Source organism: Falco rusticolus, chromosome 1 (assembly GCF_015220075.1).
Source record: "Falco rusticolus isolate bFalRus1 chromosome 1, bFalRus1.pri, whole genome shotgun sequence".
In the NCBI taxonomy this organism is placed as follows: domain Eukaryota; kingdom Metazoa; phylum Chordata; class Aves; order Falconiformes; family Falconidae; genus Falco; species Falco rusticolus.
This window is the reverse complement of record NC_051187.1, coordinates 68362577-68428548: the sequence shown is the minus strand read 5'-3', so window position 1 is coordinate 68428548 and position 65972 is coordinate 68362577. Positions and strand designations below refer to the sequence as shown.

Genomic DNA, 65972 nt, shown 5'->3' with positions numbered 1-65972 from the left:
TGAGTATCCATACCCCGCACTCTACGCTATTTATATCATATAGAGAATGTATGATTAGCCTATAATGGCAGATCTCTTTTGAGTCCGGGATTTGCCAATTAACCCGAATCACCTCGACATTTGCTCACAAGGTCCGAGTTTTAATAAGACATTAGATGATGTAGCAAATAAACTCTGGCTGAGGCCTTTCCCGTGTTGGCAGGGGAAAGGGGCCCAGCCAGGCCGGAGCGTCCCGGGAAGCCCTTGGGAGCAACCCGGGGAGCTGCGGACGGGAGCTGCGACCCCGCACCGGGGGGCGATGGGCTGGAGGTGACCCGGCACCGAGGGGCGGCGGGTCGGAGGTGACCCGGCACCGGGGGGCGGCAGCGCTACCTGCGCGGCAATGGGCGCAGGCGGGCAGAGCCGGCCGCCGGGAGAGCCCGCCACGTCTGCCAAGGGCCCCTTTGTAACCTGCTATAGAAAATGGAGGTATTCTGCATGACAAAGCCCAATTAAGCTCGCTATTCAGGACCTCTGCAGCTGGTAGCCCATTGGGAGAGTGGGAGGAAACGCGAATATATTAATTATGCGAAGGGGCGGTGAAAAAGACCAACAACTGCGGTTCTGGGTTGGGTGTTGGGTATGTTTGTTTGGTTTTTTACGTGTCAGCCCCGTTATTTATGCATGTATATGATGGCCGAGGCGGTGGGCGGAGGAGGAGGGTCGGGTGGGGCGCTGCGCGGGGGGCACAAGCCCCGGGCCCGTCGGGGCGCTGCCGGCCGCAGCCCCCCCGGCCCGGCCTGGCCCTGCCGGCAGCCGCCGGAGCAGCCCCCGCCGGCCTCGGGTGCTGGCGGAGAAGAGCAAGGGAGGCTGCCGGCCAGGCTGCGGGTGCCAGTTTTCTTCAAGAAGCCTCTCTCTCTTTATTTTTTAATTGTCACTCAACAGCGGTCAGCATGAGCCTGCCAAAGGGCTTTCACAGGCCGAGGGGCACGAAATGCCAGGGCAGACTGCGGGCCAGCCAAAGAAGAGAAAATACTGGAGACCCAATGTTAAGATTGACCTACACAATCCATTTGCTTTTCAGTTTTACCTTCCCAAGCCAACAGCCCATAGTACATGCATGACTGTAGTCGGTATGTAAAATATAGTTTCGGACTCCAAAATCCAAAGTGCCGGAGAAACATCTTGCATGACATTGTCATCTTCCTCTAAATAATCTGACTCTCATAACAGCAGATGAGGTTTAGTTCAGAGCTACGTGCCACTGCACACAGAACCATGCTTGGGATCATGCAGTCTTCAGCTGTAACCACAAGTGCATGGATGTAACCACAGATCTTTCCCTTTTCTCCTGTAGAAGCATACAATGACAGAGAAAATTCAAGCTGTTTTCATGCTACAAGTGCTCCCAGCCTTCTCAAAATGGCACGAAGTTTAGGCCAGAACATAGTCAACCAGACATGTTGAAGATGCAAATAGCAGTCAGCCAAGAAGTATACTTGGCACATGACGTGCAACTCATGTGAACAAAAACTTGGTATTCTGATTTTTCTCCAGTATGCTTAAATTTTAACTAACCTACCACCATTATCCTCTTCTTCTAGAACAGTTGTCAGAGCAGTCACTGCCTCCTACTCTCAGTGTTGCTACAGAAAAGCAGGTAGACACACTCAGCTTGGCTACCACAAAGGAGGGATACATTGCTTTTTGTTTCAGTTCCTGTGAAAGACCAGCACTGGCTTTTGGTGCATATTCTGAAGTGGATAGACAGGGATCCTATGCTGACTTTCATTAAACTAGTAATAGTAAAAACACCACAAAGTCTTCAGGCATGTGAGTGACTCAGCTGAATACAGGACAACTGTGTGGGTGAGTCAATCTTGCTGGTGTAAAAACCGCAGTACCTCTGACAGGGAGCTAGGATAGTAGCAGAAAAAAATGCTGCTTGATGCCAGCAGCATCAATTTTCATGTTACTGTCACTATTTTCACCTGTTCCCATAGTTTTCTTTTGAGATTGCCTTTCTTTTAATTATTCAGTCAAATGAAAGATGGATTTTAATGAGTTAATGAACAGACAGACATCAGAGGCGGTTTTTTTTGTTTGTTTGGGTTGTTTGTTTTTTGGTTTGTTTTTTTTTTTAGCAGGATCTACCAATTTTTCACAGGCAAAAGATACCAGCTCTAAAATCATTGTATTAAAATTTGGCTGCCATTAAGAAAATATTAAAAGACAGAGCTTTTTAGTTTTTTTTGGTACTGCCTGTTTTCTCTTGATAAAAACATTTTTCAGGATCTGATTTGTCTTTTTTAATTAATGCAAGACTGAGTGGGCTTAGGTAATGTACAGTTTAATAGATTGTGGCAGCTCAGTCCACTGGGTTTTCAGCATAAGTTGTCAAATTGGTGTAGAGTTGTCAAAGTTTTTTTCTCTTTCCCAGTTGCTATGAAATGTGAGTAAGTGATGGCATGCATAGAAATTAGCTCTCTAGTTTTTGTTTTTTCTTAGGCAAAGGTAAAATTCAGTCAGTTCCAAATGTATGTCCAGCCACACCATGCTGCCTCAGCAATGGATTGCCTCTCAAGGAAATCTCCCACTTTGTGATAAAATGAGCAGATGTTTTTATCTTCAGAACTAACTTTCAGAATGGGTTTAAGCTAGAAATCTGTTTTAGGGAAACAACTCAGACCTTGCGAGATAGCTGCCATCATAGGTGAGTGCGAGAAGAAAGAACACCCCAGTTAGTTGAAGACCTTCTACAATACAGGTACTGAGTCCTTCAAACACCTTGATTCAGGTGGAAATATTTAGGAGCAAGACTGAGATCATCACCTTGATACTTGGAGGGCTTCTTTATTGCATATACTGTGAGTATAGGTAATAGGGTCAGCAGATGCAAGTGTCCTTGGGGTGTGAAGGCACTGTCTTCTGCCACGGTGCTGACCTCAGTGGCTGCACTGATGCTGCTGAGATTGGAGCAGCAGTGCTGGAGCTTGCCACCCTGAGGGCACCGGCCATTGTGCCCATCAGAAAAGCAAGAAGGATGATGCTACTTTTTTGCATAGAGGGAAACCCTGTGAAAGTAAATGGAAGTGAATCCTGAGAAGCACAGGCTGTGAGGATGATGTGTATTGGCCTTGTTTATGCTGGAGTTTCATGAAAGAAGCCAGTGTTGTTGCTGGAAAAGATGGCCTTTGCCTCCTGTCATTCCCTGCCTCTTGTTCTCCGGCTCTTCCATCTTTTGCACTTGTTTCTTTCCTATGGAAACTTCTGCCCTTGCCTTCATCCCATTTCTTGAGAAGTACACAAAACCAGAGGATGTGATCAGGTCATCTTGTTTACAGCCCTGCACCTACACGGGAGGAGACAGCATCAGTATCTCTTAAGACTTGTACTCCTTTCTAATTGATATTGGCTAACAGATCCCAAAATTACAGAGCAGCTGAGTGGGTGGGGACAAGCTTAAGAGGCAGAGACAGGGACAGGCAGATTGCTCTCATAAATTTAATCTCTTTAGAAAATGAGGTTTACACTATCAGCTGCTGGCAGAAACTGCACTCCCATAGTTGCTAGGTCAAAGCTGAGATGGTTTAAAAAATCTTCAGTATAAATGCAGCCTTTGAAAGAGGTTTCTCTGGAGGAGGACTTCTAGCGTGCTTAAGGTACAGGACTATCAGCAGGAACATGCCATGCCTGAAGCCATAAAGCTGACATGCTTCCGGGGTCCTTTGCCCTTAAGAACTAGGGGGTTCTGACCTGCAAAGAAAAGACTTGCATAAAACTGCAGGAAGAGAAGGGAGTAAACATAGTGTGTATTTAGAGCAAAGGACAGTACTGATCTGCTGTTTTCATAACTGTTTTTTCCCTTGTTAGTCTTGTGTTTAGTTCTTCCCATAACTCTAAAGGGAAGTGGAAGAAATCTACTGTTTTTAAACTTTTGTTGGTGTCCGTGTCTTCTCCACACCCCCCTCCCTGGCAAGCTCAAGGGCATTTGAAGAAATTTGACATTTGAAATTAAACAGTAATTTCTGTGTAAAAAGTAAACAGGAGATAAAAATGTTTGAAAGAAAATTCTGTTATACCTTAATTTAGAACTGCCAGCTTCAGCTTCCCCAGGCTCTGCAGCGAGCTGCAGTCCTCAACCAGCAAGGCCCCCCTTGGCCTTCCTACTTCAGTTTACTCAGGATTCAGCTTTTCTTGAGGGAACTTGGAAATCAGTTATGTCATATTTTGTGGAAAGATGATATTTTAGGTTTTGGGGTTTTTTTGATTTTTTTTTTGCATAGAAAAGCAGGGTGTATTATACACCAGTCTTTCTACTACATAACACTGTCTTTCACAGAGCTAATAACACAGAAACAACTTGTTCTGCTGGATTTGTGGTATTCCTTTTTTCTGGTTTGGGGATCATTTTAGAATGAGATAGGGAAGCACTCGCTTCCCTTCCACTTTCTGACATCTTTACTCTTTAGAAGCAAGCAGAATAATATTGGACAGCAGTTTATAGTTCATTTGTTGGTTTTATATGCATACTTTCTATTATACGTGTAAGAGCATGTGCAGTTCTTGCTACACACTGAAATGAGCTATAGAAACTCGTGTTTTAAAAGTTTATTTACACACAAAACCGGTATACATTTGCAAAAGGCATGTTTTTGGCGGGGGACGCTGGCAAGTCTACAGAATTAGCAGCTCTGGGAATGGGCAACATCCAGGCGGGAGACAGGGAGTGAAAGAAGGCATGGTCCAGCCAGCTCCAGGGGGGACTGGTGGGGAGCACAATCCTTGCAGCAACACGCTCCAACAGGGAATTTGAAGTAATGCCATCTAATGGAGAGCGGGAACCGCTGCAGCACTAGGGAGCATTGAGGTCTGGGGTCAGTTCAGGGGACCTGGGTGGGCGTTCCCGCCCGGCCCCTCTGTGGAAGGTGTGGTGAAAGCAAAAGGTGAAAGTTAAAAAGAGAAAGTGCAAAACAAAAGTTTTTCCTATGAAAAGACGTATTTTGATTCATTGGCAATTTTACTGTTCAAGCTGCCAGACTATATAAAAGGGGGAACAGGAATGACCATCAAATCAAAAAGGGGATGGGGATTTGAAAACTTCATTCTTATTGTAGCCAGAGGAGAAAATGGCACAACATGAATCCATTCTAGGGGCAACGATTGCAAATGAGAATGGGAATGGCACAAAGGTAACCTGTTCCAGTCCTAACAAGGTACACTTGTGTGGTCCTAACACGCTTTCGCTCTTTATTTTGTGCAATTTGCCAGATTGTTTGCTAGAATGACTGCATGCTCCTAGCCCTGGGGCAGTGCATTAGCAAATACATTTTAATCTTTGAACAGAACTTTCCACTTTAATTACATTAATGTTAATCAATAAACATGTTTCAGCGACTAAGGCAATACTTGCTGTATCAGCCTATTCCAGCCACTTAGAGCACTCCAAAAAGTAGTTTTTTTGCCTAGGATGAGCTGTGCTTATTCTCAGCTGACAAGGTTATGTGACAAGTGTTTCAAACTGTGTGCCTGGCTCAGATACGTGCAAACACAAGTGGACCCACAAACAAACCTTGAAGTGTCTGTGCAGGCACACAGTTGCAAACGCAAAGCCGGATGTATGTGTAAATGGGAGTTCGCTTACACACACTGACTAGCTGGGGCAGAAAACAGCATGAAAATGCTGCTTTAATTCTTTTAGAAAGTGAAGTGGGGTGGTAATATTTGCCTGGGCCACTTGGTGCTGTTAGCCATTTCCCAGTCTCCTGGGAAAGGACTGGGAAGGCTTTGCTGGTTTGTAGGTACAGGTTGCTGGGTTTGTATCCAGCTAGAAGTGAAGCAGGACAGGAATCAGGAGTGAATGCCAGTGAGGGTCAAACAGGTCCTTACAGAACCCCCCTGGGGACCGTAAGAGAGCTGTTAAGTCTTAACACCAAAGTCAGAGTAGGGCTGGAGGAGGGCTGAGGGTAAGTACGGGCCAGGATGAAAGGTAAGTCTCTCCAGTTACATGGTATATTTTTTGTAGAACATTCAAATCCTTTAATAGAATTTGTTAAAACCTGACTAAAAGTTGTGTGACATATATATATATATATATATACACACATACATACATGCATACACATGCATACACACTTGGCATCTTATCAGCACACTCAGGAAATCCCAGGATTATGTGTTGTTTAGCAAATAAATGACAACTTTGAGAGGTACTTATAGGGGAAAATACACCCAGGCTAAGTTTATAACATACTTTATATTTTTTTAATCAAAGATTCATACTACAGATAAGAAGATGGGATTGGTGATGGCTTCACATTTAGGGCTTTATTAGGTTTTCCTTCTAACACAAAAATATTTGTATAATTCTATTCTAATTATCCATGCCAGAGGAATTAGCTGCTTTCCTTCATTTGCATTTTTCAGTTCTTTCTGGTACTTAATAGTTTAAAAATGCTGTCTTTTTTGGGACTCTATTGTCTTTCTGCTATTGTGGTATTTGGAAAGCACCCACCATGTATGTACAGTCAGTGGTCTCATCTTAAATTTATTATCAGTATTCTGAGTAAAAGGAATAGATTTTAAACAAAAGGAATAGACTTTAAGTGCTATGCACTGAAATAAATGCAAGTGTTTATTTGAATGGATCATAATGTATTCATGTGTCTCAGCAACACTGAGGAAAAATAATTTTCCAGATACACAGGTCATAAAATAGCAGGATGTGCTAATTTGTTGTCTAAATGAGATGGATTCTCTCTGAAGGTTTATATTCAAATGCAAATCTGAAGAGAGAGTGATGTTTGTATTTCTTTTAGATACCTGCAGAAGAAGGAGCTAACACCATTGCAGCACGTCACCAGCAATGCTGTGGGCAACCCAAAAGTAAGAGCAATGCAGGAGACTTTTCATCAGCTTTCTTCCTCTATTTTTTAAGGTTTTATTAGTCCAATGTTAAGCCTTAAGAGACCAAACTACTTTGCTGCATTCACAATGCAGAGCAAACCCTCAGGAACAGTACTGCACCTTTATTCAAAATAGTTCTCTGCTAAAAACAAATGGAAAGCTATCACTGAAGTTATCACTTCATTGTTATCTGTTTGTTTGTTTGTTTATTGCCCAGGCTGAAACGTGTACACAGATTATTTTCTGTTAATACTGAATGGTAATAATTAAAGTACCCCTTTGAAAACAGCTTTACTCTAAGCACAACAGCCCAAGGAAAAATAAAATAATACGTAAAAAATACATGTGGCTCAGGCCACTTCAGCACACTTATTTTCCTCCATGGACTGTATCACAGCCTGCTGAAATAAATTCTTAGACTTGGATGCCTGAAGCAAGGCAAAATGAACCCTCACAGGCCAGAAGAAAATGAAAATACAAGAATTGGCTATGCTATATATTTCACAGGGTGTCAGAGCTTGCTGTTGTTTTACATTTACTTAGACTGCAGCAATGTGAGAGCTTTTAATGGCAAGACAACCTCCCACCCTCTGCTCTAAATAATGATTATAAAATGCTGTAAGTATGCTTTGGCATTTACATACATATATCATTTTTTTGAAACCCAAAATTAAGTATACAACATTGTTAAGGGACTATTTGTATTTCTTAAGGTGCTTAGAATATCCAGCATTGTGTTCAAATTCTTTGAGAAACATAATCATTATACCGTATAGAGGATTGCAGCTTGAAATACTCAGAAAAGAGTCAGAGCCAGAGAGAAAGAGACACACACTTCACTCTAAGCAAACACTTCTCTTGCTTGGAGCACAAAGAGCCATCTTGTTTATAGTGTTTCAAGTGAACCGTTTTAGAGGTGCTGTAGTGGATTTCCAAGAAGAGTTGACAGTGCTATTGTTAATCCCACTCAGCGTGCACGGATTTCCCCTTGGGAACCAAGTCCAACAAGCCTTTGAACCAGGAGACTTTCTTATTTGATGACTTCTTTACAGACCTGATCCTGCTTCCACTTCTGCAGTAGGTTAGATCAGCTAAAGGCATTGCAGGCATGTGCTTTAAAGAAAAATCTTGCAAATAGTTTATAACAGGAGGGAACGGTAGATTGATGCTCTTAGTATTTTGTACCCATTGATTTGTCTCTCATCAGTATGGCTATACACTAGACATGTACCCAGGCTTTTAATTAGAGAATTCAATGTTGTTTAAGCACACTTCAAAGGTTAAGTGTGTGATTAAGTGTTTTCCTGAATCATTCTCTGGAGACACCTCTCTCTTTCTGTGCACACAGAGGCAACACACTCAGCCTGGGTACCTGCACGTAGATGGCTAGAGCTGGCTGCTCTAAGTTCCTTCTCGGTGGATATAGCTTTAAAATAAGGTTGGACAGTTTCCCATTTCCAGATCACATATGTCAGCCTCTATCAGCCAGCATCTTCTTCTCCAGCTCTGACTCACAGCATAAAAACCTCATTCAAACTGGCATTAGACTCTCTTGGGCAAGTTCTGCTGCACTTTATGTTATAGCTCTGAAGGTTGCAGCAGGCTTTTCAGCAGGTGCCTTCTGTTCACAAGTCTGTCTGCCTTCCTATTTGTTTTCTTACTGCTTTGTTTTCTTACTTGAAATTTAACATTTGGGAGAAAAAATTGTGGATGTATTCCCTGCCAGTTCAGAAACTTTCCTGTCTTTGAGAGGGACGTACGAAGGCATAGATGAGATTTACCTACATTTCCCTAGATTTTCCTAGATTTTTCCTGCTTCACTTGGGCAGGGTGGTGATGTAGTAAGAGCTGGAAGGATTTTCAGGTGTTTTTTCTCATGTGTGAGGTCTAATTTCCAGCCCTGCCCTGTTCTCATTCCACATCTTCATCTCCACCTCTGCTTGTGAATTTTTTGCTGTTCTTCCTGGGAAAGGTTATTCCTTAGAGCGAGTAGTAGCCTTTCAAAGGGACTTTATTTTGATTCAGGGGATCTAACAGAGGAAATCTGAAATACCTTTGAATTAGAAATAGCAATTATGAGCAGATGCATAGGCAGTCTGAGCTAGTAACTTAACATTAGTCCTTTGATAGGCAAGAAATGAAACCCACTGCTGAGCAAACATGGAGTAGGTAGGGTCAGACTACTTGCTCCTCACAGTTTCTCCATCCCCATTCAACCTGCAGCACTGCTGTCAGAGCGTGGGCTGTGCTTCAGAGCGAGCTAGTGGAGCAGCTCACACTTGGTTGTTGTGTGGCAGGTATGTGGTGAAGGAACAGCGGGTGGGATTTTCTGCTCTGCCCATGGGGGAGTTGGGAGCTGCTGAGGGAACGCTGCTCATGCAGCCTTGGCAAAGTGGCAAAGACTGGGCCCAAACCAAAGAGGTCTGATTTATATCTACTACATTATTTTGACAGCTTTATAAGAAAAGAAGAGGGGATAGTACCAGAATGACATAATATTGGTAACTACACATCAACTTCTACATCAACTACACAACAACAACATAAATTTCTCATATCTTTTCCCAGGAAAGTAGAAATATTTCGTGATTTCAGTGGTGCAGAATCTGGCCTACCACGAAAGTACTGTCATTCCCAGAGGGCTTAGCCCGTTTTCAGATTTATGGGGTTAACTCCCTTACAGCTTGATTTAAAATATTGTTATAATGGGCTATGTGAAAGCTTCATATGATTCATTATTAGAGTAATACTGTTTTTTGCAGTAAAATGACCAACTGTTATTTCCATTCCTCCAGAGTTCTTAAGAGTTATAGCCTCTTCCTGGCATAATTTGGAAAACAGTGCTGATTTGCTCCACTTTAAAAGCAGCTTTAAAGCATGATGGGAAAATGTTACATACAAATATCTTTTCAGCAAAATTGCCACTGCTACCTTTTAATATTTAGAAAGAGCAACACTAATGAGAATCCTGCAATTACAGCCTTTCTTCTTGCACAGAAACATAATCAACTGTCTCAAGAGGGAATAAGATTTGATGAAACTGAAGTCTGGGAAAAATGTAATCCTACCATGTTGGTGTTTGTGTGTTTATAGTGACAAGAAAGTTTTTCTGCTTTGAAACCAAGAGCAGGTGGAACAATACCATTCTCCTCATACATTTGCTTTCTCTCCTGTAAGAATTGAAGTGTGACAAGAGAAATCAGTAAAGGATTTTTCTGATTTTCTTTGTATTTGTTTTATGTGTGCTTTTTATCAATATCATAGTGAATCCCAGATTCCTGACCGTGAGCTGAACTGCAGCTTTGCTCAAGAATCAAATACTTATATGAGTCTGGCAGTATGGGCTGCAGAAGGCTGCAAGCATTGCCTAGAGTAAGATGTTCAGGACTTGGTACACTGTTTTAAAGAGAGAAAAAGGCACAGGCATTTTTAGATGGCAGACCCTAATTATATTTCCGGGGTAAACTCTTTGGGGTAAATTCTTTGGTGGCAGCTGGGTGGTGGAAGATGTCCTGGCACAGCTGTTGGCCCTTACCCTCCCACCAGCTCCCTATGGCTTGTGTCTACCCGTCGAGCAGCTTCTACAAAACCTTTCCCTTTTGATAGTCAACAGAGATGGACTAGGTTAACTTAATCAGTTTAAAGAGGGGATTTTTGCTAACCTGACCCGTTCTGTGAGAAGCATTTCAGAGAGCAGTCCCATAAGCAGCTGAGTGGATAGGAGAGAAACCGGTGGAGTTTCCACGTGGGGATGAGTACAAGGAGCAGAGGAGATGGGAAACTCTGAAAGCCAAGCTGCTATGACGCTAACAAACTCTGTAACTCAGCAGGTCTTATTAGGCTGGGCATGGTGCCATGCAGCTGAGGGGACAATGTGCAGTCAGCAGTGGCTCTGGGATCTCTGTAACATGTCCCGCTGAGTAGCGTAGACGTCTACTTTGTGTTTTCTTCAGGCCATTCATACTACAACTGTTTTTAGGAGGCTAAAAAAGCCTCAACCTTGACAAGATGCACAGAGTCGAAGCCCAAAATGAAACTTTTAATTTGTCTAATGTGGGCTCCCATATATCTCAGGATATTAAATTTCACCTATTTATTTTTTTGCAGGTTGGAACTGATCCAAAGTCTACTGCAGCCTCTGGACTTACTCCAGCAAATTCAATGGGTTCTGATTCAGGCTTTGAATCAAGCCTTAACTTTATACATTTTTGATTATTGAAAGGGCTCTAATCCCCTCCTGCCTCCATGTGTGCTGATACAGAGACCTCATTTTCCATTGGTTAATGCTGGAATTTGTCACTCTGCAGGAAACATGCAACATTTTAAATTGATGCAGTCGACCAGGTTTTTTTCTAACAGATTTTGTGGGTATGTTAGTAGAGCCATGTGGCACAGACTCAGGATGCAGTTGACATAAATTATTTCTAAAATTCAATGAGCTGCAGGCGTAGAAGCAGAAGTATCGTTCTTCACCTTCAAAATACAGATCTCTGCTGCCTGAGTCACAGATGGTGTTCCCAGAGGTGGAGGGTGTCAGAGACCCACAGACGTGAACCAGCATCCCTGTACAGGTACACCACTCCCAAAGCTTTGTGAAAAAAATAGCTGGCTGATTGCTAGAATAAAGAAAAGCAGGCATCTCCTGTACACAGTTCACAAAAAAATAACGAGTAGAAAGCAGAAAGTTTGGTCCAAGGCAAAATTTTTTTGTTTCTGGAAGCAGCAGAGAAGAAGGGGAGGTGGAGAGAGGACAAGGTAAACTCACCAAGCAAGGGTGGCATTTGCCCTGTGAGCCTGAGCAAGCAGAAGGAAATATTTCCCTCCACCTTGGGGAAATCTCTGTTCTGTGTCTCTCAGCAACCAAGAGGCAACAAGTATACACAAGTGAGAGGGAGCTGGCGCAGTGCCAGACTCTATATACAATTATTTGAAGAAACTTAGATGTCAGCGCTGAAGAGAGAGAAAACCCTGAGAGCAAGCAACGATGGCAGCTGTGTGCAGAGTTACTTAAGAAAATACCCACAAATTTTGTTCCCTTTATAATTTCTAAAAGAAAATAGAACCAATGTGTTGAAAGAAGAGTGCAAGGGTTAATCGTTTCATAGATATAAATAACATGCGGTCCAGGTTGCTCTGCAAATACAGCTTCCAGCAACGCCTGACTTTACAACGTTCCTTTACTCGCAGTAGTGTAATAAGGCAATTCAGCACATCGCCAAGGTATTTTGCGATATGCTGTCATCTCCAGCCAACTTCTGAAGGGTTGTGTGGTGAGAAGGGAGTCTTCACGAACTGATGCACTAACAACGTGCTGAGCTGCTCTCGGAGGAGTGTGCCAGCTCCCGGTGAAGTTAACAGGTTGCAGTCTTGTTCCATTCCCGGTCTTTTTTCTGCCTCCTTCCCCAGCATTTTAATTCAGTACTGGAGAGAAACTGTAGCTACCAGCTAATTACTGCCAGCTTCAGAAAAGTGTACTCTTTCTGATGACCTGCCCAGTAACCTAGGAAATCTTGAGCAAACACTGAGCTTCTCACAACCCCGTTAATGAACTATCAATGCAATTAATGGTTTCCTTTTACTTAGGATCTTTAAACACTATAATAAAGAGATTCATTCCTCTTTGCACTGCAGTGGCTTGTGGAGTGTCATTATTCAGCTCTAATTCTCAGCGTGGGCAAATCTCTGCCTCTTCTAAGTATCTAAAAACTCTGGAAAATCAGACTGCAGTTACTGCAGCCACCATCAAGGGAAGAACTGGTGAGTATATAGTGGAGGTTACTGGTGAGGGAGATGCCTCCTCCCCATAACATGAGCTATTGCCTCATAGCTTGGTTCCCCAAGCTGGGGGTGGCATACAGCATTTCCGATGTCCATTTGCTTTTGCTGTCCCGTCCTTCTGGCAAAACAAATGCTCTTCAGGATTGTATGGAGCCTGGTCCTGAGACTAGGGCCATGAGAGCTCTTTCACCTCCCATGTTAAGCTGGGCACTGCTCTGTCCTCACTGCTTTCAGGCTGCTGCAGGGCTTCTGGTGATCAGCCCACCGTGTTAGAAGACCATCTCTAACCTCGTCGCTCTGGTGCTTGGAAACATTTTGATTACCAGCCTAAATATATGTATGTTCAATATTTTTCTTTACTATTATTTTATTTACTGATATCTGTTAGCATGTTTATTCTTTTGCTTTTTCTTAAATGAGTCTTCTCCTTTCTGGTATTTACTCCATTGACAAATTACAGGAAGTTTACACTTCTTCAGTTTTCAGTTTGCCAGGCTGACATAGTGAAGCTTTCTAGGTGTCCTCTTATGCCCTCACTTTCAAAGTAGCCCTTCTCCTGTACCTAGGATTTACCTTTCCTGGGTATGCTTGAATACAGCTGTACAGGGTATTTCAACTGAGATCTTACCCAGCGCCTTGTAGAACGGCACTTGTTCCTCCATCTCTCTGGTGTCAATTCCTATGCTGATCCATCCTATTATCGGTTTGCTTTTTTTTTATTTTTTATTTTTTCCATTACACATCTAGGGGCTCAAAACCATCCCATTAGTCTACATCGTTCTTTATTCCACAACAAAAACTGTTCACAGCCCATTGGCACATGTTCTTGCACTTTCTCACACCAGATTTAATCTCATTTCTCTCACTTCAGTCCTTAACTTCTTCCTTTTTGCCTGCTGTCCTTGTCCTCTTGCCTACCCGTGATGCTTCCCAGCTTGATGTCAATAGACTTTATTGGCAGACTCTTCCCTGCTGTGCTGCTCTGGAGAGGCTTTTGGAGAGCAGCTGTAGCATTTGCAGTCCTTTGGCCTCCTGGAAGAGCCACTGCGGAGACCATGTGTTGTTGCTGGCTGCTCAGCTCCTCCAGCCTTCAGCTTCATCACAGCCTTTGGATACACAATAGCTGGAACTGGCAACTTGCTGCATTGTAAACTCTGGTTTCTTCTGACTTTTTCGTCTTCAAGACGGCCTCATGTTTCTACGAGGAAGTGACCAAGTTCAGGGCAGGCATCTTCCATATTTCTGGTGATAAACATAGATGAAGGGAGACTGCTTAGCTTAGCAATGTGCTTATTTTGAGTTTTTCCTTTTATCCTTTGTGACCCAGTGAGCCCCGGGTTCTTTCCATGAGACCCTCTTTCTGATATAGGTAAAGAATCCCTTACTGTTTGTTTTAAACTTTTTGTACTTTTCTTTATGAAATTTATGATGACCCTTCCTCCTAATTTCCTCCCTATTATATACCTGCTGTAATTTATGGTGTTTGTTATTGGCATCCCCAAAATCTGATTTCCCCATTTTGACTTTGTCATTGCGTCTCTCTGACCTTGCCAGTGTCCATGCTGTTGCCACTGGTACTCATGTCTCCTGAGGCTCTGCTGACACATCTTTCCAAGGAACATCGTGATGCTTGATGTGAAGAGGCTAAAAATCTGCTAGGGTACAACGTAGTAACTGGAAAAATTAATGGACAAAGGACATCAGGAACTATTAAAAATGAAGGAACTTCTGAGATGCAAATTTTTGCAGGCTAGTTTGGTACTCTGAGAAAGTAAAATTATGTCTTTACCTCTGTTTCTGTCTTACTACCGCCCATGGCCAGAGACAAGATGGGCCCTTGTTCTGATTCAGCACAGCTGTTCCTACAGTCTTATCTCGACCACAAAACCTGGCTTTTTCCTTTTCTAATTTCCTTTTAACTCTAACACTTCGTGAACCCTCTCATTAAACCGAAATCTTTCTGTGTGAAACCCGGCATGTCTGCTCAAAGCACAGAGCCAGCATCGCTTTGTGTGCGGAGCCGCTCGGTGCTTGCGGTCCAGTGGCACTTGCTGCTTGGCACCTCCTGCACCTCAGCCAAGACCAGGGCCAGCTCCACCTCCACACGGCACCTGAGCTCTGCTGGCTGCCCCTGTGGCCGAGGTCTGAGACAGGAGCTAGGGACAAGAACTTGGTCTGTCACGCTTATGAGGCTCTGGGACAGGCTGTATATTTTTCTTTATATATATATATATATATACACGCACATACATATGTACTTGTGTGTGTACAAAGCATCCATCACGGCAGGGCCCTGATCTTGACTGGTACTTACTACAATAAAAAATAAACCTCAAAATACTAAAAGCAAACAAACAATCATAGGAAACAAACCCAAGTGTGAAAGGAAAATGTAGATAAAATCAGAAAGTTGCCAAAAAAAAGTATGCTTGCATATATAAGTGCATAGAAAAGTACAATAACTAATTGCCTCTGCATGTAGCTTATTCATATGGTTCCCTATGCTTTATTTTCCCACACATTTATTTTAGATAATAAATCAAGTTGTTTTTAACAGTTCCTGGATTAGTTGGAGGAGGAAATAATGGATTATTGTAATCTTTCTCTAGAAGAGGTGTCATGTAAAGTTATCTACATTGCTCCAGAAATGCCTCAATGCCATTCTGATAAAAATGATCTGTGCTAAGGGATGAAAACACAGGAGAAGCATTGTGCACTTTTGCTGGTTTATGGGAATCTGTCAGGTCATGTTAATAAAACAGCTTTCTTGAAATCAAAGTGTAAGGTGGCACTGCCAATTTGAAATTATGCCCATGCCTGCAAATTCAGTAATTATCAAAGTGGCAAGTATCATACACTAAACAGTCTTGGCATATTTTTTCTCTGTTATGAGGGAGCTATTCAGATTTTTTGTGTTTAAAAGACTTTTGTGAAAATATAAAACTCAAAGACTAGGAAAACAAACTAGTAAAAACAAATAATGTGACAAAAATATTTCAAAGGGATTTCAAAAGCAATGCTAGAGACAGCATTTCAAAACTTTGCTATTGAGAGTTGAATTTGTCAAAATTTTTCTCCAATAGAAATCATAACAACCTGATAGTGATCAAAGTTTGTAATGACGCAAATTTAATGCCATGATATAACTTTTTGATCTGTCACCACACCCTTTAGAAAAATGAGTGACCTTTGCACCTCAAAATCCTTTTGATATGAGTATAGGAAATGAAAAATCTTTCTAAAATGTTATTTTTTGTTCAAAGCAGTTGTCAAATAAAGTAAAAATCAGCCTAATATTGTGTGTAGTCACATTCTTCTAAGCTTTTCTTGTATGAATGTTAAGTGCGTTACTGAAGATACTGCAAATCTCATTTTCTTGAGGCAGCATACCATACATTTATTGATATTTTCATAAAATTGTGTATTTTCTCAAATTTGCCTGACTTTTGATGTACCATAGGAACACTTAGGATTACAGTTGTTCTACTTGTTGAACCCATAACCAGCCACACTAGTTCTAACCAGATGATACCGGTGGCAGAAGGAAAAGGAGCTGGGAAGGAACTGTTTGGTTTCTTCCATCCTGTCCCTGTTCTTCACCACTCTCTGTTCTTGAAATTGTTTAGAGAAGTCTTGGATCCCTATACTGGCCAAACCCATCACAATCTCCTCCTCTCTAGGGCATATGTCCCCTGATGCAGTCTGGAACTGAGCCAGCATCTGCTCTGCCTGTGCCGCCAGAGCAGCTCAAAGCCTCAGCGCTGGTTTTGCCACAAAGGACCAAGAATCGACCTGTCTTTCTCTTGACCCTATTTTTCTCTGTCCCTGATCTGGTAAATGGGAACGTGCTTCAGTCCGAAGACAGACCGACAGACGGAGGAAGAGTCTCAGGATGTGGCTGTCTGTTGCAATAGCTTGAAAGCGAGCCAGCACAACTGCATCGTTGCCCAAAGTAGTAAACAAGCCCAACTGGAGTACGGCGTTGAGATAACGCGGGTGTTCAGTGTCAGCTCTCGAGCTGGGGAGAGTCACCACACAGCAGGGACATTTGTCATTCTTCTCTCTTTCTTTTTATCTTTCTCTTTTTTCTATATGTTTTAGGGAACATAAGAAATGTAGAAAATGAAAACCTGACAATGTTTTAAAAAGATTTTTTCTAGTTTAGTAATTTAGTAATTTGCATCTTCTTAACTTAGTCAAAAAAAGAAGAGATTTTTTGGAGAAAATGAGAAAACCTCCAAACCTCCCACAAGTGCCTATTAAAATTTTTTTAGCAAAAAGCAGTGACCTGTTTTGGCTAGTTGAAGCTTTTGCATTTATGTTAGCAGCTGCCAGAAGCCCATTTGGAGCAGTGAATTTGCACTTTTACTCGTAGAGGGGTTTTGGAAGGAAGACCCCCTGCTGAGCTACACTCACTGTCCTGAGTTTCTCCCATAGCGATGCTGAAAGAGAACCTCTGATGTACATATAGGTATAGCACACTGAAGGTTTTTAAACATCTTACAGTGAGTTCTGGAAACACTGATCTTAACCCAGGCCCCAGCTAGTATGGCCAAGCAGAAAGACTTTTTATGTGCAATATCCAGAGATACAGATTTTGACCAAATGCTTGCAGAGTCCCTGGTTAATTCTTATGTAGTTAGTACAAGGATAATTTTTTTTTTTTTTTATGTTTGGGAAAGAGCAATGCTTGCCAAAATATGCTGTTGTGTCTAATGAAATATTTTTCAAGATTAAAAGCTACTATACTACCTCTCAGTAATGTTGGTCACTGCTTAAATCCCTCAGCAACTTCAGAAAATATTTGGTAAAATATTTAGTATGATACAGCTTGTTTGTCAGTATTTTCTTTTCTTTTTTTTTTTTAATTATCTTACACCATTGTAAACCAGGAGAAAACCCACACACTTCAGCATGCTTTACTATTTGTTCTGCACCAGTCCTGTGCTTCTGGGATGCCATTGTCAGCAGAATTTGGTGAGGGGAGGGGGAAGCAGGCAGGGTGGTGGTTTGCCAGCCTATAGCAGGCATAAGCATTCTGGCAAATTCAAGAATTTTTGACCCAATTGTCTTTAGGATCAGAACCTCTGAATTTTAATAGCTGTCTGGTGATTGCAGAAGCCTCTTTATCTGCATCCTTCCTCTACATGACAGCAGCAAATCCATCGTCTCCACCAGCTGCAGTTTATAACCTCTTTGAAGAGTGTCAGATGGTGCTGGTGTGATGCACTTCGCACTCGGAGAGCATCAGCCCAGTTACTCTGCAGGGAGTGAGGGACCGGCTTGGTAATATCTGCCAGTTCAGAAGCTGGGGCCAGAGAACTTCTGCACATTTTTGGGAGTTTGTGTGCTAGATGGGTAGGATGCCCACTGCCTGTGCAGAATAATGGAAGATACTATCGAGAGGGAGTAAAGAAGCAGTAACTGAAAGCAGCTCTTGCAGGGCTATGGAAGGATTTCATGAAACTCTGAATCTACTTCATGAAATCTACTCCCCCGCAGGGTTGCAAGCTGTGGTAGCCTGGCTTCAGACAGCAAAGGATCTCCTGGCCCCATTACTCTGCATGTTGCCGCTGAGGGCCCTCCGGGCAGCCTGTGCGCCCCACCAGCAATGTCCCACCAGCTCTGCACACAGTGGAATCCCACTGCGTTTCTTCCAGAGGCGCCTCTAAATCCCTAGGGGCAGGAGCTGATTTTGTACAGCATGCAAGAGTGCTTGAAATGCCTGTGTAGAGCCTGCTGCTCTGTTGTGAGAGGTTGAGGAATCTAAGTGAACGGTCAACTTCTTGAGATTTAGGAAACAGTCTGGTATTTAGGCTAGAGTAAAAACAAATGTTCCCTGCAAGAGCAGATGAGGATGCTGTGTTTCACTTCCTGGAATTTAGGGCTGGCAAAGACGGAGTCCTTTTAATTCATATCATATCAAGGTCTTTTGCACATTCCTTCTGAATGGGAGATGCTGGAAATGGAAAGTTGGCTCTGGTTTTTATGTGTTTCCAAAACAAAGTCCTTTTGGGGGTATTCTTAACATAGATTGAATGAGTGAAACCAAAAGACTAGAAACTTTGCTTAGAACCCCACCTTTAGGACACCGGTTTTTCTAAGACATCTAACAGACCCCTGTAGATACAGCTTGTTACATATAATGTTGTCCTCATAGATTTTCTGGTTTACCATTTTAGTTTTCCAAAAGTGAAAAACATTATGGGTGATCACCGTGACATCAAAGAAAACAAGCTCATCCAGTCCTTTTTTTTTTCTTGCTCACTGTAACTTCATGGATTTCAGCACTTATCCCTCGTTTACACCAGTGAAGACACTGCACCTGTAAAGTGACTGGTATTTTTTTCCAGTATAACTAGTACTAAACATGAGCGGATCCATTTCATTTACTTCGTCAAACCCGATCTCCTGGACCATAACTTTGACAGGTATTTCATGTGTGATATACACAGGCCTAAAGTTTTCCAAGCTAATATGAACAGAAATGGTAGGCAGTCTAAGCTTACACCTTTGTAGCCTTGTAGCTGCTTTACTCAATTGTGAAGTGCATAATTAACTTAAATCCCAGCAAGAGGACACAAGCCTCTGCCTATGGTTTCTCCACAAGCTTAGCTGTTCCTTCTACCCTGAATTTTCCCTTCCCCAGACAAACTCATGCTCCTAATGTGGATCTAATCACTGTGTCTGCTTTAATCATCAGCAAAACCACTTCCCACCCAAATGAAGAACTTAAGGACTGGCATCAATGCATTTCAATAAGCCTGGAGACCTGTCACCACCACTGCAGAGACTAGGAAGATGCAAGTTCTGTCTGTACCCTTTGCACGTGGCATTTCTTGCACTGTGGTCTGGTTCAGGTTCCAGGTCTCAGTGTAATTCCCGGATTCAGGAGACCACAGACTGTGCCCAGATCTTTCCCAGGAGAGTGCGGTTTTGGAGATGCCTGTCAGGCCACAGGACACTTCTGGTACCAGAGGCACTACATCAGGTTTTGGGAATGGGACAAGCTTCAGGTAGTAATGAACGCAGGAGCAAGGGGGGTGGATTTTTACCATACTCTCGTTAGTGCTCCCATTTCACTTAACTGTGTGGAGGAAACCCAGTCCCTCTTCCTGCAAAAGATGTGTAAAAGTGGCATTGCAGCCTGCTGTGGAGGGATCATACGTGTGCACCACCCACAATTACCCTGTCTCAGCTCTGCCTCCACTGTTAACTTAAGAATGAAACAAAGCATCAATATAAAATTGCTTATTGGCTGTTTTAGAGCTTCTGTACAATCCCTCTTTCTTCCTCCCTCCTCCCTGTGGTCTCCAGAGCTGAACCCTCCTAATGCTCCAGGGCAAGAGCCACAGGGATGCTCTTTTCCAGGCTCCAAAACCACAAAGACCTGACGAGGAAAGAGTGGCCTCACAAGCAGCCCATAACCAGTGTGGTTGGTGGCTGCGTGCCTTCCATCTGCATTCTGCCCCCAAGGACTGCCAGGTTGCTGCCAGCACATGCCAGCAAGCATGTCCTCGAGCGTGTTACTGTCCTGCCCCTCTGGCCACATCTGCAGGCTTGTTGTGTGGTGGAGCTTGTCCTCAGGTCTCCCCAACAGATGGTAGAAACCAAAGTCCATATGGGTTAGTCATCACATTGCCGTATCAGGATGTCACATTCAAGCTCTGACATCAGGATGACATCAGATTTCTCAGAGCTGACTCCTTACCAAAGCAAGCCATGGTGCCAGGATATTTTGGATTCACCACCTGCTCTCAGAATCCAAACAGGGTCAAAACAGTCACTCCTGGCATGTTTTAACCTCTGTGGAGATCTGAAAGCATTTCTCCTTGAAGGACACCTCACCGCAGCCTACTTGGTGTTTGGCTTTTGTGGTGTCTCCTTTCTGCTGTGGCTGCTGGAGATGCCACGGGAGTTGCAGAGCCAGCGAAACTGGGGAGCTGGGCGGAGGGAGCCCACGGTGCCTGTGCTTACAGCCACTGCTTGTTTTATTTTTGCTTCTGGGTGGGGAGCCAGCAGTTGGTTTTAATCCCAGTTTGAATGCATCTCTCTCAGGGTCTGGCTCTCTTCTTGTGTAATGCTGTGTTGCTGAGATATTCTGGGACACTTTTACTAACCATGGCAGAGATACATTCCTGGAGACTGGAGCGAGGGTGTTTTTCAGTGCAGGGCCACATGTTTGAGTGATTCCAGCTGGGAAACCCACTCTCTGTGGTGGTCTGATGGAGCCCAGGTTTACTGACCTTCATAAAACTGTGCCACCCACGGCAGTAAGCCCCCCCTCCATGCCACACACATCCCCCTTTGCACTGCATACCCCCGTGACCTGGGACTTCAAACTTGCTTCTCCTGGGTTTACTGCAGGCAGAGCAGTTTAGGGTCAAGGATGGCAACCAGGAGAAGGAAGGAAACGAAGCTGCCCATGAATGACAGCAAGTTTCATTCAGGCTCCAGTGGACTCTTTGAGAAATCCAACATGTTTTTTTGAAAGTAAATTTGTTACATCCTTAATTCCAAATAATCCCCGCTGCTGAAAGGGGGTGCAAACATCCTCTGCTGTGATCCTGCTTCTCTTCTAGCCTTCAGAATAATTGAGGGATGACACTTACACAAGGTGACTGACTACCCTAGCCTCTCTTGTCCCCCTTATCTCCATTCGGATGCTAATGATGGTTTAAACCAATGTTTGTGATTCACGGGCCTAAAGCAAAGCTAGGCAGAAGGTCTGTAGACAGTACGGGAGCTAGCTGTTTTTCACTCTCCTTCTTTCCTAAGTCAATATTGGGATAGGCAGCAATGAAAAAAGCCAACATACGGAGAAGGAATTTGAAGCTGGGAGAGCTTCAGAAGCTGTCAGAACAAGCAGCCCCACAGGGCAAAGGGCAGCAGAGAGGCACTGGCAGGTGCTAAGTGGGCTGGGGGACCATTTGTCTCCCAGGAAAAAAACCATTCGACTCTTCAGATATTTACAATGGCTTCTGTACATGCAAACTGTCTAACTACCTATATATTCTAACCTCCTGTAAGCAGAACTGCGTGCCTCTGACTTCCCTGTTAACAGCAGAGGCTACAGTTCTACTTCCGAGCGCGATTTTGATCAGCCCCCAGCTGTACAGCTGCTGATGTTTCTGGAGTAAAGCATTTCCTCGAACCCTTCATCTTGTCAAGTTGACTAAATCCTACTATGTTTTGGAAAAGGAAAATCGGAGCAGGCTTCATAGATTCATTCAGACCACCAGAGACTCTGCTTGCAATCTTAATGAGAGATTCCCAACAAAGTTTCTGTAGAGGCATGGATTCAAAGAATACCTTTTTCTTACAGTAATACAAAGCATCTTGGGAGAAAAATAACTGAGCAGAGGAATTGTAAGTTTGGTGATGGATAGGAATTGCAAGAATTGATTTGGATTTACTTTGGCTCTACAAATGTTTTCTCCCATCACAAGGAGAGAAGGAAAGGAAATTCTATATTCTCTTGACAATGAGGAGAGCACATTTCTATTCCCTTTGACTATGAAAATAGAAAATGGGGTTCAAGTGACCTGTTTCTACTCTATTCCTTCTTTGCAATGGACAAAAAGAGCCAGGTAAAAGCATTGTTCTGATCCGAGTGTTTTTTGTATCCTTACTGCTATTCCTTCAGCACTTAGCCTGTTAACATGGGACAAAGGGAGCAAAACATGGATGGGAATAGGGGCCAGGAAGGTGAGGGATTACCCCACAATTTCCTTTCTCTGAAAGAAATCTCAAATGTATAAAATCAGAATGGGCCCCATCTTCCCAGCTCTTGCAGCACAGGTCCTTTCAGTCTGGGCTCTGCCGTGTTTGCTTCCTGCGTCCCTCCGAGGCACCCCCACAGGGTGGAGGAAGGATGGGGGGTAGGCTCAGCGCAGCAGGAACTTGGGGCACAGCGTGTGTCTCACTGATTCCCGACTCTACAAACCTGCTCAACAAATGGCTTGAAAGATTGCTTTGTGAAAGAGTCAGCTTCACCGTGATGCCTTTGTTCACTGATTCAGCAAGGAGTCCTCCAGCAAAAAAGAAGGCAGACAAAGCTTGATATTCCTGTACTTCTAAAATTACAAACAAGATTTGATGACTCCTACATCCCAACCCCACTTAAAAAGAGCAAAACACATTTATCAAGTCTGTATTCTTCATATACCACAAGGAATGAAAGACAGCTGATTCTTTTCTTCCCCTTCTTTTCCTACACACCCTAAAGGAAGATCTGATTAACCTGTAGTCAAAGTCTAGGACCACTCAAGAGAATGACAAACATCCTTGTGATTTCATTGGGGCTGAATGCCACAGTTGGAAAAAAATTGGCTGACATCTCATCAATCGCAATTAAATTATGATAAAATAGTTTCTATTAAGGACATGGGTCTAACAAATGAAGCGATATCAGACAGAGAAACTGTTAAAGGACATCTTGCCCTTTGATTCATGTGAGACAGAAAAATATCTAATATTTATGGGTCTTCAGTTTTTCAGCATTCCTTTGGAGACTCCTTTCAGAGTTTGCTTCCCCTTCCCAGGGATACTAAGCATCTGCCTTCTGAAAACTGCTCCTTCTTAGTGTGATGAGTTTAGCAGTTGGATAACAAGATTTGCACCACAAAAAAAAATACCCTGTTGACAAGTAAAGTATGAATTCAGATTCATTGCAATGCCTGTGTTGTGGCTAGAACAGCAAAATTCATGACTTCACCAGCAAGAGGAAGCTTCCTACTGACACATCAGCAATCGTATCATTTTAATGGATTTTTTTGTTTGTTTGTTATTTGGACCATGTCCTGCAAAATGATTGGTTTCTGTACATAACATATTTTAAACACAGTTGGTTATCAAGGGTTAACTTGGTTAGTGGAACCAAAGTGAAAGTTTTAAAATACTGCTGCCATGGAGAGCAACTGCCTTCAAAGCGCCTATAGCATATGTTATTTTAAAGAGCACTGAAACAATGTCCTGGTTTGAATTATTTTTCTTCACAGTACTTCTCTAACTTTATTGCCAAAGAAAAGACTTCCAGAGCCAATTTTTAATCTTAATTGTACCAGATTCAATCTGGAATATTTCCCTTGAAGTTAGTTACACCAGATTTACACAAAGCAGAATCTGGTCCAGTTTCCACATCAGACTCTTTCTCAAAAGATAATTTAGGTTAAAAAACAGAGTATCTGACTAGAACAGCCAGCAGTCCAAGGATCAAAACCTACCTACATGCTGCTGTATCCCCTGTTCTTCAGCTACACCAGCGCTTCCCTGTTAAGCCTGAGCTGTAGCTTCACATCCATGGCTGCAGGGAAGGGACCTATACCTGCATTTTCTTCTCATCTGACTTTCTTGTTCCTCCCTCTCCAACCACCTTGCTCAAGCATATAAATGAGTAGTCTAAAGGATTGTCAACAGCAGACAGGGAGATGAACATGGAACTGAAGCAGAAATTGCTCCCTGCAGAATTGGGTGAGATACAGAAAGAAACCTGGTGACTTCAGACAAAAGGGGAAGCCCAAACAGTCTTTCATCTAAGTGACAGAAAACAGAGGAACAGTTTCCCCTGACCTTTCAGTGTGTCAGTCCCTCCTGTCTCTCCACTAAAGAAAGAAAACTGAATGTGTGGGCTTCAGCCACTGGCACTCTTGAAACGGCTTTAGGTGTGATTGGCACCAGCTGTATTTCTTCCATCACAGATTAGGGTTATAGAACTAACCTCGATCTTGTGTCTGAGTACAAGAAACACACAGCACTGCAAGAAGAATAACAATGTGATTCACACCTCCTGCCAATGCACCTCCAGCACAATCCTGGTACATAAAAGTAGAGTGAGTAACTGAATCAGATGACTAAGAGGAATGACTAAATTTGTTTCCAGCTCTGGAGCTTTTTGATGACTGTGTCAACATGGGTGCTGATCCTTGCAGTTCCTAATGGTAGATTAGGGTTTGAGCTGTTTTGGAAAGTATCGGGTGAAACTCATAACCTCCACTGTCTCCACACAAACCCCAATTCTGCAAGCTCCTAAGAGGCATTGATGACTTTCCTTATCCTTTATCCTTGAGATGGGGGAGACTCATGCTCAGAATCTCTCTGTGCCACAGAAACAGAGGGATTGTGTTTTGTTTGTGATGGTGTTTTGGAGCATGAAACATCCAGGGAGGAGAGGGATCCTTTCAGAAAGCCAATTATAATTCAGAAACCTTGGCCATAGCTCCTGTTATTCTGCAGTAAATCATCCGGAAGGGATATATTGTTTATCACTAAGCATCAGAAGAAAACCTCTTGTGGGATGCAGCAGAAAAATGGCATCCAACATCTGGAGCAAGGGCAATTCAGGGTAGTCTGTAAACACACACATTGGATCTCCCCTGAATTTGGCACTTGGTGATGCTCAGCCTATCTTGGCTCTTCCGTGCCCATGGGAGGGATGTGTGGTGGATGTGGTCAGCCCAGGCATGGGCAGAGACTGACACTGACACAGACCAGGGCTGGCCCGTGCCCATCGTGTCAAGGGTGACAGTGACTATTATGTCCTGGGTGGCCTCCACACCGAGACAGCTCCCCCGTGCAGAACTCAGGGCTGGGTCCTCAAGCACAGCAGCCTGAGGGGGCAAAGCTGGTACTAATAGTAAATAGATGTAGAACCAAAGCATCCTGGTCTGGCTGCGGTTTTGTCCTGCTGTAATCCATTAATTGCTGCAGCTTGAAAGAAGAGAGGCAGCGATAATGGTCTCGGGAGTTATGAACTGAAATCAAACCTGGGCTGAATCAGCAGAGGAGGTGCTTTGATTTCAGAGGGAAAGCTTGCCATCTGTGGCACGGGAGGAATGGTCCTCCCTGCTTCACTTGCAGCATCCACATCCCCCGAGCTGCCGAGCCCTGCTCGCGGCGGCCCGAGGCAGGACAGGCTGGATCTGCAGGGATGAAGCCCTCAGACTGTCGGGGGTGGGCGGGCGGCCCCGAGCCTCACCCTCCGCAAACCCGCTCGATCCCTTCGTTAACACCAGAGCCGCCCCGGGGCGGGCTGGGCCTCGGCGGGGCCGGCCCGGCTGCTCCCGCGGGCTCCGGTGCCCTCTAGTGTCGCGGGCGGCGGCGACGCTGCCCGCGCACCACGGCCGGCCCGGCGAGGGGCACCTCCGGGACCCCCCGCCCCGACGGGGCGGCGGCGGCGCCCGGGGCTCCCCGGCCCGGGATCTGGGGCGCCGGGGCAGAGCGGCGCGGCGCCGGCGGAGGGCTGGCCGGGGGCACAGCCCGTGTTCCCCTCGCCTTCTCGCCCCTGCACGGCGTTCGGGCTGCTTCTGGACCAGAGCAGCCTGTTCATCCTGCCCCAGTCAAAAAGTCAGCGCGGGAGCAGAAGGGAAAACAAAGCCTGTTTTTCATAGAATGAGGCTTCCACGGCTGTTTTGGCATCTTTTAATGTCAAGAGCCAAACGCAACAATGAAAGCAAAACAACCCGACGTGGCAGCAGCGGCCTCAGTGGGAAAACGACGGGCACGGGGAACTACCTTAACCAGCCATGTGGGGAATCAAAATAAAGGTTGGGGAGGGCAGGCTGTGCAACGTTAGTTTCTTTTGTCTGGCTCCCTGTCCTGCCGGTGACACGGGATCCCTGCTATTCAGAGCCAAATTCTGTTGAGCAAACAAAATGAGGGAATCTGGTGTTGTGGAAAGAGGGAAAGAAAAAAACCCTCACCGAACAAAACCCCAACTGCTAGGACTGTAAATGCACACAGGGCCCTCCTGTGGGCAGCGCACATCTCCCGGGGGGCCGGGGGGTGGGTGTGGGTGTTGGCGATCCCCTGACTTGCTCCTTTTCTGCCTCAGGAAGCCCTCTCTGCCGTTGTTCTCCTCCCTCCGCGATAGATGCGAGCGGAGATGTATCGAGACAAGCGATGAAAGGCCGCTCCGCTTTCTCCCTCTTTCAGGGGTCTGAGGGGTGTCTGCTACAGGCTGTAGCTGCTCCACACCGCGCAGGGGTTCCTGCTCCGAAAGGTAAAAGGGGCGAGCAGGCTGCGGCTGACCCCCCGCACCGCGCAACGTGGGTACCGCTAATCAAAACCAGACCTGCCTTCCCACCGAGACAAAGGGCTGCGGCCCCACGGCGGGGCTTCGCGCGGGGCCCGAGCCGGGGCACCCCTGCCGCCCCCCGCAGGAGCCCGCTGGGACCCCACATGGGCCACCTATCGGGCTGCCTCGTAGCCCCGGCCAGCTGAGCGCCGCCCGGCTCGCCCTTGGGAGACAGCCGCCCGAAAGGGCTCATTACTTGCAGCAAATTGGGACTTCTCCAGGGGAGGAGGGTGGGGGATGCTCGCAGGCTCCCAGCCCGCCTGGAAGCGTCCGAAAGCTGAACGAGCCGCCCTGCAAAAACACACCCCGACGGTGCTCGCTGCTCGGACCCTGCCGGCGCTGCGGGCCCGGGGAGGGACCCCCACCCCCCGGGGGCAGGTTGGCAGCATAAACAGGCGAGAGCGGCTCTAGCCCGGGCGCCGCAGTTTTGTTTAAGATGTGCGGCTCCCATCTGTTGCCGCGTAAACACACGCTAGCGGGATGCCTCATGCTCCAACTCTTCGGGGGAGGGGAAGGCGGGAGGAGAGGGGAGAGGAGAGGGGAGCCGCAGCGGTAAAAATCCCCCCACCCCCAGCCTGTCCTCTCGCTAACCCCAAGTCCCCCACGCCTCCCTGGACGGGACCCCCCTGCGCCACGCGGGGCGGTGGGTAGAGCTCCGCAGCCGTCCCGGAGAGTTTATTTTAGCTACCACCTCCCCTGCGCGGGCCGACCCCCCGGCACCGCGACCCTTCGGAGGGGGATCGGCCCCGCGGCTCCCGGCCCCTTGGCGGGGCGCTCCCCGCGGCGGCCAGCGTGGAGCCAGCCCTTGGCGTGGGGAAGGGGGAAGCCACGTCGGGGAAAGCGTCCCCGCTTCCCCGGGGGTGCTCTGGGTGACAGGACACCGCCGTCCCGGTCCCCGCAGAGGCCGTCGGGCACCCGCAGCGCCAGCCTGGCCTGGCAGGCAGCTTTGCCAGTCCCCCCAACCTCAATTTTTATTTTTCGCTGGGTCTTAGGAGATCCACGTGGAAGCCGTTAACGACCGCTCGATAATGATCGTGACAAAGGCATTATTCAAATGAGGCAGGTAATTACAACCAGAAGGCGCCGCCTCCCCTTTTGTTCCCTTCTTTTTGCGAGAGAAACTCTCGCATTGCATGCCGTTCTGACGGTACTTCGTCGGGAATCACCTCCACGGCCTCGCACGTTAAACCACGTACGTTCACGACGGTAAATTACGGGCCGAGCCCAGCAGGATCGCCTCGGAACTCACGGGCAGTTGCTGCCGCCGGTCTGAACAGCACATCTCCGTAGGGCTGAAATCTGCAGGAGCCCGCAGCTCCGACCCAAGTGATGATAGTACTTTTCCCTCCACAAATTAAGGGATTCAGGCTGCTACGTGCGCTCGCTCCCCCCCTCCCCCCCTTCCTCCAGGTAGAGTGTTCCAGGCTGCGGTGTGCTTTTTTTTTGCCCTGGGTTGGGTTGTGGGTTTTTTTTGTTGTTGTTTGGCCATGCTTTTTGACTCACTGGGAGCCTGTTGTTTATTCACAAGCATTACGGTATCCTGTTAGCATTCCGACCAGGGGCTGCTCACAGATTTGACTCCGATGATTTCCTGGAGGAACATGTGGAAGCAATAGCGGGGTTGTGCACTCAGCCGAGCCGGGGATGCGCTGGTGGCGGGCGTGCAAGGGGCCGGGAGCCCCGCCGGGGACACTGCGGGCCCAGCCAGCAGCACCTCAGCCCGGGAGCGCTTTCCAGGGCAGCCGGTTCTGGTTTCTGCCCCCGCCCCCCCGGGGCATCTTCGCTTCGGAGGTTTATTCTCCTTAGGAAAGAGAACAGGCACTGTATGCTGGCGCTCGCCTCCGAGAACGAACTTCTCTCTTGTTTAATACTGAAAGGAAAGAAGAGGTGCGGGGTGTGTGTGTGAGCCTGGGAGCGGGAGCAGCCCCGGGCGCAGCGCTGGGCCGGTGCCCTCCCCAGGGGCCGGCGGGCGGGCAGGGCCTCCCCGCCGCTCCTTTCCTGGGGCTGCACTGCCCCCTCTCCCGCGGCCGCCGCATCGCCCCGCCGGCCCCGCTCGCCTCCCCGCCGCGGAGCCCGCCGCACCGGGCTCCTGGCAGCGCCCCGGCAGCTCCCCCGGCCGCCCCTTATCGCCAGCCGATAGCGACGGTCAACAAAGCAGAGATAGCCGGTGCTGGCTCCCCGGCGGGGATCAAAGCTCCGTCTGGAGCGTGTTCAAACAGGAGGGACGCGGCCGTGCGCTGCCCCGGCCCCCGCAGGCACCCCCGGCCCGGGCGCTCCTGGGCGTCGCGCTGGGCAAAGCGGAGGCAGAGGATGAGAAGAGCTTCCTCGGTGCCGTCGGAGCAGCGGGGCTGGGGGGGCTGGCTCCTGGCGAAAGTTACCTTTCGTTGCGTCTTTCATTCATAAACGTTAGTGAGTCGTCTCTCCCCCTCTCTCCCAGTGCCTCCCGCTCCGGGCTGCCTCACGGCCGTCCGTCCAGCTCTGGAGCCCGAGCCGCAGCTCGGCAGTGTGCAAAGGACACGAGGAACCCGCGAATTCGTTTCCAGATCCAACTGCCCATCCATAAACTCACAATGTGACCGTGGACGCCGAGCCCGGCGCCCGACCCACCGTCCTGGAGGGTCTGAGGAGAGAAGACTCATTCATGAAATTGGGAGCGCTCGGAGTTTTTATGAAAGTTTTTTGGGCTTTTTTTGGGGGTTGTTTTTGTTTTTTATTTTCTCCCCCTGCAGTGCAAAACTCCCCGCTCCCCCCTTTCCTCCCCCTCGCCCCTGCCATATGGCTAACCTCCCCCCTCCCCTGCAAGGCTGCTGAAATCTGGAGGCAGAGGCTCGCCCCCCTGCCTGCGTAAGAGCCTCCCGTCGGCGCGCCCGCCTCCGGCCGCGGGGCTGGGGGCGCCGGGCGAGCCAGGGCGGCTCTTATTCTGAAGGGGCCGGAGGGGGGCTTCATTTCCTGACAGCTATTTACTTAAAGCAAATGATTAGTTTTGGAAGGATGGACTATAACATTGAATCAATTACGGGACGCGGTTTGTGAGACCATTACAGTCGGATCGGGAGGGAGGGCGAGCGGGAGGGTAAGAGCGCGGCTGAGCGGGGAGAGTCACAAAAGACGTGGACATATTTTGGATATTTTACAATCTGCAGGACTGGGGCTGCGGATTATAAAGGAGAAGGTAAGAGGTGAGGGGCAGTTTCCCCACCTTTTTCTGTTTTTCACCTTTTCTCCCGCTTTTTTTCCTCTCTTTAATTTCTTTTTCTTTTTCTCCTCCGTTTATTTGTTGTTGGTTTGGTTTTGTGGTTGTTTCTTTTCTTGCCCTCTTTCCCCGACGCTCTGAGCCGGGCGGGGAGCTCCCTCCCGCGGGGCGCGGACGGCGGGGGGCGGCGGGCGCGGGCGGCCCCCGCGGAGGGCAGCGCGGAGCCGGCCGTCGGGGCGCGGCGGCGAGCGGCGCGGGCAGCGTTAATGACAAACACATTGGGACGGTGGGGGCCACCGCTCCGCATTCCTGCCGCGGGGGCGGGAGCGACCCTCCGGGGCTCCGCGGGCAGCGGCGGCGTCCGCCCAGGGGGGACGGGAGGACGCGCACCGACAAAGCAAGCGGCTCCCCCTTTTCTCGCATCCCTCGCTCCCTTCACCCGGCTGCTCTCCCGTCCCTTCCCCCACCCTTTGTTTTTCACCACCTTTCCCTCTTCAGACCCCCCTTCCCACCTCACTCCCCCTGACCGGGTAGCCTAAAACGCCCCGAGATCTCGAGCGGGGGCGCGCACACAACCCCCTCAAGGCAACCCGAGCGCGATCCCTGCGCGCCCCGTCTTTTTTTAAACGTCTCAGCAGAAGGGAAGATGCTGAATTTAAGCAGGACTGGTACCTGGAGCCCTTCCAGCTTACAGCTCCTTCTCGCAACGGGAACGCCAGCCCTGCCGCATGCCCCGCCGGACTGCTGGAGCCCACCGCCCCCTTCCCCGGGGGAGGGCAAAGCCTTCGCGGCCACCGTTTGGATTTTGTCAAGCGCGGAGGCTGCAAACTTGCCAGACTCTGCCAGGCTGGAGTCCCCTGGAAAAGTCCTAGGAGCAAGTAGGAAATGGCTTTTTGGCTCTCCGCGGCATTGCTCAACATTTTTGGACGCGGACCCCGCGGCCCAGGAGCCGTTCCAGAGAACAGGACTTGAACAGCTTTTTCTGGAGCCAGCAGCGACAGCTCTAGCGAGGCAGCAGCAGCCCCGGGGCGCAGCCGCTAGCCCCGGGGCTTGCCCACATCCCGCCGGGAGGGCGACCGCGGCGCAAAGGAGGGGGCGATGCCCTGGCCCCCGCCCGGGCCGGGGGCACGTTTCCAGCTCCCCTCGACGGCATTTTCGGCGCGTCTCTTGCAAACGTTCCAGCTCCCTGGCACTCCTCCGGGGCCCAAGGCTGCGCGCCCGGGGCGGAAAGGGCATCGCCTTGGTCGCAGGGGGACCGACGGACCCGTCCCCAGGGCTGCGGGCACATCGCTTTCCCTTGGTCCCACAGCTCTGAACAGGGGCACAACATCTGTCCCCCGCCGAGACTCCCGCCCCCTCTCCAGACCCCGCACCCTCGGGGTCCGCGCCTCGCCCGACGGAGAGGGCTGGAGAAGAAGCCCCGGATGGCAGCGCCAGCAGAATTAGCCAGCCCCGGAGGGGAGCACGGCTTCGCTCTGCCCCCTCCGTCTCACCTACCCCGCTTTTCTTTTTCCCGGCTACCTCGCATTAAAAAAAAACCCAACAAATAATACCGCTCCAGCTTGGCAAAGGCTTTCCTATTGTTTCCCAGACAAACAGCGAAGTGGCTGGGAGTTGCCATCTCTGCTAGGTTTGCTCCGCGTCCCGGGCAGCCTTTGATCCGCAGCGGCTCCAGCCGTCGGGCTCCGCTGAGGGGCCGCGGCCCGAGGGGGAGCCCCGGCAGTGTCACTTCACTGCTCCCTGGGGGCTGCCGCCAGGGCTCCCCGCGGGCAGGCAGGGTCTGGCAAGCGCCTGCAGCCTGATGGGGACTGGAGAGTGTCAACATACCCCCCTCCCCCCATTCCCACCCCGGTCCCAGCTGGCTGTAGGTGGCCTGCTGTCTCCCCGACAGGGCGCACCAGGGGAAGGGGGGCAGGGAGGCTTGTTATACCCTCGGCATCTCCCAGGGCCGATGCAGGGCCCAGCTGGGATCCCTGCTCGGCTACCTTAATTCCGTGTCCCTGGATGGGGCAAGAGTCGGGATCAAAGCAAGGAGACGGGCATCAAAGGTTCCTCTGTCATTGGCTGAACAAAATCTGAACTGTGGAGTCCCGACTTTTAACTCTGGGTTTAGAAATGCTAGGGAAAGATCTCCCAGCAAGGGTCTTCGGCTTTAGCTTCTAGTTAACAAAGAGCATTTTAGAAAGGCCCTCAGCTAAACAGCAGTTTAGCCAACCTCGAAGCTGGAAAAAAAAAAAGTTTGAAGAAAAATGAGACCGCACAAAGCACTGGGATTTAGGAGTCCACAAGCAAACCAGCTCTGCTCTCCCAGCCTGCAGGCGCTCTCCTGCTGCTTTAAAATGAGACCCCTTGTTCTGGTACTGCTCTCCCGGCACCAAGGGGCAGGAGGTGTGCCAGTCCGGCTGCCATTGGGCACTGGGGCCATCTTCCCTGTTATTTGCTTGTTGATGTATGGGAAATCTTCATGCAGCTGTGAGGGTAATATATAGGTATGCGGTTTCAAGAAAGCAGGAAGTAATAAATATTTTAATAAAATACCTCTCGGCAGTACTACAGTATCGAGCTAGGATTAGAGTACAGTGTATATAGACAGAAAAAGTCTCACATACCCCAGACCTTGCTGGTTATTTCCAGCTATACCGGTTGGTCTAAAAATGAGGGTGAAATGAATAACCTTATGCAATCCTCACCTTGCTTGCGTCCTTAGTTCAATTCATGGCCACAATGGCACTACTTCTGCAAGTGAACCCTGAAAATTTTAATAAAAGATGTTTGCTTTGCCTGTTTTAAAGACCAGTGAACTACTTCTGAGAGGTTATTTTTCCTGGTGGTGGCAAGAATTGCTGATAATTTTGAAAAAGCAAGCACGCAAGCAAACAATCCTTTCTCTCCCTCTTGCCTTGCTCTCCTGCTTGACTCATCTTTTTCAGGCCAATAAAGATTTGGGCACCCAAGGGAAAAGTTTGCAACAGCTAGGCTTCCCAGCTCTTGTGGTCAACAGAGATGGATTGTTTTTTCCATGCAGTGCTTCTGAGCACTTGAGTTGGGATCTGGGGTGTTCTTTGATTTGATCCCGAGAACCTAAGTGAGATGTTATTCCTTGGAAGTGCCAATCCTTCTGTCTGTTTGCTGAGACAGTCTGGAAAATCCTCTTTGGACTGAGGAGGGGAAATTCAGACTTTGCAAATTTCCCCCCACCTGTAGCTCCTAATCTGTCCTTGAAGGTTAGGCTGCAGAATTGGGGCTGACTAGTAGGCTTATTGGGTAGCAGCCATCACTGTGTGTCCTGCAGAGCCTGAGGTGCTCTGCAGGACCCCAGCACTGGGCTAGTCTTGGTGCATGGTTATCCCTGTGTACAGGTTATGATGGATGCAAATACTTGTAAAGGGGTGTGGAGAAAGCCTTATTTGAGAAGAATACTTGTCAGGTTTTTTCATTGAAGAAAGTTTGTTTTGTTGTTTGAGCCCTTCCCCAGAGAAACCTTCAGACCCATCTGTTAGCACCACAGGGCAGCTCTGTTCTTATGGAGAGCTGAGTTTTCAATTTGGTAATTGAGAACCGAGAAATGTTTCAGGAGGTCCTGTCTGAACTTTTACGTTTAGCTAGCGACATATGCTGCAAGGAGGAAATGTTCCCCTCTTTTCTTGGGCTGGCCTTAGCTCTTCCTGGAAAATATCAGTCTTCCCAGAAGGACAGACTGCCACTCTGACAAAATCACCACTGAAATTATCCAGCCCTTTCATAATAAAGATAATCACATCACTACGTGCCAGTATTTGCAATCCAGCTAGTGTCTTATCACATATGTAAATACAGAGCAATAGGGACCAGTTGTTGTTTGTTTGGTTTTTTTTTTTTTGTTTGTTTTGTTTTGTTTAAATAGGTGAACTCGCATGGAATTAAAATGTAAGAAATCGGAATTTTAAGTTGGTAACAGGAGAGCCAGTCTATATTCCTTCTGCTGCGCTGGAGACTAGCGTTGTCTTCTGCTCGACGTTTGGCTCACTAATGTGAATCAACATTGCCATCCAGTGGCCAAGAGGGCGAACTGCAGTGACCGGGTAGCTGGCAGGAAATCAGTCTGGTAGTCTCCAGTTTTCTGGCAGATGGGCTAGTTTTCTGTCTTGAAAGAGGTCTTTGTTTGATTTATTGCGGTACGAAAAAATATATACCGTTGGCTCTTCTTGGTCCACCGCCGTGCTTTCTCTCTAGGTCGTGTAGAGCAATCACCTTAGGAACATCAGCATTTTCTGAACACCTATTTCCACTGGATGTCTGGATACGTTTTTACTTTGTCTTCTGTGGTGCAGTCAATGAAACCTTTCTTGGTAGGAAGCCAGTGCTTGGCAGTGAGTGTTTGGAAGGTTGGTTCCTTGCTGTTAACAGTTCTTCAGGTGTTATTTTCCTGATTTTTTACCACTAATGCACCCAAGAGAGATACTAGGATTTCAGTCAGATCTTTCAAACCCCAGGGGTTAAAATAGATGCAATGGCTGTTTTATCTTGGGCAATCAGCCTTCCCTGCAGAGAGTATGGCAAACCCCTTGTGGCATCATCTAGCTTTCACTATACATGCCCATGTTACTATTTTAGCTAGCAGTGTTCAAGGTATGCAAGGAATGAAGATTGACTCAAACTTAAGTTGTATGTGTGTTGTCAATACTGGGCTTCAGCTTTCATAAATCTACTGGCTTCAATGAGGTTACACCAACTTACGGTTTGATGGAGCGGTGGTAGGAATTGAACCTGATGTATTTATTCAGGGCTGAGATTTGGGTGGTTTAGGACAAAGAGGACTGCTCTGCCATAAGGAAGGTGGAGAAGCCAAATATAAGTGCATAGAAAATTCATTGTTTATAAATAAACAAAAGCACGTGAATTGTACCTGCTTGGTGTTGTGGGAATGAGTAAACTCTCTCTTGCTCACATGTGTGAAGTTGTACCGGTATTAAATCCTGATTCTGGCACTGACGTGTGAGAATATGCTGGTGATGGGACTCCAGCGTGCTCAAGTCAGATGCATGATCTAACTAAATCCAGTTCAAATACATTTTGAATACAGATGATGGTGAATCCTTAGTACATTCTGTCTGTCACAGTGAGGAAGTGTTGCCCTGGGAGTTGATGAGATTAATGGGTCATTGAGGAAAGATCAAAGCTTTGGGTTGTGAAAGAATAGCCAGATGGAGAAAAGAAATTTAGTTAGGTCCTTGTGTTTTTAAACTGCAATGGTAGATTGAGGCACTCAGCTCTTACTGATTTCTATGGCAGCCTAACCAAGACAGCAAATTCAAAGTAGCACTTTGGAAATGTCATCACGTGTACTTACAGCAGTGTAGTCACGGGGCTTCAGTCTTCACCTGCACAGGTTTGGCCCTCACACACAGAGCTCTGCAACAGTGCAAGTCCACTTCAGCAGAGCTTCTGCAGACTGGTGTACAAAAGATGAGCTAGCTTTGTTTTTTCTCCTTCTGTGCTGCATCACTTGCACTGAATAGTCTGGAAAAAACAACATGGAAGGGGGAGAGAAGGAAACTTGGCAGACAGTGGGGTAACATTGTCTTGTGGATGTTGGGAGGCTAGGAGTCAGACCAATAAAGCAGACCATGGTAAGCCTTTAAAGATTTACAACGGGTTACTTTATCAGAAAAAATTACAGGATATAAATGTGATAAAAATGAGTAAGGATGCTGAAACCGAGGGACTTCTTTGATGCCCAAGAGTCTGTTATCAGTGTGAGACAGATACATAAATACATGGCAATTATTGCTAATTGAAGAATCAGGCAAAATGCCTCATCTCTGCTGGAATGTTGTCAGCTGAATTTCCCAAGTTGTTTGTACATGTTTTTGAGGCTGGTAGTTTGTAAGTCTTCTAATCCTGCTTCTGAGACATTTTTTTGATTATGTTTGATTCAAGTATCAAATACTTTTTGCTTTGCAAAGGCGTACTGTCTGCTCTGCACGTTGCGGAAGGACAACGGGATAGTTCAGAAACAGTCCTTGGCATGTGAGCATTTAACTCCCATACGGCACTGGCATAGTCATAATAACTAGATGCACCTACGTGCTTTCCCATCTCAGCATCAGGAACTGAATACGAGAGGGTGAATAGAAACTCTCCAGAACCTTGGAAAAGTAGTCCCTGTCTTGGCACATCATCCTTTCTTTTACTCCTTGGTGTATGTTTCAGATTAGGGGCTCTTCCATGCAGTCTTTTTTTAATCTATATTGGCTTTGGGCCAAATCCAGTTACTATTAAAGCCACCAACAAAATGTCCATTGATATCAATGGGAACAGGGCTTGTAGGAGCTCGTCCTTTGGAAGTTATCTAGCAGGCTACTTGAGGGTTTTAAGTAGAAATGTCATTAGATGGTACAAAAATTGCACAGATGCTTACTGCCATTGTTGCCTCTTCAAGACTGATGCTTTAGGATTATGTGTTTGAAAGCTGAAATTAACGCATGTGATCTATGACTCTCCATGCTGTTTGGGAGAGGAGATGCTCTGCAAACGGCAGTGCTGGTCTACAGTCTATCATGGATTTATTCCATTAGAAAATTTCAGCATATGTTTCAAATAGCTTGTCTCTCGATCAAGGGAATTCTTGCTAAATAAGCAATAAACACTATTGTATTGCATTGTATTCAGTAAGCTATATATATATACATATGTACAATGGCAAAACAAAAATATCACTCAGGATTGTACTATTTGTAATAAAAGTAGCTTTAAATTATGATTTTTCTCCCACAAAAGCTACTTGCAGCTGAAAGGTCAGATCTTAGTGCATAAAGCCAAGGCAGGTTGCCTGTGAGGGTGCTGCCTCTGTGCAGGGGTGTTTCTGTGGGCTCGGCGCCGGGGGCTGCAGTGGGTGTCAGAGCTGCTTGCAGGCTGTTGGGAAGGGGGATGCACCGGGACTTGGCTCCCTACACTGCTGGTGGAGAGAAGGGGCTGTGGTGCCTTAGCTGTGTTCCCTGTGCCAGTGATGTGCCTGTGGCCACATGTACCTCGTGGGAGGTGGTGGCACGTGTCTCGGCGAGCTGTGGGTGTGAGCCGGGCTCCCCGGGCCATTTCTCTCTGTGGCACCATGCAGAGTGTCAGGAAGCTGTGCCAGGGCACTGCAGGAGAGGGGTCCTGCAAACTCTCATGCCATTGTCAGTCCATTAACTGGCACTCTTTTGCCTTCTCCTTTCTGTTCCAGTTGTTGGTAGCTATGGGTACTTCCCCACGGACGTTCCTGATCCTGGCATGCTTTCTCACAGGTAATGTTCCATAGTCCTCTCCACCTCTATCCCTTCATAAATTCCTATTTAAGCTTGCTTTCATTGTGTCCACAATAACAAATGCCAAACGGTTGCCGGCTGGCTACAAACTCAGTTTTTCTGCCCTTCCCTTCAGTAGGCTACAAGACCTACTGAGAATGCAGTGCTTTCGCTAGCATGTGCCGACCACTTTGTCACCCCTACAGCTGCTGTAGCCTCCTGCCCGGTTTGTCCACCTGTGCAGGGAAAGTGACCCTGCCTGCCTCCAGCTGTCCCAGCCCTGTCCTAGCCAGGGTTTCTCCAGCAGCGTGTGCAGGTGTGGCTGCTTCTGTGGCCCCCCTGCAGCCCCCGTGCCACACCACCTCACCGTGCTCACCACAGCCCCCTGTGTGGGCTCCTTGCAGCCCCCCGTGCTGCACCACTTCACCGTGCTCACCCCCTGCAGCCCCCCATGCTGCAGCACCTCACTGCTCACCACAGCCCCCTGTGTGGGCTCCTTGCAGCCCCCCATGCCGCACCACCTCAGGGCACCACCTCACACCACTTCACACCACCAGCTCACCCTGCACCGCGGCTGCCTGCCCAGCTGCCCAACATCTGCCGAGCACGTGGGTTGGGAGGGGAGGGCAGGGCAGGCCTGGCCACAGAGCGCCAGACACAGCAGGGGCCTGCAGGCTGAGATAGCACGTGCAGGGCTGAGAAACGGGCTTCAAAGACAGTCTGGGTTCCTGCTGCTGGTTTATTGCACAGAGCCCACTGTCACGCCGTGGGCCTAAGTGCTTGTTTATCACGAGCTACCCTATCTGTTTTGTACGGGTCATTTGATAGACTGAAACAGCCAATCTGTTTTCCTGGTGAATTCCCTGGTTTTTTTTTAGCTTGTGAATCCTCTAATTTTCCTTCTGGGAGTTGGACCTGCACCAGCCCACCTACAAATTACTTAGGCTTGCAAATCTGAGGCAGTAACTGGAGATTGCATCTGAAAACCACCGCCACCTACAACATCTAGTTCGGTGAATTACGGTTTTATTTGGCTATAAAATTTTTGTAGATTTTGGTTAGAGGTAGACCTGATGCACAAATTTTTGTTCTAAGCCCTTGCTGCTGCCCTTTGCAGAAATAGAAGCCAGAGGTAAAATGCAGGTGTTGTTTTTGAGAACTGGTTTCTAACTTTCAGTTGTGAGCTTACTAGAATACTGACAGAACTGCCGCTTTCCCGCTTTCCTGACCATTGCTGTAAGGAGCTGTGAGATGCCCGTGACCCAGAAGCCAGCCAGCCTGTGGGATTCACCGGTCTGCAGCACAGGCGTGCCCACATTTGGGGCTGGGAAGCTGCGGTGTGTCTTGGGAACCACCTCTGTCTTCAGCTCTGTCTTCACATATTGATTTGACAAACAAGTGAGCAAGAAAACACTTAACATTTCAAAGGGAAGCCGTTTGGCATCCATTGGGCAAAGCTCTGGCTTTTAAGGAGGGCAAATTTCCTGGGACCTCGGCACATCTGAATGGTCAGGAAAAAAGCTGCTCTGGATACTCTGTGCTTTCTTTCACTTCCCCATGCTGAGGCTGTTCTGTGTGTTCATATGATATTTATTTGTGTTTTTTTGCAGGACCGTTCCTAACATTTTGCCAGCTTCCTCTGCCGACTATTGTTCCCAATAGGAATGAAATGGTGGTACAGCTGAATTCCAATTTCACGCTCAAATGCTCTGGAGACAGTGAAGTGAGCTGGCAGTACCCAGTGACCGAGGGAAGCCACAGGATAGACATTAGACATGAAGAAAACAACAGTGGCCTCTTCGTGACGGTGCTCGAAGTAGGAAATGCCTCGGCTGCTCATACGGGCTTGTATGTTTGCTATTATAACCACACTCAAGTGGAGGATGGGGAAGTGGAAGGGAAGGACATCTACATCTATGTGCCTGGTAAGTGGGGGTGCCACAGCCGTACCCAGAGTTTTGGATGGGAAAGCTGAACAGTGGGTGGTCAGAAGAGGCATATTGGTGGTGGCAATTTGCTCTCACAAGAACATAAATGACCCCAGGGCCATTTCCTAACGTGTAAATCCTGACCAACCCCTGTGAGCCTATGGATGTGTTCCTCTTCCTTTCTATTGATTTTCACATTTTAGGTAAGAGTTTCAGTTCTCAAGAAGAGGGATGAATTCACAATTTCAGAGCTGAGGTCTTCTGACCACCAGGGACTGGGTAGCAGACCTTGGTGGCCAGGTCAGCTCTGCTGTGGGAGCATGTCCAGCCTTCAGGTTTGTCTGGCCTCTAGGGGGTGATTAACGTCGATGCCAGTCCTTTCAGGGGTGACTTGGGTGGATGTTTTGGGATGTGTACTGACCAAAGCAGTGCCATGTCTGACACTAAAGCCGTTGCAAGATAAGGAAGGCCATATCTCGTTCTTAACCTGAATGAGGCTTGAACTGAGAACTGGAAAAAGCTCATGTGTGCACAGGGCCCGGGAAGAGCAAAGCAATGGAGACATCTTGGGGGTGGCTGTCACAAGGGAGGGTGAAACGAGAAGTGTTGTTGCTGGCCAGTCTGACACAAGATTAAAAATATGGTGCTAGCATGCAGTGCCCTGTAATTTTCAAAGCAAAACACAGCCTTCCCAGGCCCTGCACTGCCTTTTTCTTTAGTGGTGGAAAATCTGTTGGACCTTGAAAAAATGGCATCCCTTCTTTTCGGAAGGACCTGCCCCCAGCTTTGCCTTCCCACCTCCTTGTTCCAACTGGAAATCTGTTTAAAGGCATTCCACACTATCCATGGGATGAAGATCTTTATTGTCATAGCTGAGAAAGGCACCAGAGGCCGAGCCACAAGCGACAGCCTTTGTAAAGCCCTGTCTGGAAGTTTCCTTGGCATTGGCTGGGGTTCAGGGGATAAGTGACACAACGGCAGGGCCAGGAAAGATCGAGCCAGTCGATTTGCAGTAAATACTTTGAACAGGAAACAAAAGAGAGAAGAAATTGCAAATCATCCTGCAAAACTGTAGTATGTTGTGAAGAAGATGATGTCTGCAACTACAAGAAAGACTGTGGAAGGGGGAAACATCAGAAAGCAGTAACAGGACTTGTTTTAAAGGCTATTTAGCAGTGGCATTAAGTCTTTTACGTTCACGATATGTGATTTGAGGACAGTGATTCTTCCAAGACTTTATTTCCATTTCCCACAACGAATGTGAAGTGTTTGTGTTCATTCTTGCAGCAAGATGTTTCAGCAGAGGCTGCAGGCTTTGGCGCATGTATCTTGATTTCCAAACAGCTCTAACCAAATCACCAGAAGATGTTGTTGCTGTTAAGCAGTCTTGCAACTCGATCAGTGAAGGACTATAAAGGCAAGAGATGGAAGATTTCTTCAAGAGTGCTTTTTGGTTTGGTTTTTAAAAGCCTCTAGACATCAGCCTACCAGATTTTCAGGGCAGAGACACCCTGTAATTTTTTCCACTCGCTAACCATCAAGATGTCATAAATGCAGAAACATATCCTTTTCTCCAAATTATAGAGAATGTTTCTGTTCCCACTATAAACTTTGTCTTTACAATTGTTTTTCCTGCAATGAATTAGGAGGGCAATGGGTGGCAGCAACCCACTTTAGCCAAGGAGGATTACATTGAGACTTCACACAGTATCCTATTTTCACTAACAGCACACAGAAAACCAAACTAGGTGAATCCTGTTTCTGTTTTAAATTACAGTGGGAAAATGAATACATGGAGTTGGCAGCATCTTTGGCATGGAGCGCTGTGTTTGGAATATTGCTACAAAGAGCCTGCCAATGCAGCAGAAAGTCTATTGTTGGAGGGATTTGGATTGCTATTTATTAAATTTTATTATAAAGCTTTGCACAGAAGCTTCAGGCTAGCAGGGATTATTTGTTTATTCCGAATGGCCAAGTGGAGATGATTTGAGGGCTATGCTTTTTACGTTGGCTGTGTTATGCAATTATGTTTTAAACTCAGACTTTGGATTGGCTGGGTAGGGAAGTTGGCATGCATTTTGTTGACTTTAAAAGAAATAAAACTACCAGGTGTTTGTTTGCTTTTTTTTTCTGGTTAAATACCATATTTTGAAAACCACATACTGTGACCATAATTAGCTATGTCTCATAAATGTAATGTTGGAGATAAGTACCTTGAACTATTTTTGATGAAATGTGGCTTTAACAGTGTTCAGCATAAACAACATGCAACTGATTTCTTATTTTTGACATGGAAAGTGTTTAGATGTTTTATTTTCTTTTTAACTTTCCCCCCTGCTTATGTATTGGTTAGGAGACAGCTACTACTATCAAAGGAAGAAAAAAACATCTAATTGAAGAAGAGTGATTTGTGCCAATAAAAGGGAGGATGTGTAATGATTTTTTTTTGGTGGTGAATGTTACACCTAAGTACAAAATCTTGTGTCATAAAAATAGGGTGTTTTAGTCCAAATTGTTCCCTGAAATCTTTGCCGTACTTATATCTTGATAGAGTTTTCTATGGTAAAGTGAAGTCATCTCTACTTTAGTCCCCAGCAATTGCATGAATGTTTTCACATCCAAAAGTGATTTTCTTGCTTTTTGTCACTTGGCATACTTTTGCCCTCGCTGTAGGAACATGTCAGAAGCAGGTCTAAGGGGATTAATAATACTTTGCATTTTTTGTGGGGGGATCTTTTGTATTTTTCGCTCTGTGTCCTGAATTGCCACAAAGGAGCCCAAGACCTTTCCTGTTTTGTGCTTAGGTCAAATGTCTTGCTAAATGTCACATCAAATAGCAGAACTGAGATACCACACACAATTACCATGCCCTACCTGCAAGCTCTGAAAAAGTGGGGTAATAAATTTTACAATCTATAATCAGTCAGTGTTATCCAATTCTTGTACGTGGACTTACTACAAACGAGACAGTGTAAAATTACCTCTTGTTTTTTACAGACCCAGACATGCCTTTTGTTCCTTCTATACCAGAAGACCAGTTCATCCTAGTAGAAGAAGGGGATCCCACCGTTATCCCTTGTCGGACAAGTGACCCAAATGCTCCAGTGACTTTAGTCAACAGTTTAGACAAGGCTGTCTATGCTTTCTATGACAGCAAACAAGGCTTCATAGGGAATTTCCCTGCGGGGTCATATACATGCAAAACAATGGTTAAAGGCGTGGAGTTCAAGTCTGATGAGTTCCTCATCTATATTTTAAGAGGTACTTATTTTTGTTCATAAAAAAAAAAAAGAAAAAAGAAGTAATAATGTTCAACCCAGTTCTTTCCTCACACTGTAAAAGCCCTGTTAGCACCAGCATCACTGGGATATATCAGATATTTCCCCAATGATGAGCTCCTTGCTCCTCTGGCGGTATTGCCAGTTACTTAGTTGCTACTTTATTTAGCAGTTGCATACAATTTTGATGAGAATGAAATGTTCTTAACTTTATCTCCTCTCCCAAATGTTTGCAAGAAAAGTCTTCCATAATCCATGTATTTTCATCCTGTTTGCTGAAACATATCTTAAAAGACATGGTGTTTCCCAGTAGCTTCAAACTGTAGGATTTTGGATATTCTGAAAAACAGCATGATTCAAATATTTTAAACCCCAGGTTTTTATTGATCAGCAAGGGATTCTCAAAGACAGTCACTAATTAGCAAAGTGGGAAATGCTTTTATACTGAGTGCCTTTTCACAGGGGCATTTGAGATAGGAACTTCTAATTGAAATATTATGCATGGATCATTTCTTTGTAGGATTGAACTCAATGCCTGTACAATTCATGCTTTAAATGCAAATTGTTTATATCAGTATAAGTCAGCAGCATATTCACTGGATTTTCCAGGTAATTTCTCAGTAGAGGAAGTGAAATGGAAATGTCCCCCTGAAATTGCACTATGTGAAAACTGCATATTTAAAAAACCTAAATCCGCTCTCTCTCTCTTCTCTCAGCTACTTCACAGCTGCCGGTTGAAATTGAAGCTCTTAAAACTGTCTACAAAACAGGCGAGACCATCGTAGTAACTTGTGTGGTCTTTGACAATGAGGTGGTAAATTTACAGTGGAATTATCCTGGGAAAGTGGTAAATCTCTTTTTCTTTTTTTAAGGTGTTTTGTTTTGTTTGAATGTTTGTAGTTACTTATTGGGGAAGAAGGTGGGGTTGTAAATTTTTCTTCTTTCCTCTGAATAAGGACAGCTGAGGAGAGAAAACAAAGTAATTTCTTTCATTTTTAGATTACCACAAAAAGGATTCAGTCTCAAAAATTAGAGTTTGCTGTTAGTAAGTATGCAAACATGAGAGGAAGGTGAGGTATGACTGGGAGTCCATCCTCCGAGGGAGAAATGCTGGCTTTCAGGTCTTGTGCTGGTTCAAAAAATGAAATGCTGTGGAAACAGAAAGATCTGGGAATGTATTGGACATCTGCATAAAGCTCTGCTGCTGAAGGTCTGACCCTCTAAAATGGCTCTCTTAAACCCTGGGTGCTTGGACATAATAAGGGACAACGCAAAATCAAGTCCATAGTCTTAATTGTTCCTCATTGTGCAGGTGTAAATGAAAATGACTCTTACAGTCAGTTTAATTACTCACTAATGAGAACTGTCTGGTAAGAAAACCTTGAAACTTTTGGAGAACCTTGAAAATTTTCAAACTGATGTAACATTCTTCTGCAGTGGAAATTTTTATTTAGCGAAACTTGGTTAGAGCCAGTCCCGGTCAATGGAGTATTTCAGAGAGTCCCGTACAAAAAGGCTGGTAACTGAAGGAATGGAGTAGTTGTAGCATACCTGGTTGTGACCCCAAATCCCACTCGTTACTTAAGTAAGTGAAAAGCCCAAAAGGAAAAATAATTCGAGAAGGTTTTGTTCTATTTTTCCTGTTACACATCATAATCTCTTCTGTATGCCGCCCTTCAAAAATAGCCCCTGCATATTTTTAGTTTCAGCTTCTTGTGATAACATGGTCTACTATTCTCACAATCTTTTTACTCACAGGAGTATTCTCCTTGCCAATAATTTTTTTTTTTTTAAGAAGCAGAACGTAGCATCTAGCAGGCAGGACATAGCATCTAGCAACTGGTTACTTATTTTTTGGTGGAGGGGATAAAAATTCACCCTACTTCATGGTAAATGAGCAAAGAAAACTCAGGTGGCTTTTACGTCTGAGGAGAAGGTAGTGCATGAGCAGTAAAATGCTTTTTCAGGCTGCTCACCCAAACTTTGAATGGTATTTGTTTTGAGTGAACAAAATATACTCTCAACCTCCTCACCCTTTTGTGCCTGACCCCAGAAGGGTGTATTTTCACAGGGACACCTTTTGTGCCTGTGGCTGAAAAATGCCTCCCTGACTGAGTAAACAAGTCTTCTGCTGCCATACAGGATTTAGATGGTTGCTTTTACTCCAGTGGCATCGTAGATCCTCAATGGTGTGCTTTCAGCTCAGCTTGCTTACTTAAGTAAGGTTTTTTTTCCTTCTCCAAACTGCAGAAAGAAAAAGGTCTGATAAAGCTTGATGATATCAAAGTCCCATCGCAGAAGCTGGTTTACACCTTGACCATTCCTGAGGCATCAGTGAAAGACACAGGGGATTATGAATGTACTGCTCGGCATGCAACCAAGGAGGTTAAGGAAAATAAGAAAGTAGTCATTACAGTTCATGGTATAGTCTGTTTTTAGTGTCCAAAAATTATTAACACATTGGAAAACACTGTTCTTGAAAAATGCTGCACAGCATGGTTTACGCAAGGTTTTTTCATTTACAGACAAAGGCTTCGTTCACCTGGAGCCCCAGTTTAGCCCTCTGGAGGCTGTCAATCTACACGAAGTCAAAAACTTTGTCGTCGATGTGCAGGCATACCCAGCACCAAAAATGTACTGGTTGAAGGATAATGTGACTCTGATCGAAAATCTTACTGAGATTGTTACTAGTTCCAACAGAGTGCAGGAAACAAGGTAAAAATATTCTTCTGACCCTTACTTTGCCGTGCTGACTTGAGTTTCTTTTCCAGAAACCTGGGCACTGCTCCTGCTCTCTCTTTCCACCTCAATTTGTTACTTCTTCCTCAGTGGCGTTTAAAAATAATTTTTTCTACTCTAAAGGGCAATGCCTAGTCTGCCTCTTCTTATTCCCTTCGTAACATTAACCTCTCCAAACCATAGAAATCCTGTTTTCTGTGCAGTAAGCCTCTTGAGTCCGACATGACAAGTCTTGAGGCCAACATGACTCCACAACAATAATCTCTAGCTATTTCCAGTAATATTTCCAGTAATATCAGGGGCTTTGTCAGATCCCTGCAGAATATAACTACGCCCACTTGTTTCTCACTTGTGTGTTGGTAGTTATTTACCGCTCAAGTAATGACTGTCATTAAAGTCATGCTAGAAATGCTAAATGTCACTACATTATAATCTTTACATACCCAGATTACATGTTGCACCAAAATGATTTTTTTTTTTTTATGCCCGCTTCAAAAATACAAACAAAACTTCTTATTTCTGCAGGTTTCAAAGTATATTAAAATTGATCCGGGCCAAGGAAGAAGACAGCGGATACTATACTTTGGTTGCTGAAAATGAAGATGAGGTTAAAAGATACACCTTCTCCTTGCTGATACAAGGTAAGGAGCCCAGAGCCTTGACCACCAGAACTGATGGCACACAGCAAAGACTTGATCCACTTACACATTGGATTGCCTGGTGTATTAGGATAAGACAGGCATGAGCTGGAGCGTCCAGAGGAGTGTGTGCATGTCGAGTCCTTGGAGCTCTCCTACCCCGATCCTGGCTTTCACTTCTGAGCTGGCCTTGAGCCAAAAAGAAACTTTATCCTCCCGCCTAAGTTATTCCAGCTGACAGAGGGGATGATAGCTCATTTAGTATGACATGAGGACGTGGCATAACCGCAGCACTTCCTTTTCATGGCTTTAGCCTAGGATCTGCTCTGTCCTGCAGGAGATGAGGACCTCCTGGATGAGCCTGGGTCTCTAGGAGTTGCTAAGCTGCCAGCCAAACAACACCTCTCCTGCTTTATTTGAAATTTCAGGCTGTTTTTTTGTAGATCCCAATGAATATGCTGACAAACTCTTGACTCCTTTTCAGTTCCAGCACTGATCTTAGACCTTGTGGACGATCACCATGGCTCTGCGGGTGGGCAGACGGTGAGGTGCTTGGCAGAGGGGACCCCGCTTCCTGATGTGGAATGGCTGGTTTGCAAGGACATTAAAAAGTAAGAGGAGTGGGTACTTTCTTATTTAAGATATGACTTGTTGTGTCCTTGATCAGCTTAGTGTTATTAGTTACCATACCATGTTTTCCTCATCAACAGCCAGTGAGGTCTAGATAATTTTTTTTCTTTTTGGAGGCATGTCGCTTCTGTTTCAAGAGAGGTTATCAGTGCCCTTCCTATTGCATCCTGTAGGAGAAGACACAGTGCATCAGTTCAGGAGGTTTCTCTCATAAAAGCTTTGTGTTCAATAAGCAAACTCAGCAGATTTCATAGTCCCGGTTTGAGTAAAGATCTCGGGAAGTAGCTGTTCCTCCTTTCAGGGAGTTCTTATCATTTCAGATAGTTCAATCTGCCTCATTTATGCTCTTGCGTGCTTCTAAATTTTCACTTGTAATTATTTTCTGCCTAATTATAGTTTTTACCTTCGAAGTATTTTAGACATGTGGAGTAATTACTCCCATTTTTGCTAGCTCTAGACTGGCTCTTTCTGTGGCTACTGGGAGGCTGGTTTTTCCCTGGGAGGTTATCTACCAAGGAGAGGGAGACGACGCATGGAAGAGGGCTAGGAGCCCTGGGCACCTCCCAGCTGTGTTCTGCTTTCATTGTGCTAAAACCTCTTACTACTTGGTGGGATGATCGTCCTCCTAGTCCTGCCCCAGGGAGCCTTGTACAGCACTAAGGGTTCAGGGAGAAACAGAGATCCATCCAGTACTATAACTCTATGGGATACATAGTGACACCAAGGTCTATCTATACCAGACCTGCTGGGCTGCGTTGTCAGGCCCTCAAAGCAGCAGCAGCAATGAGGATCAGAAGGCAAATTATTCTGAGGGGAGAAAGATGCAGGCTTTCCACAGAGGTGGTCTTAAGCATTTCTGGTCTTTAAAAGGATCATTGTCAGAAGAAAGTTATAGGGAAAGGTGATTCTTGTTCTCTTCACTCTTCGTTATCCGTACCTACGCCCAATGCCCATTTCCCCTGTTATTCTTCTCTGCAGGTGCAGCAATGACACCTCATGGGCTCTTTTGACTAACAATATCTCTGACGTACACATGGAAGTCCACCTGGATGAGAAAAACATGGTGGAAAGCCAGGTGACCTTCCAGAAGGTAGAGGAAACCCTGGCTGTGCGGTGTGTGGCAAGGAATGACCTTGGTGCTGTTACTCGGGAACTGAAGCTTGTGGCTCCCAGTGAGTTCACTTTGTCCTTCTGTGAAGTTACCACAGCCAGTTTGACCCCTCTATAACACACTCCAGTCCAGTCTTAATAGTTTAAAAATAGGAATTGTTGCAGATAAAAATAAATGGAAATACATTCTTTCCCACCCTGGGACATGTGAGGATGAGGCATTCTACAGGTCTTCATGGTGCATCTGGGTTTTCGCTTATTAAACGGTTCCATGATTCATTTTATAATTTTGTGATATCACTGGCTAGGAGATGTTCTTCTAGACAATCTGTGCATTTTGTTTTGAAACAGGAAGGCAGAGCAGCCTGGGGCTTGGAAAGACTTTACAGTCACCAGCCTCAGCAACTGCCCCTGCCACATCTGCAGGACATGGGGACTGTGGTGGTACGGGAGGTCGGAGTCTTCTGTGTGTGTCATGTTCCTTGTGGCTCAGGAGGAAAACAGAGTCTGTCTTTTTACCCCACAGCCTTGCGATCAGAACTAACGGTGGCTGCTGCAGTCCTAGTGCTGTTAGTGATTGTGATAATTTCATTGATTGTCCTGGTCATCATATGGAAACAGGTAATGTAGAAAAGTATTTTGGTTTGGAGGCTGAGCCCTGCTGGGTTTTGAACTGCTCTGAAGTCCGGCACAGGTCTAATGGTTGGTTTTGCATTTAATATGCTTTGCAGAAGCCAAGGTATGAGATAAGATGGAGAGTCATTGAGTCCATTAGCCCTGATGGCCACGAATACATTTATGTGGACCCAATGCAGCTGCCTTATGACTCCAGATGGGAGTTTCCTCGAGATGGGTTAGTGCTTGGTAAGTTTCCTCTAAGGAACTAATCTCATCCTTCTCCGGGGAGAAAGACGATTAAGGGTAACTCTGAGGTCCCTGCTACCAGGAGTTGCGATCTAAGTTATGGCTATGAAGTGTAGAGCCTCTCTGTACCTGTCTGTTCTCTTTCTGCATCCTCTTCTTCCCCTACGTTGGTGTCAGCCTTAAGCTTCTTGTGTTAGTCTCCTGCGCCTCCATTCCAGCTCTCCTCCACATGCCCTGCATGCAGTGCTCACGTCCACATGGCTTAGGGGGCCTCTCGCAGCATTAAATGACCTCTTCAACACTCACTCCTGCTAAGCCACCCACAAGAAATGCATCAGCGTTTTTTATTTGCAAGACATTTATATACTTCTGTGCAGAGGCCAAGGGAAATCTGCAAGTAGTTATGTAGTTTTATTAAAAATATTTTTTAAGTTATTAATCCACATCGTGCACATATCAGTGCTGAGTAACTGCATAACTTATTTTTGAGGCTACTGCCTTCCTCCTTCTCCTTCTGCTTTCTCGCTTTGTTATTCCTGCATTGGAGTTCATACAGAATCCAACTGTAATTAGTTCTTCAAGGCTGGCCCAATCTGTCATTTATAACAATTTGGCAATTCTAATGCTCTATCCAGGTAGTGCTTTAAATATACAAGGCTTTCCTCTCTTGGAGGTATCTGTGCGCCAAGTTGTATCACAAAATACAGGATAAGAAGATGAAATATGGTTTTTGTTTGATATATTTTAAGACACATACTCCCCTAGTGTAGTTCCCCTTCCCCATCGCAGAGAAAGAATTGATGTTCATTCTTGAAAGAAGCAGCACAAATTTTTCTGTTCAGGAATGATACCCTGTAATTAAATTCCCGTTGCTAATTGAAAGCTAGAGAAGGGTGGATATTAATGGAATTATTTTATTACAACCCAGACTTTAATTATATGCCTAAATAGGATTTGTCAGATCTGAGTTAACAGACCACCACTGTGACTTTGTCTCCATCTGACTCATGAGCATCAGCCTACTTCAATGCCTTCCTGTTTACAGGCATATTCGGGATAGTGCTTTAAAAACTAACGCTACATGTCCTTTTAGCAATCTGGATTGCACAAGCATTCTTCTTGACATGGTTAACATCTACCCACTGGCAGTTTTGCCATATGAAACGCTTGCTGGTGGGGACCTCTTTTGTTCCTGGGGCTGATAATTCTGGTTTGTGCAGATTTTCTCATATCAAAGTGGGAGATGACAGCAAGGCAATTACACCTTCAGCTCAGGGAGGCTCTGAAGCAGGGTACTAACCCATTTTGGCTCAGCCAGATGAGCATTTCCCATCCTAGCTGTGTAAGCCAGCTGGCATTTATTTGTTTTTCTAGCTAGTAGGGCCTGGAGTGCAGTGCTGCGTTAAATGCCAACTCTGAACATTGGCTGGCTGGAGCTTCAGTTGATAAATTTGGATTACACTGCAAGTTTTCCTTTGCTATCACCCCTCCACAATGTACGTAGTGCGCTGCTGTTTAAAGCTCTTAGCAGCCAGCGCCAGCCTGGGAGATGCGTAACAGAACGAGGAATGCGGTAGTGCAGAGAGCTGTTTGGATGCCACTGCCTTCTCCTGGTTCTGCTGGGAAGTGGCGAGGTCCCGGCAGGACCTGGACCCCCTCCTTCAGCCGAGGGGGCAGAGGGCAGGGCCTTTTGAGGAGTGGGGTCTGAGTGCTGCTGTTTCTTGGGATGCTGGGGTGGCTGTAGAAAGGTTACACAGCATTTAGGGATGTGGCACCTAATTTCTCAAGAGTCTAGAAGCCGGATGTAGGTTACAAAGCTTGTCACTTGACTGGCTTTTGATGTAGGCAAAGACAATTCTGGTTTAATTTGGGGTGGGCTGATCATCCCAGTTCAATTTTAGCCAAAGAAATTCTCACACAGTTGAGAAGGTTGTGTCTGGAAAAAAATCACAGACTTCACCTTTGTATTTGTGGCCCCCCAAGCAGAAAAAAAGCACCTCTCCGACAGGCGCTGCAGACCAGCTCTACGGATGGGTGCAGAGGCTGAAACAGCCCCCCCAGGTGCTGTACCTGTGCTGGCCTGAGGAGCCCAGAGCTCTTGCTGTGTCTGCACAGTCCCTCTGTGGCAGAGAAGCAGCGCTGCTCCTCTGGCAAGCAGATCACAGCAGTGTCTTTATACTGAGAAAAATAAACACCTGCTATAATTTTGGTCTCCACTGAAGGCCTCGATGTCAAGAATGTGATGGCGTTACAGATGCCTTCAGCCCTTGAGCAGTCAGCTCCCACCTGGTTCCACATTGCAGGTGCAAAACACATGGGGCTTGGGCTATGTCTGCGGAGAGGGGTGAGAAGGGGAAATAGCAGTGATCGCTCCCCACCACTGCGGAAGCGCTCTCACCATCTCCACGTGCACCCTGGCTCAGCAGAGGTGATGGAGAGGGAGATGTGCACCTTGTGCTCAGCTGACAATATGGTTTGGGGAGGAACTGGCTTATGAAGACAAGAAGATCAAGGAGCATCAGCAAATGCCATTGCATTCTGAAGGGCTGCATCCTGCCATATGGTTCCCAGACTTTTGGTCTGAAAAGTTTCAGGGGCCAAATTTCAGACTCAGGTTGTTTGAATTAGTCTGAAATTTAGTGGGAAGCTTTCTCACATCCTGATTAGGAAGAATAACCATCAGAGCACAAGAATCTTGAAAAGAAATCACATAGTTTTTGTATGCATGACAAACTACACTGTCATAGTCTTGAAGAGGTTCTTCAGTGGTAACTCAGCTAAGCGTTCTTTAACCATTTCTTGTGCTTATTAATGATGTAGATATCATTTGGCTGGAAATTTTCTTTTGAAAGCATGTATACAATAAAAGTGAGGGCTGCAGCTAGAGGATAACATATGGTGTTGCATGCCAGATAACACCTTCAGAAGCGTAAAAGGCGGCGGGTTCAAACTGTAAATGAACGTCAAAAGACAAAATGCCATATATCTCCATAGTAAAAGTCACTACTTCTTTCTGTGCTGCAAGTTAAAAAGTAACATAAAATAAAATAGAGAGCTTGTCAGGAATATGAAAATATCCTGGCATCTGGAGCTCATATATGGGTTTGTTCACTAAGTGTTGCCTTGATGAACTTGCTCTTCAATATGGAAACTATGAAATATAGTATTTTGGATTATGTTTGTGCAGTTCATATTTCTCTAAAATCTCACTCAATCTGTGCACAATTCTTCTGCACACTGTATCCATATCAGGAGACAGGTTATGATGATCCAAAATTTTTGTCTAAATTGATTTGTGGGAAGAGTAAAGTGTGTATAAACATTAGCTGTTTCATTACAGCACTTGGAAATTTGCAATAAAATTTATTCCAGCATATGAAACACACTTGTACATTAAACTTCAGAGAAGTTTCCCCTCATATGTGATCAACATGTATTTCAGCTTCTTGCAGAGCACTGATGGTCCTGCCTGCCTATTTCTAAATGTGCTGTTGATATACTTCAGTCTATCATGCTGCTAGATGTATCCAGGATTGATATTACAGCCCAAAACTGCAGCTAAGGAGTTCAGTTCAGACTTTTAAGTAAAAGACACAACTGCACTGTAATCAGGTGCTGACTGAGGTAGAGAAGTCAACTCAAACATCGGAGAATAAATGATTAGAAAGGATTAAGTGAGGGCAGCAGGGCACAGTAGGAGACGAATTTGAATGAGTTGACCTCCCATGTGCAGATGTGCTCCTGTTGTTTGCTTGTTTGTTTTTATTTAAGGATTGTACTTAATAATGGCATTTTATATTTGCCTTTTCTGTTTAACAACAACAGTAATAACAATAATACCAGTGGTCTGGCTAAGTGAGTGTGCTCTTTCCACACAAGGATCACAACTCATAGAGGAATGGCAGCAGGGAATGAGGCGAATTGCTGTTACTTTCAGAACTAAGTAATGCTTTCCTTTGTGTTCAGGTCGAATCCTTGGTTCCGGTGCCTTTGGAAAAGTAGTTGAAGGGACTGCATATGGATTGAGTCGCTCTCAACCGGTGATGAAAGTAGCTGTGAAAATGCTGAAACGTAAGTTGTTGTGGTTCCATTTCCCAGGCTGGGGAGGGCACGTTTCCACAGGGTTACTCAGGCATTGCTTGTGTATAAATAGATTCTCCACATCTGAAGTTGCAAGTGAACTGTGGAATGACTGAAATTTAAAATTATACTTTAGATTGCTTCATGGCTTTTCAAGACGGAGAGTATCCAGGCTTCTGAAAGTCTCCAGGGTTTGGTTTTACCTGTAGGGACTGTAGCAGCCACAGTAACTCTGCAAGTTCAGAAAAAGATAAAATAACCATGAATGTCTGTGAGCAAATGAAAGCTACACAACAAAAGAGAAATAGGCAGGCTTCGTGTGAGAATCTTAAGTTCACTGAAGATTTCCAGGTTCATGAGAGCTGAGGATGTGATGCAGTGTCTCTGAAGGAGCCATGAAGAGCTTGTTTGTGTTGAAATGAGCAGCTTATAAAATGCCTCTGTGCCACCTGGGCAATACACCATACCCCTGGAGAGGGAAAACCAGACTGTGTCAGCTGTTGAGCTGCATTAAGTGAGTCCTTTATTAGTGATTTGTGACTCCTCTCCAAGTCCTAAGAAAGCCCACTGTCAAGTAAAGAGGACAGTCTTCTTCAGGAAACCATGGTAGCAATACTTTAATGAGGAAAGCAAGGAGAAATTGTTTGTTCTTGTGAAAAAGGTGATTGCTCTCACTGAGTGGTTGGTGTGTTTTTTCAACAGCTACAGCTAGATCCAGCGAAAAACAGGCACTCATGTCTGAACTGAAGATAATGACACACCTTGGCCCCCACCTGAATATTGTGAATCTGCTTGGAGCTTGTACAAAATCAGGTGAGTTTGGCTGACAAAACGGAGGTTTGCTGTGGAGCCATCATTCACTGTTTAACAAGCACACAAATTTCAATTAAAGGATTTAACAATAAATATAAACAAATAAAAGGTTTCACAAACCTACTTGATATTTGGTGGTTGTTGCAGTCGTAACTTAGTAAATAAAAATGTATTAACTCACAAATTCTTTGTTTCATATTCTAATTTCTACTATTTTTTGAGTCTTCTTTCTTTCTTTCTTTCTTTCTTTCTCTCTTTCTTTCTTTCTTTCTCTCTTTCTTTCTTTCTTTCTTAAGACCTCACTTATCAATGTATTATTTTGCTTTATTTTATCAGGTCCTATTTACATCATTACTGAATACTGCTTTTATGGTGATTTGGTGAACTATCTGCATAAGAACAGGGACAATTTCCTGAACCGACACCCAGAGAAGCCAAAGAAAGATTTGGATATCTTTGGAATGAACCCAGCTGATGAAAGCACAAGAAGGTGGGAAAAAACAGGAAAAAAAAAAGTATGATCTGCAACTCAAGCAGATGTCATTATTAACCCTTACTCCATTCCTCTCATTAATTCGTTTAGAGCCCTCCCTAGTTCTTATCATTAGGCTTTTATTTGTCAGGTTTCATAGGTCTGGGAAGGTTTCAGCACTTTTTGTTCAGTCTCCTTGACGTGTGTCCTAGATCCATGTTTTCCCTGTGTAGAGATGCTTGAAGTTCCAGGGCCACTGTGGGTTTTCCACAGACATCCTGAAGTCTCAAAGAACATTTTTATTAATAAAGCATGACCCAGTGTTCCTCTTTTCTGTAAAACCATCCTTTTGCATTTTAAAAGTACTTTTAAAGTTTTAAAAGTAAAGCACAACTACGTGGTTTCCTTGTTTCCCTGCTTAGGGCATTTCAGCTGCCTAAACCTCCTTCCCCGCAAACAATGTGGCAGTGTTTGTTCTCCAGGCTCAATACTCTCCTTTATCTACTGGTGGCTTAGCCCATCTCAACAGTTTCCTTATGGTTAATGTTCCCATAGCTTTTTCCAGATGATGGTGGAGGAAGCTTGTCATCATACATTCAGCAATAAAGCAATGTCATAAAATCAGTCAGGATTCAGAAGGTGAACAGAGATTCCTTAAAAAAAATCACTCAGGCAAATAGAACAACTGACTCAGTAGCTGAGTGCAGCCAGGACTGTTCATCTGAGCATGGACTTGTTCATCAGGACTGGATTTGATGCAAACTGTTTGGGTGAATTAATTACATCTATCTTTTGGAATACCTTGAACTAATAGCCCTAGGTAGTAATACTTGGATTCAGTGTGGTTTTGGGGTTAGACAATATATGTTTACATACCTGTCTATTGACAAAAGGATAAATTTGAAGCACTTGTGTTTGACTACTGTGATACATGGTAACATGTACTAATACGTGATAATACATGGTTATGTTACAATATATGATCTTTACGTATTCTCTACCAAGAAGCCAGCTCTTGTATTTCACAGCAATGCAGCTGTACACTGTAAAAGAACTGTTAGATCTACAGGGTGCTGTGGCAGGGAAGTCACTTGGGCAATACCAGCTGATACACCCCTATTTTTTTCCAATTTCAGTTATGTGATATTATCATTTGAAAACACTGGAGAATACATGGACATGAAACAAGCTGATACCACTCAGTATGTGCCAATGCTGGAAAGGAAGGAGGGATCCAAATACTCTGATATTCAGAGATCTGTGTATGATCGGCCTGCTTCATATAAGAAGAAGTCTATGTCAGGTAACATAGAATTGTCCCTTCTGCATACATCATTAATACAAGTAATTATTGCATAAATACATCTCTTATTTTTGCCCTCTGCATGGACGTAAACTACTCAGCTGTGTTGTGCAAGTGTGTGAGTACAAGCTATAAGCTAAAAGCTTATGCTTGTGTTCTTCATGATGCTCTGGGGGTAGGAGTATCTGCTCCTGGAGCAGAAGGGGACCAGCGGGGTCCGGCTGTGCCTTTGCTCCCATGCTGAAGCGCTGAGGCTGTGCTCTGCCACGGGGCTGTAGGCACTCTTGGGGGGCAGAGACTTTGTCAGTCTTGTAGTTTGCAAGATTTTGAGCAATAGCAATGAACAATAATAGTAGCCATTTGTATTGCTGTGTTTCCACTGACATTTCACATTAACTGACACCAAATGCAGAACACTCCCAAATACTTTCCCAGGTTATGTAATGAAGATAATGAATGCATCCCATTCCCCAGCCCCGTTTTCAGAAACCAAATATGCTTTGCTTTAAAAATAAGCATCATCACTTTTGCCTGAAGGCCTCAGAAACTGAACCATATCCAGTCCCAGATTTACATGGCAGACTAATGTACTCATACAGCGCTCTAGGACAGTCGGGGTGGATGAATCACTGAATTTTGACTGGTTTTTTGCTGACATCTTTCATAAAAAATGAGAAATCTTGCCATAGCATTTCTGACCCTTTTTGCTGGTATTGGATTACTCCCAGTGAATGCTTGCTGGGAAACATAACAGTGTTCAGCAAAAGCAAACGGATAAGAATGTACAAAAACCTAACAAAGGCACCACCTCTAAATAAATGTTTTTGTACCACACACTGAGTATTGTAAACATGCTGTACAAAACTTAAGTGAACCTTTTAAACGTCACCTTTTCCTGCAGTTCTGTGGGGAAAACAATACAGACAGGAGAAAACCCCAAACCTATATTTAATACTGGATGTTTTTAAGAAAGCAGTATGTGTCAGTGACTGATGCAGACATTAAAAGTGGTTAGTTATTATAAAAAAACTGGTTTGGTCATGCTACTCTGTTAAAATTATCAGCTCAGAATCATTATGGGTAGGAGGAAATGGATGCTGCTTTCATGCTCCACAGCACAAACACATTTTTCTCTCTTCTCCAATAGAATCAGAAGTCAAAAACCTTCTTTCAGATGACAGTTCAGAGGGCCTCAGTCTGCTGGATTTGCTGAGCTTCACCTACCAGGTTGCACGGGGAATGGAATTCTTGGCTTCCAAAAATGTAAGTAAATAAAAAAGTCGGTAAAACGAAAGAAAATGTAAAAAGGTCTTCATCTCTGACTGTGGTTTTCCATTTAGATTCTGAAAACGTGACACAATATCATATTCTTTTTGGGGTTGTAGACAGCTTTCTCACTTACCTGGCAAGTGAGATCACCACGGGTGGAAAAATCAAAGCAGCAGTCAGTCCTCTTCTCCTGTCGCAGCCTGTGACATTCATGGAGTCAGGGTGCCAGAGATGGTGGTGGATCTAGGCAGGGTCTGGGTGGAGGGTCCATACGGCCACAGACCAGCATGGTCAGAAGCATAGACATGTCATTAGTACATGATGGGTAGAAGGGGAAAGGGTGGCATCACTTTTGTCTCCTCCCCACTGTGGTGCATCTGCATGAGCCCTTGCTGTTTCTGAGGACTGGTGCTTCCCTGCCCCAGTTAGTAGGGTAATACAGGTGCCTGTTCAGTAGAAGATCTTGTTAAGACTGTGCCCAAAAAGTCAACAGATCTTTTCCAGGGATCTTTGCAGGGGAATAGCCCTTGTGGAATTAGCACATCCTTGAACAACTTAATTTTTCTCCATACAGTGTGTGCACCGTGACTTGGCAGCTCGTAATGTCCTCCTGGCTCAAGGAAAAATTGTGAAGATCTGTGACTTTGGGCTGGCTAGAGACATCATGCATGATTCCAATTATGTCTCCAAGGGCAGCGTATGTACTTCTTAATCTCCTGAGTTCTACTTTAACTGAAATGAGAGGTGTCAGTTTTAAATGCTATTTAATGTTCTTGCCATTCAGTATTGGTTACACTAATTGACTATTGGGATGAAGACTCCTGAGAACAATTTTTCTTCAGTTCATTAATTACCGTAACTTTCCTAATTCTGCTTCAAAGCCAAAAAGTACTTGGCCACACGTAGTACTTCGCAGGTTTACATTTTAACTGGCAAGTTTTGTGACTAGACAAATCATTAAGGAACTGTCACTATGACATGGAGTATAGTGATACACCAATCAATGACATATTGGATCTAGATCAGCAATGCCAGCTTTTGTATCATACCTTCAATCAGCCTGGTCATTTGCTAGTGATAAAATGAATACAGTTATGGTTTAATCAGTTTTGGTGGGGAGCAAATAGTAGCATTGCTTATAAACCTGGTACCTCTGTGTATTGTGCAATTAAACATAAACAGTAGCCAGGTTAACACAATTTTCTTATTAGAGAGAAGCTGACACTGGCTGTCAAACAATTGTAATGGGAAGCATTTCTTTAACGACTAATCTGTGCATTTTGGGGTTTCTTTCTTTTTGCTACAGACTTTCCTCCCAGTAAAATGGATGGCACCAGAAAGCATTTTTGACAATCTGTACACAACATTAAGTGATGTCTGGTCTTATGGAATTCTGCTGTGGGAAATATTTTCTCTTGGTATGTACTGTGAATGTGTTCTTATGTGTAGTGATTTTTTATTTTTTTTAGTTCAAACTGTTCTGCACAAAGTATTTCAAATTCTACAGTAAAAATATACATGTGAAATCAACTGTTAGTTATTCTTCTATATGGGGTTTCAGATTCCAGTGTCAGGTGTGAAATGAAATGTCCGTACTCTTCCAAAGTTCTCATTATATTTCTTTTTGCAAGATACTTTTTGTTTTTTCTAGAAAACTAAAATCACTGAGTGAAAAGCTTTTGTGGTAAAGTATTGGTGTGCCAGGCCAGGATGGATTTTCTGGCTAATACAAGAAGGAACATGCTTCCCTTTTGCACCAGGGTGCCTGGGGCTGCATGCCAGCTCAGCGGCTGGTTTGAAACAGTCTCTTCATACGTGTTTCAAAAAAGCCTGTCTTAGTCCCATTACAGAATGAAAACAAGTGTCAATCTTCTGGGATGCTGATTTCTCATTTCCAGGTTCACACGGTTAGTTTATGGCAGTGTAAAGTAGTTATGACAATGTATAGCAGTTACAGACGATGTATGGTTCCCAGCTGGGAACAGCCTGGCTCTTTCCTCAGCCTCATTAATTAGCCTCCCAGGCGGATGGCTGGCCTGCTTCAGTGAGCGTGCATTGCCCACATTTACTCTCAGTAGGATTAGTCACACCTCTATGGTACCTACTACTGCCCCACAGCAACCCCAAACCTAATGTTATTTTCTAGAATAAGTTGTCATATAGCTGCTGCTCAGAAAACAGCAGTTGCACCACTGTTTATGGTGTTGATCAGTGTAATCTCTCGGCATCATAGGATCCATTCCCCAGCATCCCTGGGAATGAATAGCTCAGGAGCTGAGACACCTGTGCTTCACTGCCCTGCCTGCAAGGAAGGTTCTGAAGCCCAGTTTTATGTGACAATCCTGCTTTTGAAGGGCTGAGGTTTCTGGAGCAATATTATTGCATGCTTCCTTCATCTGAGAAAGATGATCTTTCTCAGAAAGGAAAATGTGTCCTCAGGGACATTTTTAAAGAAGGTCAACTTTGACATCTTGCTGCAATGCTGACTTCAGCTTGAATGATACTTTTTATACATCAGTGACAACTGAGCATGAGTGTGATGATGTCTGTATGCTGCAGCCCCAAATGTTTGCCCAACTGTCAGCTCAGGGGCCAAGCCCAAACTTTTCAACAACCCATGCTCCTGACGTGTTAGCTGTGGTCTAAAGCTAGCTGCCCAGGTGGGAAGACTTGGGTATGGAGGGGACTGGCTCACACTAAGGCTTTGCCTTTACAGCTGGGAGGAAGCAAGTTACTTAGGCCATGCCACCCTCAGCTGTCCTGCAGGTGCCAAAGGCAATAAAACCCAGTGGAGCAAGTGACTTGCCTAAGTCACACAGAAAGCCAGTGGCAGAGCAGAGTCACGACCTCAGATCTGCCAAATGCAGGCTGATGACCTGATCCAGGTATCATCCAACCTCTGTGCCCACTCAGTGCATTCTAGAAACACTGTAAAGGTGTTTTTTTCTTAGTACCTACTTCAATCTTTCCTAGCCAACATTTCACATCAGAGCTTAATGTCATCAAGACAGTATCTCTGACGTGACACATTGGGTAGGAAAGATTAATTTTGATGGCATGTCAGATTATAGCGTTAACACTTTTTGACAGGAACAGCAAGACAGTATTTGGGAAGTTTGCATGGATAGTAAAGTACAGAGTAGTATTTTTTCTTCTCTTCTATCTGCAGGTGGCACACCATATCCTGGCATGATGGTCGATTCTACTTTCTACAATAAGATTAAGAGTGGATACCGAATGGCCAAACCTGATCATGCTACCAATGAAGTGTATGTGTGCATCCGGCTTTTCCACACCTGGCCAGTCTCCAGACAATTTTGGCTTTAGTTTCTGTTTGGTTACTCATTTTCCATTTACAGATGCTTAAATTGGTTTCCATCTTAACTGCAGGTATGAGATCATGGTGAAGTGCTGGAACAGTGAACCAGAGAAAAGACCTTCTTTTTACCATTTAAGTGAAATTGTGGAGAGCTTGTTGCCTGGAGAGTACAAAAAGGTTTGCTCTTTGAATTTTTTTCTGTGTTTTCTATATACTGTTTTAGGGGGAATTGCAAGTGTTGTTCCAGCCATGAGAGCCGTGTCCACTGAACTGGCACATCCTAACCTATGTGGATTATGTGATTCAGACAGGGTCATTGCCTGTTTGGTTTCTGCATGCAGACTAACCGAGAGAAGCAGTTCTGCAGTATTAGCTGGGCAGCAGAGCTTTCCATTTCTAATGAAATCCTACCAACACAATTTTTCTGTTGGTGAATGGGTTTTATATATTTTCATGGCATTTTCAAGGCATTGAAAGAGTTCTAGAAAAGGGACTACTTGGCCCACATGTTTATCTCTCTATCTCCCTCTTATCTCCCTCTTTGGACCCTGACACCAGCAAGTTTTCCCCTCATACTTCTGATACCTCTGGACAAGCTCTGCCTGCTCTATCATTCAGTGTTTCTTTTTCCCACCTGCCTTCACTCCCTGCCCCTCTCACATCTATTTATCTGTTTTGTGCTGCCACACTTACTCCTGCGCTGTCTAAAACATACATGTCACTTCTCCCTTCAAGTCATTTTAAGATGCTGGGCTTCTCCATCCAGTGTTGCTGGCTCATAGGGCAGAATATTTGCTGGGTTAATGAATCACAGCCATCCGTCTGCAGAAAGGCAGCCTTAGTGAGCAGCATCTAACCAACCAGGGGTTTGAAATTAACATTTTCAGAGCTATGAGAAGATTCACCTGGACTTCCTGAAAAGTGATCACCCAGCTGTCACCCGCATGAGAGGGGACTGTGACAATGCTTACATTGGTGTCACCTACAAGAACGAAGACAAGCTAAAGGACCGGGAGAGCGGATTTGATGAGCAGAGGCTGAGTGCTGACAGCGGGTACATCATCCCCCTGCCCGACATTGACCCTGTTTCTGAAGATGAGCTTGGCAAAAGGAACAGGCACAGGTAGGTCCAGTTTACAGGTCACGTAGCCCATAGTCACCGTTCGGGGTCATGTTTGGCAATGTGCATTAACACTTGTTAGCATCCTACTCTGCAAAAGGTTTCCTTAGCTCTGTTGAGAACGCTCACTGGGAAGGTCACATGAAAATATAGTGGTAGAAGTGGCCGCAGTGTTTCCAATGGGAAAAAAATAATTTTGCCTCTTTTGTGACTGCCGGGGGAAGGGGACTGCAGGTAGGGTGCTGTGTGTCACTGGGACTCCCTTGCTAGTTTGGCCAAGCCACAGTGGCTGGGCGGTGGCTCTGTGGACACATCTTGCCCCTACAGCTCGATGCCTTGGAGCTGCATATGAGATCTCAAGGGATTGATCTGTTCTGTGCAAGACCAGCTCTAAAATTTGGGAGAAGGTGGGTTTAATATCTTCCGTGGTTGTCTTTTCTTTCACAGCAGGGTATGCAGGACATTTTACCGCTCCCTTGCCAGTTTGCACGACTGATTCTACTACAGCACAACACTGTAACACTTACTGTGAATGGCAGGCGTTTAATTCAGCACTTAATTAATAGTATATAGAAATATCAACCTAAAATCTTCTTTTTTTTGATATTTTTGTGCAATTTGAAAGAGGGAGATGGATGAAGTTTCTAAGAAGCACTATCCAGATTTGTTACCTCTTCTCTGCTGTTCCTATCTTATTGTCTGTTATTATCTTACTTTCACCTGGCCTCCCGAGATTTACCTAAGTGACCTACTGTCACAGCAGTGCCAAAGCTTAATGAGTTCCTGGCAGAAAGTGCTTGGAGGAACATATGAACAACCCCTTCCTTTGAATTTCAAGGTGGTTCGTTACTCTTGAGATACAAGATGTGTCGTGTTCCAAGAAACGGGCGGTCAGAGTCACCTAAGATTGTGCCATGGGTCAGAAAGCAGGTGGGGGGGTAGTGTTTAGTTCTGCTAGAGACTGGAGCACTTACGCAGTCACATTCACCGTGTAGTTTATCTCTGAGATGTTTGTCTCTTCCAGTTCCCAGACATCTGAAGAAAGTGCTATTGAGACTGGTTCCAGTAGCTCTACTTTCATCAAGAGAGAGGATGAGACCATTGAGGACATTGACATGATGGACGACATTGGGATTGACTCCTCAGACCTGGTGGAGGACAGCTTCCTGTAACCTCACGGACACCTTCCAGCTCTGCACACGGGGAAGCTTGCCGTGTCGTCTACAGACTTCTGCTCCACAGAGAAAACCACTTTATTGCAATGTCAAGGATGTGAAGATGAGGTGGATTTGTATAGAGAAACTCCCAGCGATGGGCAGAGGAATCAGCCTGACTATGAATGAGAGACACGTCCAAGATGGATTTTTTTTAGTGTTGCTTCTTGCAGTACTTCAGTAGCATCTCAGTGTTGTTTGCCATTTGAACTGGTAGGAGGACGAAGGAAAAGGCCACAAACAGACCAGTTTTGTGTTTCAAGGGCATTCATATGACTTTGATGATCGAATTTCCACTGCAGCAATACTTCACCATTGTAATTATGTAAATAACTGTCTACTCAAGGATCTTTTGAGGTGCACATTGAACATATGCCATGGGTTTTAGAATAGATCGCTTATGAATTTTGTGTACTTCCTCCCTCAATCTCAATGTCAGCTGCTGTTGAACTATCATGTGAACTGAAGAACATGCGAAAACCACTTTTGGACCAAAAAGGTCTAAAACCACAAGGGACTGACCGGTACTACAAAACATGTTACTTTTAACCATTAATGCAAGTAAAGGGGAATAATAATAATGATGATAATAATAATAATAAACCAGTCTATAATAGGTGTTAGAAACCTAGTAAGTCCTTATTAACTATAGAAGATAGCTGTTTTCAAGATAATACTACTACTGTTTTCAGTAACACTAAATGTATATTTTACAATTCATTGTCCTTCAGTAAAAGCACAGTCTCAAGAAACTTTTTAAGTACAAGGAAAAGATTTATGACCCAAAATATTTTATGAAACCATTCTTTTTTTGGCTTTACACAATATGTTAACTGTTCTGGTTAGCTAAAACTACTTTAACATGGAGAAAAATTTAAGATTTTGGTTTATATTATGAGCGGAGTAGCTTTTCTAATCGGGTATACTAGAAACAATTATTATCCTTGATTAAATGAGGTTCTAAAAATTTAAATTTAAAAAAGAAATGAATTTAAGCTGGATTTCCAAGATGCTGGAGAATGGAGGTTTATGATAAGCCACCAGCAACATTCCATTATTAGTGTCAAAAGGAAACCTGTCCTGGGGTTAGCTGTGAAGAATTGATCTGATATTTGAACTGCTCAAGGAATAAAGACATCTCTCCCAGCCTGGAATTCAAGTTTAAATAAGCAGGAATAATTCTGCAGCAAATATTCTTGTCTTAGCTTTCAGGTTTAAACAGGAATAGAGAACTCTGACTATTATCTTTGCAGACTGTAACTACAAACAGTTATCACTTTCAAGAGCATTTTTTGGAAGAAGGTGCATGAAAATGAATCTGCTTTCAGCCTGCAATAGTTGTTTTGTGACACCACTTTTATGAACAAAGTATTACAATTACTGCTATCACTGTACGATGTGAGATATGATGCTTTAGAAGACTTACATGTGAAAAAGGTACACCACTGCAAAGGCCCCCATCCTTTCTGGTGCTCAGCTTTCAAACTTAAATTTAATTCAGTGTGATGAGCGCCTCGCAGGGCGTACTCAGCCTCTGGCATGACACAACCAATGCAAGTGCAGTGCAAACTCATCCCTGTGTTGCTGTACTTTCCTAGGAAGTGTGAAAGACAGACCAGCAGTGACCGACAACATGCTGCCATGTTAAACTACTGGTTCACTTGAGATGGCCCTAAGAAAAGCTACACAAGCCCCCTTCACTTGTTGTGGACAGTTGTGGATCAAATGAAAGCAAATGTAATACTGTCAGTGTTACAGGGAAATAATTCTGGGTCTGGGTTTCAAAATGTCACCTGGCTGAGGTCATGTACAAGCATATTGCAAACGTGAAAACAGGACCTGAAGCGAGGCACCCACATTTTCAGCCCCGGTGGAGGCCGACAATCAGAAGGAGCCGTGAGTGATGGCACATCCTCCATTTCTTGCAGTCAACAGACCAAGACTGAGTGTCATCCTGGGAGCCATGCTTTGGCCGAACACATGCCACTGAGCTCGTACAGGGACAACTGTGAAACAGAGAGACTCTCGTTATAGCCACGACAGATGAGACGATGCAAAGTCTCCCTCCAGCTATGAACTATGAATTGAGGAAACACAAATTATCTATTGGATATCCCAGATATCTCAATGGCCACCTGAGACCACATGTGCCTTAATTTGCATGTGTAGTCATTACAGCTACACAGTCAAATTAGGCAAGCAATTTCACCTGCATTTTTGCACATGGCCTAGTGTTCTTCAGGGTTTGAAAATCAGCCCCAGCATGTTTTATTATACCAGTTACTGGAATCTAAGGACATCTTCATGCGGTCTCCCCTTCCACTCACCAGTTTCGTTCTGTATCTCGCAGAGCGTCTTGGGGCTAGACCCAGATGGTGGACGTGAACCAGAGCTGGCTCGCTTTCTGATGCATGGTAAGGTTGCTTCTCCATCCTGTCATGAGCATTGTGCAGATGAACTGCATCTGTGACAGGGGTCTAGTCAAACCCAGCTCACTGCAGGCTTGGAATCAGATAAGCTTGCCTGGAAACTGGAATGAGAAGCAGAGGAAGAGGGAGAAGTGTGAGAGGATGATTCGTTTAGTTTTACAATTTTATTAGCATTACAGACTTTTTCTTTTATGGCTTAATTTTTGAGAAGCCACTGGAAGAGATATTCCCAAACTTTTTGCTACAGTAATTGTATAACGACAATCAACATTAGCCTATGAAACACAGCTTGTGATTTGGAATGGCCAACCAATTCCTTACAGCGTGGTCTGCAACTTGTACAAAATGGTCCTATTACATGATGAAGGACGTGAGATATGGTGATGTTATACATCAATATGTATATAAGTATTTTTATATAGACTTCTAGAATACTGCCAAAACATTTATGACAGCTATATCACTGCCTTTGTTTATATTTTTTTTACTGTGATATATTCCACAGGCACGTTAACTGTTGCACTTTGAATGTCCAAAAGTTATATTTTAGAATAATAAAAAAGGAAGTGTTTCCAAAATGGTGGCTGTTGTGAAATGTTTGAAGAAGGGCAAACTGGCCTGAGTGATGGTAGGCACAAAATGTATTTCAAAAATGCCCCTGTTGATATTTTGTCTTTGAAAAAAATCCTGTAAATTAAGATATCTATATTTCAATAAATGATATATAATTTAAGGACATGTGAGGGGTCTATACTCACTTATTGAAAGACAGTTATGAAGAATCAGTCTTGATTAGGGTTCTTTTCCCTCAAAACGTTTTTGATTGAGTGCACTACAAAACCACCAGCCAAAAGTGACAAGCAGGTCCCTGAGCCCTTCCCGCGGGCATAGTGGGGAAGTGCCTGCTGCAGATGGCCTGGATAGTGAGCGACATCTGTGGGGAGCCATGCTGCACCCCAAAACATGGCAGGTGTGCTGCTCCAGCGAGTGTTACCCAGAGTAAAGCATGTGTCCCGACGTGGGTGCTGGGCTTCTCACATGAGATGAAACCCTTCTTATCCTCAGCACCGTATGTGCTGGGGTGAACCTGCTTCTCTGCACACACCGGGGAAAGGGGGGACGTGGGATGCAAATGGACGTTCTGTGCCATGTGTCTGTAATGTATGCTACTAGCACCAGTGTACTATAAAGGATGTTATGCAAAGGTTGCCTTTAACAAGGGACTAAAAGTGACATGTCTCAGTCTTCAGCCTAAAGCCTTAGGTGATTACAGAGGATTCGGTGGCTGCACCTTGAAATCGCCAGTTTCTCTGCCTTTGGCTGCAGGGTTTTTTTAAACCTGATGCTGAGCTCACCTTCTTTATGAATCAAACCAGATTTTGTTCTATGGTTCTGTGCTCCTGCAGTAATTATTTTTACACGGTGGATGTAACTGAAAGTGAATTTGAGAAGAATTGCAAGATTTCAACCTGAAAACAGAGTTAAACTGGTCAGCTGCACTTCCTACACTAGATCCTGTCCTGGTTTGCCCGTGGGAGCCAGACAAGGCTGGCAGTGGGAAAGCCCTGTGA

General features: G+C 45.2%; 1 protein-coding gene across 1 annotated transcript; it reads left to right on the top strand.

Annotated features, from left to right (window-relative positions):
- Nucleotides 1-29644: 29644 nt before the first annotated feature.
- PDGFRA (platelet derived growth factor receptor alpha) lies at nucleotides 29645-65137 on the top strand. Its single transcript, XM_037382990.1, has 23 exons — nucleotides 29645-29909; nucleotides 37135-37195; nucleotides 38806-39120; nucleotides 42121-42384; nucleotides 43118-43248; nucleotides 44652-44823; nucleotides 44927-45116; nucleotides 45666-45781; nucleotides 46263-46389; nucleotides 47387-47580; nucleotides 48045-48139; nucleotides 48250-48382; nucleotides 52349-52453; nucleotides 53165-53275; nucleotides 53612-53765; nucleotides 54884-55050; nucleotides 56198-56313; nucleotides 56894-57016; nucleotides 57626-57737; nucleotides 59489-59588; nucleotides 59710-59815; nucleotides 60526-60761; nucleotides 61783-65137. Exons 2-23 carry the CDS (start codon nucleotides 37147-37149, stop codon nucleotides 61928-61930), a joined length of 3264 nt encoding a protein of 1087 aa, XP_037238887.1. The 5' UTR covers nucleotides 29645-29909; nucleotides 37135-37146; the 3' UTR covers nucleotides 61931-65137.
- The last annotated feature ends 835 nt before the right edge of the window (nucleotides 65138-65972 follow it).

Coding starts and splice junctions, on each gene's coding strand:
- PDGFRA (XM_037382990.1), top strand. CDS start 37,147: ATGGGTACTTCCCCACGGACGTTCCTGATCCTGGCATGCTTTCTCACA. Junction 42,385..43,117: donor CCTCATCTATATTTTAAGAG/GTACTTATTTTT, acceptor CTCTTCTCTCAG/CTACTTCACAGCTGCCGGTT. Junction 53,766..54,883: donor GCTGATGAAAGCACAAGAAG/GTGGGAAAAAAC, acceptor TTCCAATTTCAG/TTATGTGATATTATCATTTG.